The 68,722-nt window shown below is 44.8% G+C and overlaps 5 protein-coding genes and 1 pseudogene across 5 annotated transcripts; 3 read left to right on the top strand and 3 right to left on the bottom strand.

Moving 5' to 3' along the window:
- Nucleotides 1–14,787: 14,787 nt before the first annotated feature.
- LOC133921759 (polyribonucleotide nucleotidyltransferase 2, mitochondrial-like) lies at nucleotides 14,788–22,717 on the top strand. The gene is made up of 16 exons (XM_062366766.1): nucleotides 14,788–15,227; nucleotides 15,908–16,063; nucleotides 16,148–16,318; nucleotides 16,615–16,740; nucleotides 16,811–16,972; nucleotides 17,135–17,254; nucleotides 17,696–17,833; nucleotides 18,010–18,172; nucleotides 18,817–18,942; nucleotides 19,453–19,583; nucleotides 19,708–19,927; nucleotides 20,006–20,077; nucleotides 20,740–20,819; nucleotides 20,967–21,110; nucleotides 21,465–22,145; nucleotides 22,302–22,717. The coding sequence occupies exons 1-16, from the start codon at nucleotides 14,880–14,882 to the stop codon at nucleotides 22,398–22,400; spliced, it is 2,937 nt and encodes a 978-aa protein (XP_062222750.1). The 5' UTR covers nucleotides 14,788–14,879; the 3' UTR covers nucleotides 22,401–22,717.
- A 2,124-nt stretch (nucleotides 22,718–24,841) lies between these two features.
- LOC133921760 (serine/threonine protein phosphatase 2A 55 kDa regulatory subunit B beta isoform-like) lies at nucleotides 24,842–28,214 on the top strand. The gene is made up of 14 exons (XM_062366767.1): nucleotides 24,842–25,081; nucleotides 25,167–25,270; nucleotides 25,347–25,442; nucleotides 25,523–25,642; nucleotides 25,768–25,908; nucleotides 26,146–26,237; nucleotides 26,334–26,452; nucleotides 26,565–26,685; nucleotides 26,784–26,910; nucleotides 26,990–27,058; nucleotides 27,215–27,306; nucleotides 27,387–27,464; nucleotides 27,690–27,760; nucleotides 27,868–28,214. The coding sequence occupies exons 1-14, from the start codon at nucleotides 24,898–24,900 to the stop codon at nucleotides 28,005–28,007; spliced, it is 1,554 nt and encodes a 517-aa protein (XP_062222751.1). The 5' UTR covers nucleotides 24,842–24,897; the 3' UTR covers nucleotides 28,008–28,214.
- On the bottom strand, nucleotides 28,163–37,082 carry LOC133922973 (ATP-dependent DNA helicase MER3 homolog; annotated as a pseudogene).
- A 7,648-nt stretch (nucleotides 37,083–44,730) lies between these two features.
- LOC133921761 (GDSL esterase/lipase LTL1-like) lies at nucleotides 44,731–46,908 on the bottom strand. The gene is made up of 5 exons (XM_062366768.1): nucleotides 46,533–46,908; nucleotides 46,307–46,434; nucleotides 45,977–46,219; nucleotides 45,302–45,554; nucleotides 44,731–45,202 (listed from the first exon to the last, which is right to left on the bottom strand). The coding sequence occupies exons 1-5, from the start codon at nucleotides 46,759–46,761 to the stop codon at nucleotides 44,967–44,969; spliced, it is 1,089 nt and encodes a 362-aa protein (XP_062222752.1). The 5' UTR covers nucleotides 46,762–46,908; the 3' UTR covers nucleotides 44,731–44,966.
- A 10,821-nt stretch (nucleotides 46,909–57,729) lies between these two features.
- On the top strand, nucleotides 57,730–58,972 carry LOC133922974 (glutathione S-transferase T3-like). The gene is made up of 2 exons (XM_062368470.1): nucleotides 57,730–58,158; nucleotides 58,352–58,972. The coding sequence occupies exons 1-2, from the start codon at nucleotides 57,730–57,732 to the stop codon at nucleotides 58,970–58,972; spliced, it is 1,050 nt and encodes a 349-aa protein (XP_062224454.1).
- Nucleotides 58,973–59,468: 496 nt separating this feature from the next.
- LOC133922975 (uncharacterized) lies at nucleotides 59,469–60,368 on the bottom strand. Its single transcript, XM_062368471.1, has one exon. The coding sequence runs from the start codon at nucleotides 60,366–60,368 to the stop codon at nucleotides 59,469–59,471; it is 900 nt and encodes a 299-aa protein (XP_062224455.1).
- Nucleotides 60,369–68,722: the final 8,354 nt, after the last annotated feature.

Below are 68,722 nucleotides of genomic sequence, written 5' to 3' on the forward strand. Positions count from 1 at the left end.
AGTCGGGTGAATCCGGGTTGGTTTTTGGTTGGTTCTGGTGGATCATAGTGGTTGGAATTGTATTCGAGTTTGGTCTTGTTTAGAGGTGGTTGGAACCTCGGTTGTGGAGCAAGGTAGTTGGAACCTTGTCTTAAGTCTTAAAGAATCTTTCACTTAGTAATTAGGTTGTCTTTATAAAATTTTGACTAAAAATGATATTTATGCAAATAAACCCCTGAGTTAAATCTTTCTTGACTTTTAGCCCTTATGTCATATTTTTCACACTTGTTGAGTATTCTATATACTCACGCTTGCTCTTTCTCCTATCATTTTATTGCTTCTTAGAAGGAGAAGACTATGAGGATCCCTCAGAAGACGGAGTCATATTCTAGGAGGGCGACACTTCGGTCGATTGCTTGTGGAGCTGGGTATCGCGCTGAGTTTATTTCCATTGCTTTGTAATTTTCCTTTTAGACCATTTGGGTCATTGATGTATTAAATTAACATTGTAATAATGGATATTGTGTCTGCTACTCACCGATGATATCACTATATATATATATATAACTTGATCCTGATATACATGTAGTTTACATTCGGTTTGATATTAAAACCAGGTGCAACAAATGCTCCATAGATTTTCGCACGCATCTCTTCCTATAATTCTGATTGATGCCTCAGGCTTTCCTTGTAAATCAACATTAGCCAGAGGCCAATAGCGGAAGGCCAAACAGATAGATGCCTCAGGCTTTCCTTGTAAATCCACTCGCGGCTAGGGGCGAAAACGGCTTGAATAGTTTCCAACCGATCCAAGTCATAATCGGAAACAAATAGATTTTTTCAGAATTGGTTCTGATATTTTTTCTGAATTGGTATAGCAGTTTTCAATGGAATCAACATTCACATCGGATATCTGGAGTACCTGAGTTCGGATATTATCCGAAACCTAGTTCCAATGCTCTCAAAATTTAAAACATTATTGAAATCATAAAATATTCTGAAAAATATATGATGTAGAGGATCCTATAATCTAGCCCTAAAAATAATCAATTTCAAATATAATTTGTACAATGAAAATAGATAGATGCCGTAAAAATGATCAATTTCAAATATTTCTCATTGTGTGTGTGTGTGTATATATATATATATATCATATTTTTGTCTAATTTTTTTTTGAGCTAGGTCATAGTATCATCTACATCATCAAAATTTCTCAGAATTTTTCATGATAATTTTGATAGTGTTTTGAATTTTGAGAGCAAGAGAATGAAGTATTTTTATTTTTAATGGTGTCACCTGTTTGGTAGAGATGTGGTCGTTTGCCGATTCCCACTCGACCCGATGGTGGTGCAGAGGGCACTGTCCATTTTGGCTGCCACATGCAGTGCGGGGCTGGGCGTCCTCACCATCTTCTTCCCCTACGACGATAGGCCCATCCCGAGGAAGGCATTCATTTCTATTTGTGTATATGTTATCTTTAGTATTTTACTAGCTTTGTAAGTTTGTGATGAATTAAGTTTAAATATATGTAATAAATCTAAATACTGTGTGAACTTGTACCATACATAACATATGAGCTTGTGAAGTTACGACGAACTAAGTTATATTGTTTATTATCTAAGTGACAAAGTGTATGGAGTATATTATCTTAGCTATTGCGTAGCAACTTTTTAATATGAATATGTTCTTTGCTTTTCTTATGATCTTATACACAATTTGAGTAATCTTTCATGTTCCGAAAATATTCGTCGACCGTATTCGTTTTCGATCCATATTTGTTTTTTATTTGTTTATGACATTATCTGTGATCATATTCGTATCCGAGCTATCCGTATTCGAATCCATTTTCGGTAAAAAAAATATGGTTTCAAATATAACGGAGGCTTGTTCGGAGCGATTTTGAACCGTTTTCATCCATACTTGCGACCATTCTTCTATAAAATCTGGCACGCAAAGCTTTTGCTTGATTGAAAAAAAGATAGATGCCTCACCAAGCTTTTCTGGACATCGGTTGAAAATACATGTGCTAGTAGTACTAGCAAGCAGTATATACTCTTGCAACTTGCAAGAAAAGTCAGAATCATTACGCTTTTAGCACTAGTGCACTTGGTGTATGAAGGATCAGGAACACCTCGGTAGTTCAGACTTCATAAACCACCATTTTTCACAACATGATCAGGTGTTAGTAGGATTCAGGGCATATTTATGACACAACCATACAGAAAGAGAGTGGACACTTATCCCTTTTTTTCAAGTGGAGTTGACCTCAGTGCAAAATACTCCAAATATATGATGACCATTTCCAGTAAAAGGAGATCAAACAAGAATGCAGAGCTGCAGATTGGACAACACACGGCATCTTTACTAAGGTAAACATGAGCAGTTCACAGTAGGATATTCCAAAGACCACATGGAAGCAAACATTGTCTCCAGAAAACAAGACTTCTACTGAAACCTTCTGCTTCCACCTGATACAACTCTAATGCCATTGGAAGGAAGGGAAACTGGTTTAAGGAAAAACAAACGGAAAAAAAAAACAAATGAAGGGAAACGAGGAACAACAGGACGAGGGACAACATGAACTGGTAACTAAGGAGTAGGCTCCTGTAGGAGCTCACCATTGCCGATTTTTGACTTGCCGGTCTGTCCACGCCTCACCAAGCCATCTGGAACAGGAACCCAGGGAGGAACGCCATGGGAGGCATGGACAAACTGATGATTTATGAGGAGGAGCAGCTCAGCTCCATCCTTGTACAGCTGTACTGCATATGCAGCTCCTAAGAACCATGCAGATGCTCCTGCCATGCGTCCTCCATGATCTGCGGGGGCAGAGAATTGCAGGAGGGGAGGAGAGGAATCTTTTTACCTGGTTGAAGTCGCTGATGCGTGCAGGTGCTGATGCAGCAAAAGCTATTGTGAGAACCAATAACTTGCACGGTGGCATTTTAAAGAGGCTAGTGTGGTGTGCTTTAGTGGAAAAAAGAATAACGAAAAGTCAAAGAAAGCTTACTGTATGCAGTGCGTGACAATGTCTGGCATTCCCTATTCATGCTATTCTTGTCTCACCAAACACCAATTCTACTGCTATTCCTTCTGCAGACAATTCTCCATTCATATCATTGTTCTGGGGCTATCAAATAATTTATTGAATGTAAATGAACATCCAAGGCATTCATGCTGGTAAAAGTTAAGACCAACTCTATACAAATATCTCATTTGCCTTTTTACTTTCGATATCAGCTTTTGATCCAATTGTCATGCTTGCTGCCAAAAGTTTGGAAGCTAAAGTGCTAAACATCCTTCTTACTTGCTACCCAATTGCTTAGCAAATAAGTGTCTAACAACCAACCTGAGGCTTAACCCCAATTGACTGATCTTTACCTACAAACTGAGGTTAACCAACATTTACCGGGAAACCAAATCTGCAGATCCAAATTACAAAAACAAAGAAGCCTTTACCAAAAAGTTGAGGAGGCAATATCCTCTTTTGAGATGCACTTTTTAGAACATTGAGATTGAGGAATGTGGCCTTCCTGTTTAGCCACTACTCCTTGCTTGTCAAGCTTTTCATTTCCTAATTTCTCAGTGCAAATATAAAAATCATTTCTATGCATCTAACTGAATCAGATCCGCCTTACTTGTCACAAGGCCACAAATGCAACAAGGTGAGAAAATACCATGTAATATACTTTTCTTCAATCTGACAACAAGCTATGGCCATGAGGGAAGGAATATACCATGCATACTTAGTGGCAACCACTCCACGATAAAGGAGAGGAAATCAAGACCACCAAATGACATTTCCACAAAAGTGGGATTTAATGGTTGAGGTCCAGCAGTGGACCACCCCAATGAAATTTCTGAACCCCCTTTCCCTCCTTTGAACAGATGGAATGGTGGATGAGCCATGCAGATGGAGGTAGTGAGCATGCCTGTTGCAAGGGCACCTAATCATCGCCATCATGGGCACTCCCCTGAGAAGCATCAATAATATGTCCTTTTTCGACCTTACGTGTCCCATGACCAAGCATCAACACACACATACATCAAGAGTCTTGAATTGATAGCCTCCACTTCTGAATGCATGTGCTGAATGATTTTTATCCTTGCAAGCCAAATAAGAACTAAATAACCAAAAACCTCCTAGTAGCTTACTTTTCTCTTGATTCATGCTTGCCCTCATTTTTTGCAAGCTTATCAGTTTTTTTTTTTTTTAGGCAAAGCTTATCAGTTTATAAAACTGCTAAAGAATCCTTGCTTCGAAAATAAGAACAAATTGTGAGCTTCCGTCCCCTTCCAAAAATTTATGTTGCTGCCAACTTCAGACTAGTCTAAAGTAAACAACGCTCAAGGGAACATGATTACCCCACCAGAAATAAATGATTTGTTCTTCCCTAGCATGTGCAGTGTGCAGATACGAGTAGTACAGATTTCATTCACTTCACATATTAATAGCCATTTAATCACGAAACCAAACACTAGCTTTCATCGGTTTTGTGAGGGACTTGACCACAATACAACTATTGATCAGAATAAAGGTTACATAGTTGGTATAGAGAACATGATCAATCTAAGGAAATATGAAAAAGGGCTTGGCGGGGGCACAACACACACAAATTTGGGCAACTCTTGTACACACTTGGCCAAATCACATATATTTTACTCAGACTAACTTTGACAGAAGATTATCGCTAGTTTGAGGCAACCAACTGTTCTTGCACAACAAGTGTTCCTATCATACTTGGGTGCAATATGTTATAAGTAAAACTTCACTTAATCATTACTAGAGCTAGCCCTAAGATCAAACACCCAAATAGCGGAAGCGTGAACACGTACCGGAGCCTGGAGAACCCATTCGGTTCTTGATTAGTTGCTGCAGTGGCGACGATCTTCGAGTCGATTCAGCGCCACTTTAGGATCGGGAAGAGTTTGTTAGGGCGTTTGGGACCTCACGGGATTTGCTTACCCATCGGGAGGCGCCGGGATCCTTTATTTATATGGCGCTGCTCGACTCGGGACCGTAACCAAGAGTTGGTTGCGCCTCCGATCATGGCGCGTACGGGAATCCTAGCATTTCGGTCTCGATAGTTAGGATACGTCAGTCGAGATCAATTCCAACATTCTCTCCCTTGATCGTAAGGCTACCATCATAAGCCCACTCTCAATGAAATAGCACACTAAGGCAAAACATTATAGCGGCTCATTAAATGCCACTGAAACCCAAAAAACCTATAGCACATTACTTCATCTCGAAATAGAAATTCGTTATTTCTAATGGGAGTTAGTTTGCATTATGGTCCTCTTATCCAGAATCATAAGCTTTCCAATAACCCCATGTCGGCAACATGATCACGAAAAATATAAGGTGGTAAGCCTTTAGTGAGCGGATCCGCAAGCATTGACTTAGTACTTATATGCTTGACATTTATTGTTTGATCCTGGATTCTATCTTTCACAACATGATACTTAATGTCGATGTGTTTGGCAGCACCACTCGACTTGTTGTTACTCGTATAGAAAACTGCGGGTTGATTATCGCAGTATAATGTAAGTGGTTTTGCAATGCTGTCGACCACTCTTAATCCCGAGATAAAGTTCTTTAGCCATACAGCCTGCCCGGTAGCCTCATAGCATGCCACAAACTCAACTTGCATCGTTGAAGATGCTGTGAGTGTCTGTTTGGAGCTTTTTCACAAGATAGCTCCTCCAGCAAGGGTGAAGATATAACCTAACGTGAATTTCTTAGTGTCTACACACCCCGCAAAGTCTGCATCCGAATAACCAACGACTTCAAGGTTATCGGATTCTCTAAATATGAGCATGTGGTTTTTAGTGCCTTGTAAATAGCGAAGGACTTTCTTAACGGCTTTCCAGTGGTCCGATCCTGAATTTGATTGATATCTGCCAAGCATCCCGGTCACGAAAGCTAAGTCAGGGCGTGTACATACTTGAGCATACATAATGCTTCCGATAGCTGAAGCATAAGGAACCGTCTTCATTTGATCAATTTCATATTGGTTCCTTGGACATTGATATGTCCCAAACTTATCACCCTTAACAATAGGAGCAGACGTGGCAGAGCATTTATGCATATTGTATTTCTTTAGTACTCTATCTATGTATGCCTTTTGAGACAAACCTAATACTCCTTTGGACCGATCTCGGTGAATTTCAATGCTAAGAACATAAGAGGCTTCATCGAGATCCTTCATATCGAAATTAGAGGAAAGAAATCTCTTGATCTCAAACAGCATATCCTTATCACTGCTGGCCAATAAGATATCATCCACATAAAGAACTAAGATGGTGAATTTCCCCCTTTTAAACTTTATATAAATGCAGTTATCAACTTCATTTTCTTTAAAGCCAAAACTTCTAATGACTTTGTCAAACTTGAGATACCACTGCCTAGATGCTTGTTTCAGACCATAAATTGACTTCTTAAGGCGACATCCCAAATGCTCCTTGCCTTTCATGACAAAACCTTCCGGCTGAGCCATGTAAACGTTTTCTTCCAAGTCACCATTAAGGAATGCCGTTTTTACATCCATCTGACGCAGCTCTAAATCATAATGCGCTGTGAGTGCCATAATTATTCTGAAAGAATCTTTACTTGATACAGGAGAGAAAGTTTCATTATAATCGACTCCTTCTCTTTACGAGAAGCCTTTAGCTACGAGCCTTGCTTTGAACCTTTCGATGTTCCCATTAGAGTCATGTTTAGTTTTGTAGACCCATTTACAGCCTACTGTTTTGGCTCCGTTAGGGATTTCTACTAGGTCCCACACATCATTATCGCTCATAGACTTTAATTCGTCATTCATGGCATTAAGCCACTAAGACGAATGCCCACTCATCATGGCCTCTTTATATGAGTTGGGATCTTCTGTCTTCCCTATGTCATTAACATCCTCATTCATATAAACAACATAATCGTTCGAGATGGCAGGTCTCCTGTCACGCTGTGATCTCCTGATCGGTTCATTATGCACTGCAGAGGACTGCTGAGACTCATCGTTAGGTATATCGTTAGGAATTTCAGAGACCTCAACAGGGGGTGTACTGATGTTAGTTTCTATTGAAGGTGCAACCATCTGGGGCACAGGGATGTATGACTCTTGGATCAGCGGAGAAGGAACATAAACCCGTTTTTCTTCAAGATCAACTTCCCTCAGCTCCATATCCCCGTTCTCAAGAAACACAGCGTGTCTTTTTTCTACGAACTTAGTGATCCTATTTAGACAGTAAAAGCGATACCCCTTTGATCTTTCGGGATACCCGATAAAGTGACAACTAACTGTCTTAGGATCTAATTTCCCAATATGTGGATTAAAGACTTTAGCTTCAGCTGCATAGCCCCACACGCGTAAATACTTTAAAGAGGGTTTTCTTCCAGTCCATAATTCATAAGGTGTTTTTAGAACTGATTTACTGGGAACCCGATTAAGAATGTGTGTGGCTGTGTTAAGTGCCTCCATCCACAGTCCAACTGGTAAACTAGAATAGCTGAGCATACTTCGCACTATGTCCATAAGCGTGCGGTTGTGTCCCTCAGCTACCCCGTTTTGCTGAGGTTCATCAGGTGTAGAATATTAGGCTACTATGCCATTTTTCTGAAGGAATCTGGCAAAAGGACCAGGGATTTGCCCATATGTGGCATGCCTCCCATAATATTCTCTCCCGCGATCCGATCTCACTACTTTAATCTTCAGGTTGTGCTGATTTTCTACTTCAGCCTTAAATATCTTAAATTTGTCGAGAGAGTCAGATCGATCTTTAATGGGGTAGATATAGCCGTAACAGGAGAAATCATCAGTGAAGGTAATGAAAGAATCAAAACCGTCAACTGATGTCACATGAAAAGGACCACATATGTCCGTGTGAATTAATTCTAATAATCCTGTGCTCCGAGTGGCCCCTTTCTTTATTTGCTTAACGTATTTTCCTTTAATGCAGTCTATGCAGTGGTCAGAGTCGGAGAAGTCTAAGGGTTGGAGAATCTCTTCCTTAATGAGACGCTCCATTCTCTCCCTCGAAATGTGGCCTAGACGACAATGCCACAGTTTCGAAGAAGTCTCATTAAATGTACTTCTCTTTCTCTTATAGCTTACATCATAGACATTTATCGTCACAGAGGATTCATTAAGAGGAAGCATATAAAGTTTGTCTTGTCGAATGGCAAGACCAATAACATCTGAATTAAATTTAAGAATGCATTTATTGTCTCCGAAATTACAATGAAAACCATCATCATCTAACATCGAAACAGAAATGAGATTCCTCCTCATGGAAGGAACATAAACTACATTATTCAGTCTAAGAGTGAAGCCATTATTAAGAATTAATGGAAGGGATCCGACAGCTTCAACTTCAGCTTCCTTCCCATTGGCCACTCTAAGACTTCGCTCCCCCTTTCCTAATGTTCTCGCGGTAAGGAATCCCTGTAAGGAGTTGGTAACGTGCACAGTGACACCTGAGTCAATCCACCATGAATTAAGGAAAAAATCAGCATAAAGAGACTCATCAATGAATGTTATGAAATAATTACCCTTCTTTGCGAGCCACTTCAGGAAACCAACATAGTCCTTTTGGTAGTGGTCCTTCTTGTGGCAGAAGTGGCATCCGTCATCCTTAGATTCTTGAGAGGCAGAAGCAGAAGGAGCAGGTGCCTTGGGCGCCCTCTGTGCTACCTTGTCGTGTTTAGCGATGAAATGCAACTTCTTCTTAGACTTGAAATCTCCTTGGAATTTTCTTTTATTCTTGGGGCTGCTTACTTGATTCACAAAGTCTTTATTTTCAGCCCTCACCCTCTCTTCCTCTTGAACGCACATTGCGATCAAGTCACTCATGCTCCACTTCTCTTTTTGAGTGTTGTAATTTATCTTAAAAGGAGTAAACTCAGGAGGGAGATAGGTCATAATGAAGTGGACAAGGAAACCCTCAGAGATTTCCATATCCATACCCTTGAGTTTGGCAACCATGTCTGTCATCATCATGATGTGTTCTCTTATACCACCGAACCCATAATTATACTTAGTGTTGAGGAGCTTCTGAATCAGTGTACTGGCATAAACCTTGGAGGTGCCTTTAAATTGCTCCTCCACAGATGCCAAGTACGTCTTAGCTTTTTCTGAGTTTGGAATTGCTCCCCTTATAGCATCTGATATTGAGTTCCTCATTATCATAAGAGACATGCGGTTGGACCGCTCCCACTTCTCAGAAAGTGCATCATAAGTTTTCTTTAATTCATTATAATTTTCCACGCCAATGGCGGGAGCAGTGGGAGCGTCAACCCTGAGTGTATAGTCCAGGTCCAAAACACCAAGGACAACAGTCACCTTAGCTTTCCAAGCAGGAAAATTATTGCCTGTAAGTTGCTCTATGCCGTCAATAGTGGCGGCAATAGAGGAAGCGTTAAGAGCTGGAGAGAAGAATTGGGCCAGATTAGTACATTTATCGTAAGGAAATAAAATTTGCACGAAAATAACCCTACGTTGGTCTGATTAAAATCATGCAAAAAATAAAACTTTAGTCCGCATCACCGTTGGGCAGAAAACGAAAAAGAATTTAAACTATTACATAAGATGGCGCATACTCACAATCAACTTTGGTCAGAAAGTAATTATGAACATACATAAAATGATCGTAAAATTCTCCAGAAAAATCTTCCCGTTGGATCCAATTCAACCAGAGAATTAACAATAATATTTTATACATTAATCATCAATAATTTTGGGCTATTTGCATTAGATATTCCAGTGCATAAATGGAAAAAACGTTAGAAATCACTGAAAATTCCAAATAAATGGTAAAGCCCAAAGCTTTAAAGAAAACAGCCCAAAACAGCCTTTCGGCCTAGCTCGGCCCAGACCTGTGCGCGCAACCATTCAGCCCAAAATTGGACTTGTGGCCCATGTAGCGCACGGCCCACGTAGTGCGCGGCCCAGTCCTCAAAGCTTAGCCCTCTTTCCGCGCATGGCTCGAAGCAACACAACCGTCCATGGAGATCCGACGGCTGACCGATAATTTCGCCCGGTATAAAACGTCGCCGGTTGAAAAAACCCTAACCCTAAAAGCATTTCTCCTCTTCCCTTCCGAAAAACACGGCCGCAGCGAGAGAGAGAGAGAGAGAGAGAGGCGGGCGCCTGAGGGTTCCGACGCCGAAAAAAAAAACCGCCGGCGAGAGAGAGAGAGAGAGAGAGCACCACCGTGGGTCTACCCGCCGGAGCGCACGCGTGAGGAAGAAGCGCGTGTGTCACGCCCGGTTTTTCAAAAGAACAACCAGGTGTATTACACATGTATGCCAGGATCAGTTTCATCATACATGCGGTGACATATCAGTGATATACAGTTCTATATCGAACAAAAACAACTTTATTGAAACAATTTACCAGAGTTTTGAATAGCAGCGGAAGAACTCGAGAAAACTCCAACGAAAGCTTTAGGGCACACCACAGGCAATCGACTGGGGGCAACGCGACCTAGGACGCTCCATCGTCATTGTAGTCTTCAGCTTCATTGATCTCTGTGTAGTCTTCTCCAACTGAGCAGCATTTATTTTTGAAAATAGCAAGTGTGAGTACATATCGTACTCCGCAAGTGTAGGAAAATATGACATGAGGGCTTAAGTCAAGAAAAGGTTAGACACTAGTTTACTGCACTAAGCAACATTAACCTACAACTCCCAGAATCAGGCATCCTATTTACTAGGTATGAAGACACAACTTAAACAAGAACAGCTTATCGGATTCCATCCGACTACCAGGCTCACCAGATATTCCATATCCGGCTACCATAACTCACCAGACAATTCCATTACCTGGTTACCCGACCATCCATACCGGAACCCTGATCCCAACTAATCAAGAAGAAGTCCAAGCCGCTCTTGACCGTGAGCACGGCTGATCGATCAGTTTCACACTCTGCAGAGTTTGCACACTTTACCCACGAGTCGTGATTCCCGTTTTGCTTCACACTTCCGGGGTGTAGAGCCGGGGTCTCACTACAAGGCCTTTACAAAGCGCCTCCAAATCCATATGCACCCACTAAGGTTTCACCACTAACATGGATTCCATCCACTGCAGAGGCCCCCTCTTGTGCCACTTAACCGTCCATTGGTGCGTACAGAATATGAAGGGCACTAATTACTTGGCCAGGCCGTACCCATATAGCCCTCATGGTTGTGTTGTTATGCCGGGTTACAGGCTTCAAGAACCGGTCCTTAGGACCCCACACAGGAACAGACACATTCCCAACGTGCGGCACAACAAATGCGCCTTCATGCACCATCCACATAACAACCATCCTGTTAGGATCCCTATTTCATGTTGCTACGAAAGATTACCATACTCGATTCATGTTGCATAATCGTTAATCAAGTTTAACTTCTAACCCAACTAGGACAGCGACTAGCATATCTACCATTTTCTTCCCATGACCCATCAATGGCAACAAGGATATTCAGACAAAAGCTAGTAAACCCTATTCATAGGTTTCCAATTTAGACAAGCATGCAATGAAGGGTAAACAACTAACATAAATTCCTAAAAATAGGTGCAAGATGTTCAAGGACACTTGCCTCCTTCCGAAGTGCTGCTCAGTGTTGTCAAAATCTTGATCTTGAAGTTACTCGAACTGTTCCAGAATGTCATCGACTAATCGCAGGAACTTCCGACAAATAACACAAAAGAAACACTAAGAACAGTGCACCAAACAAAAGCAAGGCGCTATAAAAAGCCTACTAACGGAAAGTACTCGCTGCTACGATCGCGGGAGCGCGAGAATCGCCTAAAACGGAGCTTGTATGAAAAAGTTATGAGGGTTTTAAGCTACAAGGGCTTTTCTGAAAAAGAACAAGGGCTAATTTGTAAAACAGAAAATTCTAGGGGCTGATTTGTAAAAGTCCAGGGACCTATTCGCAATTAACTAAAAGTTCAGGGGGCTAAAAGTAAAATAACAGGGCTATCAGGGGTTGTTTTGTGAAATCATAAAAGTCTAGGGACCCAATTGCAAAAGTACATATTTAAAAGAATTAACAGATTTGTTTTTAATTAGAAAACCCTATTTATGACGTCAGCATGACATCATCACGCTGACGTGGACGCTGACCGGCTCGGCTCGGCTGACGCGACTGACACGTGGCGCTGACGTGGCTCTCATAAGCTGACTAGGTTAAAGAGGACACGTGGCGCGATCTGAATGGCTAGCGAAGGGGTATTTTGCAATCTAATCGTGGCCGTTGCTGCAAGATCGGACGGCTCACCTTGAGTCTTCCTCCTCTGGTCGGCGGCGCGGGGCTCAGTGCGGCGGTGCTTGGCCGGAGAGTCGCCGGAGTTGAGCTCCGGTGGCCAGACTTCGACGGCGAGCGGCGGAACACGGAAAGGAGACGACGGCGAACCCGTTTGAGGGGCAAGTTCGCGTCGGGGCGGTCTCCAACGGCTCGGCGACGGCGGCAACCTTCGGGGAAGGTTCGGCGACGGAGTGAAGGCGCTCTGGGGGAGGAAACTCGATGAGATTTGGGGCTTTGGGTGCGGTGTGGTGAGAGGAGGCCCGTCCGGAGGTTTGATTTGGATTATATAGGCGGGAGGAGCGGTTGCGGAGAGGGGCGCGGGGTGGAGATTGTGCGGCGGCTTTTTCGGCGGCAGTTGCGGCACGGCATGGGCAGAGAGAGGAGATGGAGGAGAAAAACGGGCGAAGGTAGTTGCGGAGACGGGCGTCACAGCGTGCCTCCGTCGGTTAAAACTTCGGTGGTGCGGACCATGAGGTCGTGCGCGCGGCGACCTAAGAGGAGCACGCCGGAGAGACGACGCGCAAGCACGTGTGGTGGAGACGAGAAGACGTCGCCAACCGGAAGATCCGCGCGCAACCGAAAGGAAAAAAAAAGGAGGGGATCCCGCCGGAGAAGAAGAAGCCGACGGGCAACGGCGACCAAAAACGCGTAAGTCTCAACCTTATCCCCTCTAATTTAGTGATTGACCGGAGAATGAGGGGGGGGGAGGGGATTAGGGGATTTAGGGTTCGGATTTGGGGATTTTGAGTTCGAATTTGGGATTTAGGGTTCGGATTTTGGGGGGAATGGGGATGTTTATTAGGATTTGTGTTAGAGTTTCCCCAATCCCCTCCTTCTTAATGCTACCTGAACTCAAAACCTATCTATTTGCCCCCAAACAGGCTCCAAAACACAAAGCATACTCATACATGCACATAAACATGATCAAACCGAAAGAATTTAACTTTAAAACATGAATGAGTGTATAATCCGAGACTAATTAGGACTAATTCATATAATTTAAGCTTTAAACGGAAGCAATCAAGGCCTAAACTTGCTTAATTGACAATAACAGTGCTAAAACTTGATCAAAATTGGCCCTAATTAACATTAGCCGAACCTAATTGACATCAATTATACTTAGACATGATCATTCAGGACTAATTGTTCATCAATAAACATAATTAAGTCTAATAGGAGTCTGATTAGGACTAACACAGGCTCTGATACCAATGTTATAAGTAAAACTTTATTTAATCATTACTAGAGCTAGCCCTAAGATCAAACACCCAAATAGCGGAAGCGTAAACACGTACCGGAGCCTGGAGAACCCATTCGGTTCTTGATTAGTTACTGCAGTGGCGACGATCTTCAAGTCGATTCAGCGCCCCTTTAGGATCGGGAAGAGTTTGTTAGGACGTTTGTGACCTCACGGGATTTGCTTATCCACCGGGAGGCGCCGGGACCCTTTATTTATATGGCGCTGCTCGACTCGGGATCGTAACCAAGAGTTGGTTGCACCTCCGATCATAGTGTGTACGGAAATCCTAACATTTCGGTCTCGTTAGTTAGGATACATTAGCAAAGATCAATTCAAACACAATATTATCATTTGATGGAGTGATGGGGTAATAAGATATTTAATCCCCTTGAATTTGCTCTGGACTCAATTGATCACTAACAGCAGCAATATCCAACAGGCAAATAATGTGAACAAAAAAATCGGTTGGTGTCTCAGATTTTCAAATTTACTTTACATAATCGTTAGAACCAATTTTGCATCTAAAACTTCTTCTGCGATTAAGATTTTTAGCATGGGGGAACAAAAGAACTAGCCCGAACCTACTCTGTTCCAGAATATGAAACGGAGACTGATTGAGGCTACACAGTTCAGCTCCACGCCTACAATTCAAACACAAGCATACTGCGAGGGAGATCTGCGAATTTCTAACAAGAAGGTAAATTAGCACACCGCATAAGCATTACCAAACTTTAACAGAATCAAGCATTCTGTTTTTTTTTTCCACGCAAAAAAAAAAAACGACCTTACCTGGCATTGCAGCGTCAGAACTCAAACATTTTTGTGGCTCCATCGTCATCCACCGCGATGGAATCCAATTCAAGAATCCATCTGGACAAGGATCCCGCCACAATATCTCGAGAAAGAAAAGAGAAATATAGCGAACAGCAACCATCTCCCAGCCGTGTTCTTGTCCTGCACAGTGGAGCGCAACAATGGGAGTCTGGACCGAGCAGAGCAGCTCCATATGCTGAGGGGCATCATCCTCCTCGCCTTCGGCGTCGACCCCTCGACGGAGACGATGTCCACGCGGCGTGCTCCGGCGCCGGTGGGAAGAACCGGAGGCTGCGTGGTGCTTTCGTTCGACACGCCTTGAGCGTCGCGAGCCGCCGATCGCGGCGTATACGGTCTAGATCGAGGGATGGACAGAGAACTGGAGAGGGTGCGGTGGTTTCGTCAACTGACAAGTGGGGCCACGGTCCGCAGTGAGACAGACAAGTAGACAACTCCGCCGCACCCGAGGCAAAGACGGCGAGACCCAACCATTTCTTTCGCTTAAACCCTAACCAAAACCCTCTCTTCTGCTCCTACCCCTGCTCGCCGCCCGCCACCATGTCGATGGTGGCCTCCCTCCGCTTCCTGGCGCGCCGCCGCCACCGCCTCCGCCTGCCCGTGGTGTCCCTCGCAGTCCCCAGCAGTCGCGCGGCATTCCTCTCCGGCGCGGCCGAGGAAGAGGCCCCGCTGGCCGCTGCTGACGCGCCGCCGCCGCCGGGGACGAAGGTTCTGGAGAGCTTCCGCGAGGAGTTCGAGATCGGCGGCTGCGCGATCGCCTTCGAGACCGGCAAGGTGGCGCGCTTCGCGAATGGCTCCGTGGTGATCTCCATGGACGACACCCACGTCCTCGCCACCGTCGCCGCCGCCAAGTCCTCTGAGCCCGTCCGGGACTTCCTCCCACTAACTGTACGAAACCTTATCTTACCTGTTTGATGTGATGTGAGTTTAGAGAGCGCTGAATTCTGCTGGGATTTATCCGTGCCCATTTATGCATCTTGCAATTTGATATGGCTATGTGAACATATGCAAACTTTAAGTTGATGTAGCATGTTTGATTTGGATCAGTAACGAAGTTCCAGGTTTTATACTGCCATAATTGTCCCCCTTTTAGTATTCGCTTTTGAGGTTTTATTGATTTGGTTCACATTTTACAAGCATGTTTTTGGATTGCAAAAGCAGTTATAATTATTCTGCTTCTTACTGGTGCTAATGGGGACCCAATTGGCTAAGAAATTGTTGAAACTGAAAATTGATGTCACTCGCCAATTATAATGCTTGGTGTTGGTTGGGAGGATTTTGAGTTGGTCCGGATGATTGCAAAAGCTTCATCTGATAACACTCTAGATGTTTTTTGTAGCTTCTGATATGTTGTTTTATTAGTCCAAATTACTAAAAAAAAATCTGAATGTTGAGAAAAACAGGGTCCAAAAAAGTTTGCTTTTTTGGTGCTGAATTCAAAATGAAAAATTCTATTTCTGCATGTCTTCATCTTTAATGCAACATTTCGTCTTTTATATTTATCCTTTGAGTACTTTTTTGGTGTTTCTTCGCCTTAATGAATACCGTGTTTTCTTTTGTGGCTGTAGGTTGATTATCAAGAGAAACAATATGCTCAAGGTGTTATTCCCACAACATATATGCGCAGGGAAGGTGCCCCTAAGGAAAGAGAACTTCTGTGTGGGCGTATAATTGATCGACCAATAAGACCATTGTTTCCTCCTGGCTTTTACCATGAAGTTCAGGTAATCTTTCTCATGATTCGTCAAATTCTTGAAGTTCATACAATCACTGCAACTCGTTAATAAAGTTATGTCCTGCTTTTCTAGATCATAGTAAATGCTCTTTCCTCAGATGGAAAGCAAGATCCAGATGTCATGGCTGCAAATGCCTCTTCAGCTGCACTTATGCTATCTGATATACCTTGGAATGGTCCGATTGGAGTGATCCGTGTTGGGAGAATTGATGGGACTTTTTTTTTGAATCCAACAGTGGATGAGGTAAATGTCGATTGATTACTACCAGAGAGAATTATTTTGATCTATCCTGAATCATGCATGCATTGTTTCCATGATATTGTACATTCATAGTGCATATGGATCTGATATATCCCAGGAGAGTTTCAAAGCATCATGATGGTCTTCACCCCACCCCTCTTTTCAGGGATAATTGTAGATATCCTTTTTTTGTAGCAAAACTTACTTTATCAGCATATGCGTGGTCATATATGTCCTATATTTCTTGAAATTTTGTTCGGTTGACTCATTTTTGTGTAAAATTTACTGTGCTTTTGCAGTTAGGTTTGAGTGATCTCAATCTTGTTTATGCATGTTCACGGGATAAAACTTTAATGATAGATGTACAAGCTCGTGAAATAACTGAAAGGGATCTTCAGGCAGGGATGAAGCTTGCACATTCTGAGGTATTCTTCTTCATCTTTTACTTCTTGATCCATTGTAAGTATATTCTCAGGTGTTCATTATTATACCCAGGCAGTTAAATGTATCGACCCTCAAATCAGATTGGCTAAGCGAGCTGGCAAAGAGAAGAAAGAATACAAGATATCGCTGATTTCAGATAAATCCTATGAGAAAATTAGAACCTTATCAGAAGCACCCATTGAGGAAGTCTTCACTGATTCAACATATGGCAAGGTGATTATATGTTATCTTATGCTTGGTGGAGGGGGAAGCCAAAACATTCAATCTTGACCAATTTTTTAAGAATCCTTTTGTTTTAGCAGATGCCTGTAAGAAGTTTGAAGCATTTCTTTTTCTTCACGACATGAATTTATTTGCTATTTTCATTTCATGCAGTTTGAGCGGGGAGAAGCCTTAGAAAAGATTACACAATCTGTGAAAGCAAAGCTTGAAGAAGAAAATGATGAGGACAGCCTGAAGTTTCTTTCCAAGGCAGTTGACACAGTGAGAAAACAGGTATACCACATTAATTTCTTCGGCAAACTCTGGCAAAGAAAAATAGAGGAAACAAACTCTTGAGCGTAGAATAAATGCATGCTCTCACATATGTATAGCTTGTAGATATCATGAGTTTGGAATATCAAATGGCTGTGGAATGTTAGGCCTTATGCTGAGGATGCAACCACATAGTTATGCTTATACACCTCCTGCACAAATGATTCTGCCATGATTTCTGAAGATATTGCTAATTTGCTATCCATAAGTATATGGAAATTCTGAATATTGTGCAAATTTTATTTAAGGATGATTTTAATGTGCTGAGATCTCCAAGATCTACAGCTCCCAGCTATACTTGACAGTTGACACCACTTGATGCCCCACTTCGTTCAGTGTTATTTTCTTATTGGATCACTTTTGTTATTCTAATTGACAAGGAAGTCGTGTCCTATTGTGCAGGTTATACGTAACAGAATAATTGAGAAGGGACTTAGAGTAGATGGTAGACAACTTGATGAGGTGAGGCCATTGTACTGCGAAACCAGCACATATCCGATATTGCATGGCTCGGCCCTGTTTTCACGTGGAGATACGCAGGTTCTCTCTCTCTCTCTCTCTCTCTCTCTCTCTCTCTGTGTGTGTTTGTGAGTACAAAATGATACAACAACACATGCGCAAAATATTATTTGTTCATTTCTGTAGGAAACTTCGCAATATTTTTCAATCAAGTTATTGTATATATACTCATGCAAATAACAGTGTTATGTTTGTAGGTTTTATGTACAGTTACCCTTGGTGCTCCTGGTGATGCTCAGCGATTGGATTCAATTGTTGGTCCTCCAACAAAGCGTTTCATGCTTCACTATAGCTTTCCACCATTTTCAATAAATGAAGTTGCCAAACGTGGAGGCTTGAATCGGCGGGAAGTTGGACATGGTGCATACCTTTTCTCCCATGTGATGAATTTGTTTGTCCTGAAGTCTAAGTTAGATATGTCTGATATCCTAGCCTAGTTTGGCTCAGATAGAGGCTTGCCATTGTGATGAAATTATTCTTATGCCACTCCCAATGCGGCATCACGAGCTAATGTCTAAAGGTTGCCGCATCATATAGACACAAAGCAGACATGAACTACAACAATGCATTGTATCTAAAATAGGGTCCACATAATTAATACACATTCTCTTCCCTCGCCTCGCATCATATAAGACATAAGCTACCCCAATGCATGTCTATGCTATGTCCATCTCTTGGATTTTGAGCCAAGCTAATGTCTTATGGAAGACACTAGTTCATTCTCTTTCTTCATTTAATTCCTTGCCACATCATCTTTTGTTCTATGTGGCTACCTAATTAATGCCTAAGACATTGTACACCATGGAGCATTGGGAGTGGCCTTACTTCATTAGTTGTAATAGTGTTAGACTAGCATATAAAGCCTAGGAAACCTTTGCAAAGTGTGGATGAAATGCTTTTCTCCTTCCGTTCTCCTTGTTTAATTTCATCTACCTTGCATTTAACTTCCAATGAAGCAAAACGAATATCAGAAATGTGGCTATTTATTTTGTACCATTGTGCAGGCACTCTTGCCGAGAAAGCATTGCTCGCTGTGCTTCCTCCAGAAAGTGATTTTCCGTATACTGTTCGGCTAAATTCAGAAGTCATGGCCTCTGATGGTTCAACATCAATGGCATCAGTATGTGGAGGTACACCTCTTTTACCTCTTATGATGCTTCTTTTATACTTCAAATGAAACTCTTATGTTCTTTCAGCTGTGGCTTGGAGAAGACATGTTGTGAGAGTTACGCCATCTATTGACATTTCTTAAGGTTCTACAGTTTTTGGCTAGTGGAACTTATCTCTAGGTTGGCAAAACAGAGCCATTCTCTCGTTTGCAGAACCTTAGTTTGCAAGACCATATACTTCACTGCCATAAGAAATATATTGGCGGTCTATTTTTCTCGTTGTAGCAATTAGGAAAGCAAAGCTAGCCATTCGCACTTGCTTAAGTGATTTCTGCCAGAAATTAGTATTGCAAATGATAAACATCTGTTCTATAAATAATGTATTTAGCTTATATTAGTTTCATTAGGTTCGTGTTTGAATCTTGATGTAATTTACCTTTTCAGTGTCATTGTGATATCCTTGAACTGCTAGAAAATTATTTTGTTTCTCAATGTTCTGTTTTTCATGCATTTCTAAATGGTAACTCACAGGAAGCATGGCCTTAATGGATGCTGGGATACCTGTAAGGGAACATGTTGCTGGTGTTTCAGTAGGTCTTGTCAGTAAATTCGACCCAACAACTGGAGATATCTCTAATTATCGTATATTAACGGATATTTTGGTAAGTGTTTTGATGCACTTCATTCTAAAGAATATTCCTGACAAGTCATCCAATTGTATATGTTGCTTCCACAAAATGACAAAACATTGATACTGACGAGAACATGATAATTGATGTTTTTCAGGGTCTTGAAGATCACTTGGGTGACATGGACTTCAAAATTGCAGGAACAAGGAAAGGTATTACCGCTATTCAGCTGGATATAAAACCTGCTGGAATACCATTGGACATAATTTGTGAAAGTTTAGAGCCTGCACGCAAGGCTCGAAATCAAATCCTTGACCGCATGGACCAGGAAATAAGTACTGCACGTGCTATTAATGATGGAAGTGCCCCTCGATTAGGTTTGTTAATGCACTTGCTTTGTTGTTTTTGTGGCTACCCTGATATGATTAAGGTCAGAACTAACCCACTGTTTGCAGCTACACTGAGCTTCAGCAGTGATTCTCTTAGGAAATTGCTTTTCCACAGGAAAAAGATTGAGCAAGAAACAGGTATCAAGCTATCTGTATACCTGCCTTTATGCTCTTGTTTAAGAATGATTGATGCCATCTGACAAGATATTTGTGGATATTCTGATCGTTGTCTGTTGTACACAAAATCATGCTGATGAGTGATGATTTGGAGGTGATTCAGTTTAAGACACGGACAGTGTTTTTGGTGAACCTAGCTGGAAATTATTTTTATTTCCTTTTTTATTGAATTAATAATTGCTTGAGGTGACATTGAGAAATATAATTTTGATAGAGTAGACTAGATGGGGGAGGGGACCATGTATATTTGTAAAGAGCAAGGACAACAAGATTAATTCATCTTCTACCATTAGGTGATTACCGGGTTATGTCCTTTAAGATGCACATTGTGGACTAACTGGGAAAAATCTTGGTAGAGACTGATTCATTTGATATAATGTCGATATATTAGTACTTCATTATGTTTAGGGGCTATCCAATTTTGCCAGTAAGCTATGACCCTTTTATTTTTCGCATTGGCTGTCTCGCTGATGTGGGTTATGGGTTTGCATCTCAGTGTGATGAACCAGTGGCAAAAACAAAATTTCCCAGAAGGTTAACATGGTTAACATGTTCCTAACTACTATGTTCGATTATATTTTCTGCAGCTACTTGTAGTTAATTTCTCTCTTCCATTTTCATAGGTGCACGGGTATCAGTCAATGATGGTACATTCACTATTGTTGCTAAAACCCAACCAATTATGGATAAAGCTATTGAGAAGGTACAAGTGCTATGACACCTGCTTATGAAAGCCTCCAGAATACTTTACACACTGATCTCAGTTCGTGCTAGTCAAAATGTCAAAAATGCAAGTGCTTGGGAGGAACAAGTTTCATATAACGAAGTCTAACCTTGCTCTTTTTTGTAGGTTGAATTTCTTGTGGGCCGTGAAATTGAAGTTGGCAGGACATACAAAGGAATTGTTTCCTCAATTAAAGAGTATGGTGCTTTTGTGGAGTTCAATGGTGGACAACAAGGTCTACTTCACATTTCTGAGTTGTCACATGAACCGGTATTTTTCTTTGATTTCATAATAGATGGTTAAGGCTGATTATGTTCCGTATTTTATTTACTAAGATTGTTTTGATTGGTTCTCGAAAATTGATTGTCTTGGACTGTTCAGTTTTATTCAAATCTCTCAGTACATCACTATAGTTCTAGACTTCTTGCTGAAAGCAGTTGAATATTTGGCTCTCAAACAGGATGAAGTTTCCTTTGTTGAGCTACAGGAAGAGTTTTTGTTGCATCTTACATTATATTGATAACTTCTCAATTGTAACTTGCTGGATTGAATACTGGCAAACAAGCTTTTCATTGGTTATAACTACTATTTGTGTATGTTGATTTGTTGCTTTTCTTCCTGCAGGTGTCGAAAGTCTCAGATGTTGTATCTGTTGGCCAAGTGCTCTCTTTGAGATGTATTGGACAGGATGTTAGGGGTAACATTAAACTTTCACTTAAAGCAACTTTACCCCATCAGCGTAATAAGAAGGATTTGGAAAGTAAAGATACTGATCCTTTGCCAAGTCAAGAAGTTATTGGTTGGGCTGCTGTAGAGAACATGCCCAGCGTGGATGCTGATGCTGAGCCATCCAGTAGCAAACATGAAGATGGCACAACTGAGGAGGCACCTGCATTTTCTACTCCTGTAGTTATAATTCGAAGTGCTGCTGACTGTGATGCGCAAGATGTTAGTCCTAAGAAGCGGGCAAAGGTTGCAAAGTCATCTCCTAGACCATATAAACCAGCCAGCGGACGTCAGGAGGTTAGGACAGCTACAGGTAAGAAAGCCTCAGGTGCAACTCCAACGAGAACTAAGAAAGTAAATGCTGAGGAATCTGGGAGTGATGGGCTGGAAACCAGTGCTTCAGAGGTTCCAGAACAGGATGCTAGCAACACTCTGGACCTGAAGTATTCGAGTCCCAAGAAGTTCCGATCTGGGTCTATGAAGCTGGGTGACGTAGTCACAGCAAAGGTCTACCAGATCCGAGCGTATGGACTAGTACTTGAGTTGAGCGATGGAATGCGCGGAATGCATAAATTTGAGGTAACTTCATACCAACTCTTGTGAAAGCAAGCTGATCTTCTCTTTGTTCATACTGCCAGTATGCAACCACTATATCGTAGATTGTTAACCCTTGCATCTTTTTTCCCCCCTTTTCTATGTACCTTCGTTACTGAAAGTCTGGACAATCTATTGCAGGCAAATGGTGAAAAGGACTTCAAGGTTGGACAGGAACTGCTTGTGAAATGTGCAAGTTTCAACGCGAAGGGAATTCCGGTCTTCTCGGTGCTGGACTAGTACGTAGCTAGCCATTTTGAAGTGGATAAGCTTTCCACTGGAGTACTACAGAGAGTCAGAGAGAGACACGCCTGTAAATGTTGGCTGCCTCGACCTCTGTCAGAAAGCTTGCAAAGTTTTGTTCTTTTACGGCCGTCATGATCGTTGTCCTGATCTGTCTCCCATCAAACATGCAGCCATGCATAGAGCGGAGGTAAATTTTGGTCCAGCGATTCACATGAAAAGTGTATAGCGTACGAGTGGTACTAGGTGTCCAAAACCCGCTGCAGCATTTGTATATTATTGACAATGTTGCTTATTTATACTGATTAAAATAATCTAAACCATGAATCCCTGGAAGGTAAAAGAAAAGAGAAAGCCGATTTGAATTTTGAATTTCTGGATTTTCCGGAGGCGATTTTCCGGGTGACAAGGCAGCCGGCCGCACCAATCCTGATCCACTGGCCGGCGAGTGGTGTCAACTTTTGGATCCCCGCTGCTTCCCAATTGTGATGATCTTGTCGATCTAGGAGGCGGGGTGGTCCGTCTGGGTGATTCCAGGGGTGGGAGTCAAATTCTAATGTCGCTGGTCTGGCCTCGGCATGATGAATCGTCACTCACCTTAGCGGTCACCCATGGCCCTTGCGCGCCTATCCCATCACTGGCACCAGGCTCATTTGAGGCTACTGAGGCCTTAGATGACCCGGACACCAATTCGTCATCGACAGATGAATTGGTCCAGGCAATGTCGAGAGCCACTTACTCAATGGAGGATTTGTTGTAGACGGAGGAATAGTTACATCTCTTGGCGTCTGGATCTGAATCCAGGAGCAAGGGCAAGTTGGCAAGATCCGGGACACTGGCGTTTAAAATCATAGACGATATGGTGAAGCAAAGGAAGCCTTGGCATGGACCTCTGCTGAAGCCGCTGATATCGCCGTCGACTACGCTCGGCGACATTGTCACCAAGGACCTGCGTGAGAAGATGTCTGGACCTCAAAGCAAGGGCTCGAGCATGTGGTTTTATTGCCGACATTGCTCCAGGAGCTCGCCCAAGAAGGCCACTCTTGCGACGATTCTGACGGGCGAATGCCCCCAGGACCGCCATTCAGTTGCCTCCAACTTTGACCCATTGTTGGGTGAGAAACAAGAAGGTAATCATCATGTGATGACATTCCATGTGCATCCCCTCTCTGATGCTAATCAAGCAAGTGACGAGGGGATTGTGGAGAGGGATCTGAAAGTTTAAAGAAATACTCCAAACTCGGTCATTCTGCATTTGGAAACAAGAATCAAGCCGAGGGAGAAGGATTGGGTTGACATCAGTGGGCGATTTTGGAATTGCTCTCAATTCGGTCTGCTATCTTCTTCTCCGATCAGGCAAACATCCTCCAATTTTCTAGCCAGCGAAAGACATATGCCCAAGCTCTCATAGCTGGATGTTTCTGCCCCAAAGAATTTGGTTCTTCGTCGGGCTCCGGGGCGAGACCAGGAGGATCTACCATTGCCGGGAATAGTGGTCCTCTTCCAGGGGGCTAGGGTGAGTTGAATCGGGATGCCAAAGGCATTTTTCAGTAAACAAACCTTTGGACCCTCGTGTGGTCTCAGCAAGCAGGGGTCTCACAATCAAGATGATGCATCAAGGCCGCCCAGGTTTTCTTCATTCAGTGAAGTCGCCTCCAGTGGTGGTTTCGGCGGTCAATCAGGCCCAGGAGCGCTACACAGCGGCTCATTCTCTTTCGGGGTTTTAGAGTCAAGGAGGCTGCCGGTGGGAATGAGCAAAGCAATTGCGCGCTCTGGTGGGCATGGTCGGGGCATCAATACAGGTATGGCTCGGCCAACGTCATCATTGAACCAGATGCCCCTGCTCGCAAAGGAATTTGTTGATAACAACCAAGGAAATAAACCTCATACTATTTTCGATGCAAAACAAAGGGACACATTCAAGATGAATGCAAGGAGGTTATTTACTGTGTCATCTACGACAAGGACCACAAGACATCAAAGTGCTCTATACTCAAGATCACCAAACCTAATACATCGCTATTTAGTTTTGGTGCGAGTAAACTAGGGTTCTTGCAGCTGCCAGTGGTCACCGGCAAAGGTATTGTAGCAGATCCTTCACCAAAGGTTCTGATCAAAGTTTCGGAGGGAAGTCTCTCGACTGCGGTTGTACATAATGAGGATTAGACTGGAAATAGGAGGCAATTGCACAGGGTGATGGAAACTTTTTTGTGGTCTTTCCATCTGAGGAAGAGCTTCATAAGATGGTGGGCATCGTTCCGTCACGTAGCAGATCCGTATTGTCAAGTATGCGAGATAGACGTAGCATGGACCGTTGCCACGGCAAGATGCACGGCTGTGATGCACCTAACCGGGAAGAAGGCGCAACAAAGAACAATATGACGATAATAACAGGTGAGTGGCTATGGATGCTCTAAAACCAGACAACCTGTGCAACACCACAAATCCCAATACATAATCGTTACAGAGGATCACTAGCGTATAGGTTGCAACGATGAGCAACACCGGCAGGAGGCGGACCACGAGCCCCATAGCTCCTTCCCCGATCTCCTCCTGGTCCTCTTCCGGCTCCCAAGAACCGCGGTCCTCCCAGCTCCCCCACTGGAAGTTCTCCCAGGTCCTCGGCGAACTGCCGCCGGCGGCAGGAGGCCAGCACAACGGTGCTCTCCGAGATGACGGTGCGGCGACACCTATCATTATCAATGCCAAACGTCAGGGCCACATATTTGTTGAACTAATCGGTGCTTGCGCGCGTGTTTGCAGCGGATGCAATCTCGGCTATCGAGTTCGACGGCCGGGGCGAGTACCTGGCAGCCGGTGACCACGCCGGACGCGTCATCCTCTTCCGAAGGACCGACGAAGACGACGTAAGAGTCCTACATCTCAGGCACTAACCTCTGGTTCTTGCATACACGGGCTGACCCGGAATTTTCCGACGTGCAGACGCGGTCACTGGCGGAGATGGAGCGCACAGACTACGCCGGAGCACCGCCGCCGAGGTACAGCTACGTGACGGAGTTCCAGAGCCACGAGCAGGAGGTGAGCCACCGATCGAGCTGTTTATATGAGTTGGGATAGGTGTGAATTGTCGTGCATCTTGTTGATCCCTGCTGGTACAGTTTGACGTTCTGCACAGCCTGGAGATCGGCGAGAAGATCAAGAGGGTGAGGTGGTGCGCGCGGCCGAACAGCTCCCTGTTCATGCTCGCAACGAATGATCGCACCGTCAAGCTCTGGAAGGTACGTACGTATATTGATCACGGGTTCACGGCGTTGATGCTCCGCGATATTCTGATACACGACCAATCCATGCGAGTTTAGTCTTTCGAAGTACTGGAGTATAATGTTCTGTAGCTTCAGGGCAGGTCTCCGAGCACAAGGCGAAGAAAGGGAACGATCAGCCGCGACGGGGCACTCCGGCGTTAGCTCTGCAAGAACCATACTCTGAGTGGGCAGCCAAAAAAACGAGGAGTTTGTCTCCAGACCCTGCGGAGCATTCTGAACAGGTATACCCTCTGCAGCATTGCTATGTTGCAATTTTTCGATAAAGAAAGCTTTATTGGCTCTCAATATCGTATTAAGATCGACACATATTAAGAGTACACTTTTGATCTTTACATAGCTAAGATACATACGGTGCAACAAAACAAAAAACTAAAAGGAAAAAAAACAAAATATTGGTTTATTATGGAGGAGCATGCTCATTTCATATATATCCTGTGTTGTCATGGTTGATCAATCAGGTGGGTGATGTCGGCGCTGGGTACTCTACGAGGTGTCGGAGAGTCTTCGCTCGTGCTCACGAGTACAACATCAACTCTATTTCGAACAACTGGTTGATCGATCCGGTTCTCAGCTTGTTCATTTCTGCCTGAAGGCTACGCATGGCATGATGGCCAGGTGATGATGTTTGACGCTTGTCCACGTGCAGTGACGGGGAGACGTTCGTGTCCGCGGACGACCTGAGGATCAACCTGTGGCACCTGGATGTCACGGGCCAGTGCTTCAACATCGTCGACATGAAGCCCGCGGACATGGAGGATCTCGTAGGTGATTTGGTTGATTTTTCTTATCATCCGAAGCACTAAAATGTCACCGTGTCACGTGAACAGCGAAAGGAATCAGGCGCTGACGTTACTTTGATGGCTCCATGAATCTGCAGAGGTTATCACCTCGGCCGAGTTCCACCCGTCTTCCTGCGGCCTGCTGGCGTACGGCAGCTCGAGGGGCCTCGTCCGGCTGGTCGACCTGCGGCTGTCGGCGCTGTGCGATCACGTGAGAATGTGAGTCCTTTCGCAACCCCTCGATCTCAACTGTCCAGGCCAGAGCAGGTTTACCGAAGCATAGCTTACTTCTTCTGAAGCTGTTTCTCGTTGAACAGATTCCAAGATCGCGAGAACCGCATTCAGCCTAAGACATTTTTCACCGAGATAATCTCTTGCATCACCGACTTGAAATTTACTAGCGATGGAAGTTATCTTCTAGCTCGCGACTACATGAATCTCAAGGTGCTATGAGTTACAAGTACCAGATGTACACCTAGCTACCCATTCCCATTGCAGCGCCCTGAAACCTCACCGTTTGCAGCTCTGGGACTTGCGCGTGGAGAGCGCCCCTGTCGCCACTTACAAGGTGCACGAATTCCTTCGTCCAAAGGTACGTACAAAATCGACCCATCGTAGAAATATTTCACTATCAAACATCGCATCTCCAATTAGAACTGTCCAAATCCTAAGACCCTTTTTTGTTTCAAAATAGAAGTAAAAACAAAGTACTTCAAAAAATTGGTCTGTCTGTGTTTTGGTGCTGCAGCTGTCGGAGCTGTACAACGACGATTACATTTTCGACAGATTCAACTGCTGCGCAAGCAAGGACGGGAACTACTTCGCTACCGGATCTTACAGGTTTCTACAGCTGAAACACATAAACATCGAATGTATGTTCTTGGCCATTTCCTCATCAATCTTCTGGTTCTTGTGGTAAGCAATACGTTCAAAGTTTTCTCCCGTAGTGCTGCAAATACGAGCGGGACTGCGTTGGAAGCTAGCACCAACCCTTACAGGTATGCACAATGCTGTGCACCGCTCTGTTCTCATCTCCTCACTTTGAGAGAACAATCAAGTGTCATGATGTTTATGTTGGAAAGTCATATTGCGTTGGTATTCACAAACGCTAATAAACTCTGCGGGGCTAGTTCTTGCTGTCAAATGGCCTCAAACTCCAAAAAATCGCATGACTAATATGGTGGAAGATTTGGCTCCTACTTAACCCTACACTTTGTCCACAGGATACAATCATACACTCCTACAAAGCTTCCAGCGCTGCTCAGCAATCTTGCTCTCGGAGTTCACAGAAAAGGTTGGGAAAGAGTTCGCCATGTTTTCCATGTGTGCTTTCAGCTCAGTCTCGGCTAGAGACTATTACTGAAGCTCATAATGTGCGGTGGAAAATCTCTTGTCCCGCAGGTCAGGATGGTCCAAGATCAGACGGCAGGGAGGAAACTCCATGCAACATGGCATCAAAGGTGACACGCCTGGCGTGGCACCCGACGGAAAACTTCATCGTTTGTGCAGCCAATAACAGCTTGTACATGTACCATACATAGGCACACACTCGTATAGTCGTATCATATAGAGAGAGTACAAATTACACAGATGCATTTGTAACTATTGATGCAAAAAAAAAAAAAAATGCTTCGCCAGGTTACAGTGCGTGTTTCGAGCACAGTACTGAACTGCCCTGTACAAGATCTACAGCAGATCAGAGAAAGGAAAAGACACTCTTGAAACCAAAAAAAGACTCCCCGCTCTCACTGCCCTTTGCGTTCCCCAATATATCCTAGCAATAGTCCTAAATATCAAAGGGTTGATCTGTGGCTCGGACTTGCTTAGTGCATTGCGTCGCCTGGAAACATGGAAGGGGACTTGCTGAAGCAGAATATGCTCTTCTCAGATGGGCTGTCACTTTTAGCTGCAACTTGGAGAGAGCTTTCATCTGGAGTTCTGATCGGGATCTTTCACCTACAAACCGAAGAGAGCTTTCGCCTGGTGTTGTGCTCAGCATCTTGCTCTCTTTAGATGGGCTGTCCTTTTTGCCTGCAAACAGAACGCGGTTCTTTTCTGAAGTTCTAGTTAGGATCCTGCGACACTTCTCAGCAGTATTGGTTGGAGAGAGCCTAGGCTCAATAGGTTCAGAATCCATTGGCGTGACCTCGTCTGCATGCAGACTGCTCTGCTCTACTCCAGACTGGTCCCTTGATGTCTTCATCTTCTTCAGTACGAGAGGTTCATAAGAGCTATCCATGGATTTCGATAGCATCAGAGTGGGAAAGTCTTTAGATTTCTTACGTATGTGATAAAAATCGTGTTATTTGTGGCATTTTGCATCCTGCCTCTGCTGGTTCAGAAATCGACGTGGCTTGTATATCTAAGCATGATAATGCACACTGCAGATTAAGCACTTACAGTGAAGCCAGGTTGTTAAATTTTCTGGTGCCCAGCGCATTATCAGCTTTCTCTGGAGCACTGACAGCAGCAGCATCTTCTATGACGTATACCTCTTTGGAGAGTGGGCTCTGTCTAGTGTGGGATTGAGATTGGTTTGGTCGAGTTGTCAGCTAACCAAACAAATATCTGCAGGGAGACTGTACACGGGTTCAGTCTTATTTATCCCATGCTCTTTGGTCACTTGCAGATTAGCTTCCCTGCTGACTACATGCTTCTTGTGGACATCAAGACCAACTTCACCATAGAATGGCAAACATGAACTATGTGAGCATATACATGATAGGTGCATTGATATTTGATGGAAAGTATTCTCCATTGGTGTTATTACCGTATTCTTCAAATATCAGATCAACCTTCAGAGTAACCCGTGCATTCTGGGGGCAGGGCACAAAAACTTTCACAGAACATGGGCTGCATTTTAACAATTGGCTAGCAATTAACTCTGAACAACTTAGATTAAACATCGGTATCTGAGAGTGCAGATAGATACTTCTATAATGGTCATTGTCGCATGTGTTATAGTTTGAGTGTCAAGGGTAGAAATGATGACTTGTGTTGTCAAGTCGGGTGGGTTAAATATTAATCTGAATAATGTTCTATGCAACATGAACCGGTTTGAGTAATTTTTGTAGCAACTTTGATCATAGGGATCTAGACAGGTTGATTTGATTAGTATGGCTGCTGTGTGCGCATTGGGTGATGTGCAAATACCTACTGTAGATCCTAAGGACCGGTTTGTGAAGCTTGTAATCCGACATAACAGTGCAACCACGATGTTTATATGAGTACAGCTTGACTAATTAATTAGATGTCCTTCTTATTCTGTACGCACCAGTGGACGGTTGAGTGGCACAAGAAAGGACATCTGCAGTGGATGGAATCCTTGTTAGCGATGAAACCTTAGTGTGTGCATATAGATTTGGAAGTGCTTTGTAAACGGCTTGTAATGAGACCCCAGTTCTACACCCCGGAAGTGTAAAGAAAAATGGGAATCACAAGTAGTGGGTAAAGTGTGCAAACTCTGCAGAGTATAAAACTAATCGATCAGCCGTGCTCACGATCAAGAGCAGGCTTGCACTTCTTCATAATTAATGGGGACCTTGGATGGTTAGTTTTTGGTAGTTAGGTGATGGAACCCCGATGAGTGGGTAGCCGAATATGGGATATCTGGTGAGTCTGATAGTCAGATAGAATCCGATGAGCTGTCCCTTTAATATTGGTGTCATCACACATAGTAAATAGATTTGCTATGTCTTTTGAGTCCTAGATTTAAATGGTATAGATGCAGTCAACCTGAATCAAGCCTTCTTTGTCTTAATCCTTCATGTCATATTTCCCCACACTTGCTGAGTACTCTATGTACTCACGCTTGCTTTCTCCCAACCTCTTGATGCTGCTCAAAAGGTGAGTAGGACATCCCGACCGATGGAGCTGAGTTTTAGGAGAAAGAGACCTGAAGACCATGTCGTAGGCTGACGCTCCCTCGGACAACGCATGTGGATGTATGGAAGGCCCGCTATCGCTGGAGGTTATCATAGTGTTTTCTTTAAGAGCTTCGATCTCTTTGTAATGAACTTTATCATTATGTAATGACACTGTTATGTTATCACTTATGAAATCACTGCATGTATGAAAATTTAATCCTGGTATACATGTGGAATGCATCTGGTTTGTTCTCTTGAAAATCGGGTATGACAGAGGTGATATCAGAGCCGTGTTGACCGTAGGGCGCAAGCCTAGTAAGAAATGGTCGTTATTAAGGACATATCTCTGTTAAAAACTAGTTCCTAAAATCTTTTACTCGACCAGTGTCGTTTCTGTTCCACTTTCAATTGCTATTGTTTATAAAATCTTTTTAAAATGATTACCGACTCATCCCTCTCTTTCAAAATGTTAGATGGTCCGCATGAAGCAGACGCCCCGCAAGCAGGTTGGAGGCTTCGTTCCTGCTAGAGCTCACACATATGCTACTTGGGCGTTCCAACCACCCGCGGAGTTCCACACTTCTAGACTGCAGACAGGGGAGTTCCCTCGCAAGCTTTGGACGATTCTCAAGGGTCTGGGCTATCAGGAGGCCCTGATCTACAAGGGAATCAGGACCCCGCTCAGTAGCCATGGGTACGTTTGGATGGTGGAGGTAATCGTCTTTGAGAAGCAACCGGACGACGATGGCCATAGGGTGAGCAAGATCCATTCAGCCCTCACATCGAGAGAGACTTTTGCAGCTGGGATATGTGATGTAGCTCGACAAGCACTTTCACTCATCTATGCAGAGTACCATGGCACCCTTCAGACTACGCAGTACAGCTTCTACCCACAACGTAGAAGTGGCAGCATGGAGGTCATCTTTGCTGGCACCAACAGGGAGGGTGACACTAGACTGGTGGAGCAGGTTCACCTCACAAACATCTTGACTCAGGAGCTGGACAGAGCCCTTGACGAGTTACACAACGCGCACCTGAGGCTCGCCGAGGTAGAGGAGAGAATTCGCACCCTTCAGGCGATGATGACTAACGACTCAGAGGAGGAACTAGAGGAGAGGCTCGAGCCAGAGTTGCCCCGCTCTCCCTCCCGCAAGAACCTCCGCCTTGAAGCCGCTCTGCGTGTTGCACCACAGGACCTTTCAGAGGGTGGCGATAGTTTCTGAACTAGCAGTTTTTCCCAATAGCAGCTTAGCGTCGTTTAGAGTCGTTTGTTTCATGATATAATGGTCCTGCTTGTTTTCGATGTTGTGAACTTGGGTGTTAGGTTTGCTTTGTGTGTGTGTCGATGCGATGTGAAAGTTTGTCTTTCGCAGTTGTATCCGTCTTCTATCTATATATATTAGCTTATGAGTTCTTCGTTATGCGTCATCTATCCTTGCCCTGTTCTCATATCCTAATCTCATGTTCTTGCAACCATCAGATGGTAAACACGAGGAATGTGAACAATGCTAGCACCGACAGGAACAACACTCAGGGCGGTAACCCCAATGCTCACCCCCAGGACGACAACCCGGACACGTTTCCCTCTTGGAACAGACGAACCAACCGGAACCCTGTGAACCCAATGCAGATGATAGCCGTGCAGACTCAGATTCTACAGGGACTAGCGCAGGCCGTGGCAAGACTTCAACAGGCACCGCCACCGTCATCGCAAATGCAGCCGCAGAACAAGCTAAAGGACTTCCTAAGCACCAAGCCACCTACTTTTGCACAGGCAGTCGAGCCAATGGATGCTAGAGATTGGCTCAAAACAATTGAAGGCAAGCTGCAGATTTCTCAATGCATCGACAGGGAAAGAATCCTCTTCGCTTCTCACCAGCTTGTAGGACCAACTTCAGATTAGTGAGTAGCTTACACTGCAGCCCACGATGACCTCCAAGAAATTACCTAGAGGGAATTAAAGGATAGCTTCTGCAAGAACCACGTGCCAGCAGGGGAAGTGAAACTGAAACGGAGAGAGTTTCTTGGATTAAAGCAAGGCCCATGTTAGTGCGTGAATACCTTACCAAATTCACACAGCTATCCCGTTATGCCCTCGGAGATATCGACGCGGATGAAAAGAAACAAGACTGTTTCTTGGAAGGTTTGAACCCTGGACTTCAGGAGAAACTGCAGAACTGGAACACAAAGCTGGGCTCATTAGGTATCAATTGCTTTGGAGATGACTGGTGACAACGAATTCTACAACAGTAAAGACATACACGACGCTGAGTCGTCATGGTATAAGAGACGGTGGATTAGCTTTCTTCAGTGACATTGCTCTGGTCCTTATTGATGAAGTTAATCTTCTCAATGATCCGCGTGGAGCTGCCTTGGAAGCAGTTGTCAGTAGAATAAAAATGCTTTCCCGAGCTATCAACATGAAATATGCTCCTTTGGCAAATGTTCGATTCATAGCTATTTCTGTCAATATCCCTAATATTGAGGACATAGGTTTGTAACTCTGTGCAGCACGTTCTCAGCATACCATTTACATCGCCATATCATGCTCTGGTAAAGGAACTTATGTTTCCCATTAACATTTTAAAATCTCAGCGGAGTGGCTCCTAGCAACCCCTGAAGAAATCAAAAGGTGGCTAACTGCAGCATGTTCCTTTTGCAGATTTGGAGAAGAAATGAGACCAGTGAAGTTGACAACCAAGGTCTTCGGTATGATTTTTCTTTTTTGATGGGAGGTCTTTGGTATGATTGAGATTTCTTATATATTAGAATCTGGATAAGCACATGCCAAGTGCTCAAGTCTGTAGAAAAAAAAACTAACGCAATACTTTACCCATCCTTAGGATTGATTATCATGAAGCTGCTCAAACCTAGTTATGCTGCATGCAAACGGTTCTGCTAATCTGGCAGTAAATGCTTTCCTTACATGTGTTGCCTTGAAGGATTAACCCCAAGTGATTGAAGGCTAGGTTCTTCCAGGTTTTATCAATAATAGTTTCAGTGTTTTCCTACGCCACGTGTTTCAAGTTACATTTGATTTACTTATGCCAAAGCACCTCTTGTACAGCATAGCCACAACTTTCTCGCAGTCATGCAATGGTTTTAGAATAAACCTGTAGTTTTTTATGCCACTAGGTAAAATTATGAACATATAAACTTGTTATATTAACTGCGTAGCATCTTCCCAATGATCTTTTAGCTTCCACTTCGTCAACAATTGGTATGTTGCCAATTCTTTCCTTTCTTTTTACTGTGCTATTGAGGTTATGCTCCAGCTAAAAATGACTTCCTGTTTGAGAGGATATGCATCTTTACTATTCAAGATATCCTATCTTCGCAATTGTTCTGCATCTCCCTGAGTTGTATCATACTGTGCCAAACACTTTTCAGAAAAAAAAATTGGAGTTTGTATGGAATCAAATCTGACTAAATTCTCTTTGTTTCTTTCAACTTGCAGAGGCTGCAAAATTTCATTTTCGGTAAGTAACATCTTCCCATCCCTCAATTGCATTGCATGCATGCAAGTTACAGTATCGTAATTTTAGTACTAAAAATATAAATCAAATATAGATTACAGATATACTGATGCAACATTCAAGAGGGAAGTCTGCTCTTGTTTTCTGTTCTACCAGAAAAGGTGCACAAGAAGCAGCACAGTGTCTTTCACAAACTGGAGCATCGCTTGGCTATTCCAATCCATTTATGAAATCAATGCAGCAGTACGAACATCTAAAGGAGGCTTCTGTCACCCGGTTTTCAAGAGAACAAACTAGATACGTTCCACATATATATTAGGATCAATTTTCCATACATGCGATGACTTAATATTTTATGAACCTTATCGTTATGCAATGACATTGTTATTTTATCACTTATGAAGTCACCGCATATATGGTAAATTGATCCTAGCATATATATGGAATGCATCTAATTTGTTCTCTTGAAAACCGGGTGACAGAAGCCTCCTTTAGATGTTCGTACTGCTGCATTGATTTCATAAATGGATTGGAATAGCCAAGCGATGCTCCAGTTTGTGAAAGACACTGTGCTGCTTCTTGTGCACCTTTTCTGGTAGAACAGAAAACAAGAGCAAACTTCCCTCTTGAATGTTGCATTAGTATATCTGTAATCTATATTTGATTTCTATTTTTAGTACTAAAATTACGATACTGTAACTTGCATGCAATGCAATTGAGGGATGGGAAGATGTTACTTACCGAAAATGAAACTTTGCAACCTCTGCAAGTTGAAAGAAACAAAGAGAATTTAATCAAATTTGATTCCATACAAACTCCAACTTTTTTTCTGAAAAGTGTTTGGCACAGTATGATACAACTCAGGGAGATGCAGAACAATTGCGAAGATAGGATATCTTGAATAGTAAAGATGCATATCCTCTCAAACAGGAAGTCATTTTTAGCTGGAGCATAACCTCAATAGCACAGTAAAAAGAAAGGAAAGAATTGACAACATACCAATTGCTGACGAAGTGGAAGCTAAAAGATCATTGGGAAGATGCTACGCAGTTAATACAACAAGTTTATATGTTCATAATTTTACCTAGTGGCATAAAAAACTACAGGTTTATTCTAAAACCATTGCATGACTGCGAGAAAGTTGTGGCCATGCTGTACAAGAGGTGCTTTGGCATAAGTAAATCAAATGTAACTTGAAACACGTGGCGTAGGAAAACACTGAAACTATTATTGATAAAACCTGGAAGAACCTAGCCTTCAATCACTTAGGGTTAATCCTTCAAGGCAACACATGTAAGGAAAGCATTTACTGCCAGATTAGCAGAACCATTTGCATGCAGCATAACTAGGTTTGAGCAGCTTCATGATAACCAATCCTAAGGGTGGGTAAAGTATTGCATTAGTTTTTTTTCTACAGACTTGAGTACTTGGCATGTGCTTATCCAGATTCTAATATATAAGAAATCTTAATCATACCAAAGACCTCCCATCAAAAAAGAAAAATCATACCGAAGACCTTGGTTGTCAACTTCACTGGTCTCATTTCTTCTCCAAATCTGCAAAAGGAACATGCTGCAGTTAGTCACCTTTTGATTTCTTCAGGGGGCTGCTAGGAGCCACTCCGCTGAGATTTTAAAATGTTAATGGGAAACATAAGTTCCTTTACCAGAGCATGATATGGCGATGTAAATGGTATGCTGAGAACGTGCTGCACAGAGTTACAAACCTATGTCCTCAATATTAGGGATACTGGCAGAAATAGCTATGAATCGAACATTTGCCAAAGAAACATATTTCATGTTGATAGCTCGGGAAAGCATTTTTATTCTACTGACAACTGCTTCCAAGGCAGCTCCACGCGGATCATTGGGAAGATGAACTTCATCAATAAGGACCAGAGCAATGTCACTGAAGAAAGCTAATCCACCGTCTCTTATACCATGACGACTCATAGAATCAAACTTCTGCATGTATTACAGTGTCGGTAAGAAAACAGGGAATTGGTTAGCAAATGTGGTGGCCATCATTTTAACTCAGCACAGAGCAAAACAAGTAGCGACATAGACCTCAGGAGAGGTGAGGATCAAATCAGCGTTGTGTATGTCTTTACTGTTGTAGAATTCGTTGTCACCAGTCATCTCCAAGCAATTGATACCCAATGAGCCCAGCTTTGTGTTCCAGTCCCGCAGCTTCTCCTGCACCAACGCCTTGGAGGGAGCAATGTAGATCTGCCATGTTGCCCCAGTGAAGCACACAATGAAAACATACACTCCGAATCCTGAAATTCCAATTACATTCTAAGTCCCAATGCTTTTGGAGGAAAGGCAGTTGGAATTCGGCACATACTGTTTTCAGAGTTCCTTTAATCAAATTGAACCTCCAGTCTGGTGAGAGGAGCCTCAGAATGCAGAGCTCAAACAGCACGGTCTTCCCACTCCCAGTAGGTGCGGAGATAACTATGTTCACATCCGAGGAGAAGCAAACATGGAAGCACTCGCTTTGCCAGGAATTGAAGTATCTGCAGAGAAGCCAAAAATGTTACTGTAAATCTCATCCGCACACCATGGACAATCATTAATGCCTAATTTAGTGATTTTGCCTTCCCCATAATTTCAAGTCGTTGACCTACCACAATCGTATCGTGCACTAAGCGAGGCTACTCAAAGTTTCAAGCCATCTACTCAATTCGAATCATTTACATGCGGGTTCTGCGATCACGCAACCAAACACAACATGTGCAGAAATACAAACACCCAAAAAATGCGCGGAGTTCGAATGATCGGCGCATGCGTTCGCACCTGAACCCGAACACGGGGCGGAACGGCGGGGGCAGGTCGGAGACACACTGCAGCGCGTACGGGTCCGCTAGAGATCCCATCGCCGTAGGAGTTCCTAGAAAACAGGAGCGCACGAATTCGCCTCCTGCAGAATCCGAGCGATCGGGGGTGAGAAATCCGTGCAGAGGAGTATCGTCGAACACATGGCGCGCGGTGCCGCACCGGCTGGGATTTCGCCGCCGAATCGGGTGCCGCGAGCGAGGTAGGAGACGAGTGGAGGAGGGGGAGCTTACTCGCCGGTGGAAATCGGATCGGAGGAGACGGCGACGAAAGGCAGGAGAGGCTGCTGAGGAGATGGCGGAGAGAAGAGAGAGGGTCAGAGGAGCGCCTGCTTGCTTCGCGAGGGGGCTGAGCGCTTGAGCGGGAGGAGACGAAGGACGCGCGCGGATGCTTATGCTGTCTCGAGGAGGAGGTGAGCCGTTGTGCGGAGGAAGCAATTCGAATTTTGCCGTGGATTTTGTAGGCGGGTGGCGTCGTTTGGCACGGCTCCGGCTGCTCCCGTGCCAAAAAGGTCAGGTCCTTGAGAAATTCTACCGTATAACCTTACACAAATTTGTATAACCAACCAATAAAAACTTAATGTTAGAAGTAATGAAAAATTTGACAAAAATATAATAGCATAGAACATGCTATCATCTATTCATCCACCATCTCATAAACTTTTAGCTCAAGCAACAACTTGTATGAAGAGAGAGAAAAAAAGAGAAATTTCATCTGTGAATAGTAGCTCGGTATGAATCACTTAATTTTCTTTTTTTTTCTCCCTATACAGGTTGTTATTTAACATCAAATTTTACGAGATGATAGCATTCTCTATACTATTATATTTTTGTTGAAATTTTTTACAACTCATAACATGAGTTTCGATCGGTTGGTTACAAAAATTGATTTGTGTAACGGTTACACAAAAGAAATTTTTCAGGTCCAGCGATTGTTGAAAAAATAGTATTTTTAGATTTAATTTAATTCAATTCCTAAATATAATATGAAAAAAATAGATGTAAACAACAAGCCCCGACTAACTCCGACGAGCTCCAACTAAACCCGACTAGCCTTCCGAGAAGAATTCTGACTAGATCCGACAAATCCCGATAAGGTATCGACAATCCCGACAAGCTAAGACAAGATATCTAATATAATAGATCGCGGTGTATGTACCTAACGATAGCGTGAAATGCAGAGACCCCCGTGATGGCGATGCAATAGACGATGATAAAGATGAAGTAGATGAAGCGATGTTGCAGAGGAAGCAGATCCGGAGCAGTCGCGTCGAACGCTTCTCAAAAATCTTATTTGTCCTCTTCCGATACAGATCCCAAGAGTTACGGATTTTGGAGATCTGCTCTCCCATTCATCGGTGCACACCGGCGCTACGAGATGGAGTAGACTATGTATGCTGACGCAACATAGAGAGAGGCAAAAACCCTAACGTGTTGTATCCTTTGAGGGGAATAGGAAGATGTTCTCTCATGAATAATTACATGTTTTTTATAGAATAAGTTAAAAAATCACTAGAAAAATACTCTCCACTACGATTCAACCAGAATCTTTCGATTTTTTTTTTCAATTGATTTTCAACTTATGTCTTATAGGTTTTAAAGTAGTCTTAAGCCACATCTTTAGATTTCAACGAAAACACATAACAAAATCTAGATGCATTATCAATTAAAGTCGTTAAATATTTTTTTCCACCCTTCATCAACACACCATTCATTCCGTAGAAATCTAAATGTATGAGTTCTAATTGTGCTAAATTTCTCTCATTGGCTGTCTTGTGAGGCTTACGAGGTTGTTTAGATTGCATATAACTTTAGCACTTAGAACCTTTGACAATGGAAAAATTCAAAATTAAATTAAAGCTAGAAAATCGAGATATACAACTAAAATTTATGTGATATGACCGTGAGTGTCAAACACTAATCTCATCTCCATTAACATTGCCACATATATGGTTCGCAGATTTATTACAGAATTCAGAAAGGAAAAAGCGAAACAAGCCTCCGCGCTTATAGTCCTTACTAATAAAAGTCTATGTTTCGACACAACTACTTTACTGAACTTAAATACCACATTAACCTGTCTTTACAGAGAAGTTAAACGCTAACTAAATTCTTGTTTATTGAAGGGACATGATGTACATCCCTCGGCTGCACGATCTTTCCCGAAGTAAACTTCATATCTACTGTTCCAACACTATTAACAGAAGCATAAGACACATTTCCCATTAAGACGAAAGATTCCTGAGCAACCTGATAAGAAGATAAAATTGAAATGTCAGCACGCACGTGTACATTAGTCCAAGTATCAATTCACCAACTGATAAGCTGATTTACTAAAAGAATAATATGTAAATTAACATACCCACTATCTCCATCTCCAGTGTTACCAATGGTTAACTTGACAGACTTTGTGTTCTTTCCTTTATTAACGTTTCTCCCCTTTGTGGTGTTGGCAATCTTTAGCCCAATAGCCAACATCACTGCACATAAAATAAGGTTTATCATCTTTATTCATCATCTTCTTCTTGAAGTTGTTGATTTGTTTGGCCTTATTATTTTCTCTTTGGACTTGCGGTTATAGGACTATTACACCATATTTGCGCTAGACTCTCTATCGTCTCCTTTGTTATACACATCTTTCGCCTAAGCTTTCTCCTCAACATTGAGAGACGCGATCAGACTCTCAATAGATATTTCTTATCTCTTATGTTTTAGAGCAGTGGTAAAATTCCTCCACAATGGAGGTAATTTGGCAATGATGCTCCTAGCCACAAACTTTTCGAGTAATACACACTTTAGTGATGCCCCTAGCCACAAACTTATCGGGTAATACACACTTTAGAAGTTCAAGTTTCTTTACAATGCACTAAATCTCATGAGCCTACTCGACTACCGACCGATTATCGCTCATCTTGTAGTCGTGATACTGCTCCCTGACATACAATTCACTGTCTGCATCTGACGCACCAAATTTTGCATGTGTCCCACAACTACTTTGCATCCTTTATGTGCATGTATACCTCACAAAGACGATCGATAAGAGCGCTAAGAAAGCATCCTACAAAGAGCTTGTTGGCTTTCTTGAACTTCTTTTCCTCATCAGAGAAAAGAGTTCCTTTAGGCTTGCTAGATGCAACTCAGTAGCAGTTCATAGCCATAAGCCACATACCGATTTTGACCTTCCATATCTTAAAGTGCACACCGGTAAACTTGTCTGGTCTCGGTGCATCGGCAAAACCATTCATCGTTAAATCAAAGTGCCTACAATAAGGTTTTTAGATTGTTGAAAAATAGCATTTTTAGATTTAATTTAATTCAATTCCTAAATATAACATGAACAGAAATAGATGTAGACAACAAGCTCCGACGAGCCCCAACTAGCTTTCTAAGAAGGATTCCGACTAGATCCGATAATCCTGACAAGCTTTTGACAAGCTCTGATAAGATATCTAATATAATAGATCGCAATGTATGTACCCGACGACAATGTGAGATGCAAAGGCGCCCGTGATGGTGATACAGTAGACGATGACGAAGATGAAGTAGACGAAGCAGATTGCGATGATGTAGAGGAAGCAAATCGTGAGCAGTTGCATCGAGTGCTTCCTAAAAACCTTATTCGCCATCTTCCAGTACGGGATCCCAAGAGCGATGGGTTCCAGAGACATGCTCTCTCATTCGTCAGTACATGCTGGCGCTGTGGGATGAAGTAGACTACATATGGCGACGCAGCAGAGAGAGTCAAAAACCCTAACATGTTGTATCCTTTGTGGTAGCGGCTGATGAATCTAGAGAGAGAATTGTGCGGTTGAGACGCATCATGATCAGATTCTTAACCGATACAATTTCCAAATACATATATGTTTGCCTATGAAGCAAAAGGAATAAAACTACAAGTGTTATAGGCATGCGCCCTCCACCCCCACCCCTATGAGGCTGGCGAGCGAGCATGTGTTCTCATAGTTCTCTCATCCATACATGCTAAGTGGTTCCCTCATCCATACATGCTAAGTGGGTGGAGAAGAGAATCATTTTTAAGTTGATCCCCATCCACCTCCACTAGCAAGGTGGGGCTAAAAGATACACCTCCATCTCTATTTGCTAGGTCTTTGAGGTTTATTTGGAATTTTCTTAAATATATTTGGCTAAGCCAATATATCTATCAGGGATCATGCAGGAGGGAGCTATGAGCACACCACGACCAGTACTGGAAATCACCGATTTCCCTACAGTTTTTTCATTTTCACTAGGAAAGTTTTTCCTATCCTAGGGAATGAGGGAAAGAAGCTTTCCCTGGAATGTGAACCTAACACCATAGGAAAAATAGATTGCTCCTATGCTAATGTGGACAGCTATCACTAGGCATAAATGGATTTGTAGGGAAAGGAACACCAATCAAAAATTCCCTGTAGTGCCAAAAAAATTCCATCCGATGCCAACACTAAAATCCCTGCTACCATACCAAATTCCTACTGCGCCTAAGTCCTTCACCCGCTGCTCTCTCAGCACGCCCAAGTCCTTTAGCCACCACTGCCCAAATCCACTCGCTACCCCCAATCCTCAGCACCTCGCGTCGACGTCCCGTGCCTCGCGCCGAAGTCATTCAGTCCAGGAGGGAGGCGCCCCGCGCCGATGTCCAAGAGGGAGGAGCCATCCTATTTTGCATAGCTGCCACCCCCACATCCTCTCCCAGGGTGTCTGGGAGGGAGGCGCTCTGCGTCACCATCCGGGAGGGAGGCGGCCACCGTTGTCCAAGAAGAGCCACCCTATTTTGCACAGCAGCCTTCAAAGCATGCCGCCTGTCTTCCGTCATCCTGTCGGCCTCGCTAGCACCTAGGCCCCAGCGTGGCCTGGTGGTGGTACGGGTGGAGGCAACCCTGTGACTAGCGGCAGGATAAACCAGGCCATCCGGAAAGAGGATGACAAGGTGATTGACATCGTCGTCACCGGTGAGCTCACCAAGCCACTCATCTCCTGCTACCTGTACGGCCTCTTACACGCTTAAAATTTGTCCATGTGTGTATGGTTTATTTATTTTGTGACAGCAAATTCGTACTATTTCAATTTATGCAATGATAATGGATTCAATTGTATTCCTCTTTAGTATTGTGTGTTATTTTGTTGTGTCTTTAATTTTAATTTAAGTCTACTCACTGCTGTCAATCAAATTGAAATAGTACGGCATATGTTCATATGATAGAAAGACACGAAACACCCCCCCCCCCCTAGAATGGACTTGCTGATTCATCTGGAGTTGATGAGGAAACATGAGAGGTTTACCTGTGTGGTAGTGCATGACTTCCACCTAGAATCCCCAATGAGAGAGATCTTCCATTGCTCACACTCGAAGGGAAAACATGAGTTTGTAAAGTTGACATGTCTATTTTCATGCTCATTCAGTCATTAGGTTAATTAAATAGTTATTTTCAATTTCAAGGCAATGCCTTGAAGTCCCTACTCTAGGAAGGGGAAGGACACCTTCAAGTGTATTGACATGTCTATCGAAGATCAATCATCCTAGGTTGGTTGAGTTTAAAGGCAAGACTATGCCGGCATCGACATGGAACCATTACCTTGCATCAAATGACACAACTAGGAAATCCAAAGATGATGTTGTGGAAGAATTATGGGTAATAATTCTCTCCTTTGTGCCATTCTTTGTAAAAAATCACTTCTGTTATGATAGCTGTAGATTTACTTTAATTTCAGTTCTGTAGTGATAATTCTCTCCTTTGATAATCATCCTTTGTGACATTCTTATGTTATGATAATTCTGACTTCAGAATAAGATATGTTCTAATTTTCTTTCAGAAGATAAACCTCACAAAGGAGGATCCAACTCTATTGCAACAATATACCAAAAGGTAGTGAGTGTTTATTTACTACAAATCTGTTACACATTTCAAATTTATGCATGGATTTAATTTGAGTTTCTTTTGAATGAAGTCTAAGAAAGAAGGGAGAGAGGTATCTCAGGTCGAGGCATGGGTCTGTACACACAGGGGATAAAATCCTGAAGATCCTAATTCTCTAAACACAGAAGAAGCCACTGCATGTTTGGTGTGTTTTTTGTAACTCATGTCACATATTTTGTGTGTGTAATATTGTTGCATAAACCGGAACTCTTCACACATTTCTTGCTTGCTGGACGCATGAGAGGAACAAAGCTCAGGCCATGGAGTTACATGGCCATATTTTGATTGGATGCACTCTTTGGTGGATGTTAGAGCTCTTTATGGATGTTCTTGTGGTCAACCACATGGCAAATGGGCCTTACTAAATGGGATAATTGATGATGGAGGGGCCCTTGCTGGTTGAAGAGTGATTGTACATCTTTGTCGGCTGCCAAGCACAAATGTCAAGAGGAAGAGGAACGTGCAAGGGAAAAGGAAGCTAGTGATAGTCGTTTGGCAAAGGAATATGCCAATAGCATGTTAGAGTGGGATAGAGCCACAAAATGTTTGAAAGTTTTTGAAGGTGGGATCAACATAATGCTTCTTTTTTTATTTTTCCTAGTGTTAGTTCAGTTATTTGCTACATCATAATCTTCAATTTGCATGATGTGGCTGCACATATTGGAATGACTCCATCTTTAGTTCCACTTCCCCTGCCTCCCCCACCTCCACCTTTGGCATATGTTGTTTCAACATCACCAGATCCATCTCTAGGAGATGTAACCCCCCCCCCCCCCCCCACCTCTCTAGGAGTTGTTGACTTGAGTTCTAGAAATTGGTTGCAAAATTAGACTGATAGTGGCACTTAAAAAAATAGATTTGTTATACCATGCTTGTGGAAAATGAGCCACAACTGTTGTGAAAACAAAATTTTTAATATGCCTTGTCCCATGACCATCTGGGGCTACAAAGTTAACAAAATGATGTGGATATATGTTCTAAATTTAGTGGAGCAATATTTATGCAGAGGGGTCGATCTCCTTTCTCTAGTCCCCAAATATTAAAACTTAAAAGGCACCTAATATTACCAGCTGGTGATTTTGTTAGATACAAGTTGTAGCAGTAGCAAGTACCAGTTTCTGCACACATACAGAGCTTTAGTTATTTTGCTGAGTGGAGATCACCATGAGAAAGTTGAGTATATGTTTAAGCGTCCTACTAAGGCCCATGCCCAGGTTTGCTAATTCTGTAGTGTTGATTAGCAGTAAAAAAAAATGTTTGACCAAGACGTGGTATGCTATTGCAAAAATCTTATGACTGACACTATACTTTCAAGAGAGGGAGAGGATATCACTAATTTAGTTTGCCTTTTGGTAATATGCAATGAGAGCGTGCTACTTCGATTGAGTGTACTTTGAATTATGAGATTTGGTACTTATCTAACCTATAACATATTGTACATGCTTCGTGTAGAGAGTTCGGAGGAGACACTCAACAGGATTGCTCATTGAGTATATGGTGGCCCTATGAATGCAACCGCTACTGGCAATGGCAATTACTCCCCTCCTGTAGGTGATGACTTTTCGATGTTTTGAATTCACTCATGTTCTTTCGATGCTAATGTCGGTTGCCTACCTGCTCTTTTGGACCCACCGTGATTGTAATGTTTTTGTGACAACGTATTTTATCGACCTATTATATGAGTGGTGAATTTGTTGACCACTGTGATAGTATCATGTATGCTATGTTTGGTGACCTTTTGTTTGTGAATGCTTTGTGCAATTAGTATTATTTTGGTTTGGATCTAATTTTGAATATAAATGTGCAAAAATAGAGCAAAAACATCCCTACTGTTTTATGCAGATTCGTGGGGAAAAGTTTTTGTCATGAGGGTGAAAAAAAACATATTTAAATATTCTCTAGGGTGGAAACCATAGGAAAAGTAAGGCTCAGTTTCTCTAGAAAAGCTAAATCATAGGGAAACATGTTTTCCATATAAGCAGCTTTGCCATGTCACATAGTGTCTCTACGGTTTTTGTTTCGTAGGAAAAGAATCTTTCCCTTCAAATTCTAAAAAAAAATCGTAGGGAATTAAATCTTTCCCATCGAATATTTCTCTATAGATTGTTTCCTATAAAAATCCGAAGACACAACATTTCCCTATTGTTTCTAGGCCTTTCCTTAGTGGACCCTAAATCATAATTTCACTTAATCCATCAAACTAATTAATGCCGTTTAATTTAAATATAATGCTGTTGAACACACAACAGAACGCAACACAACCACAAGACATCATCCTCGGAGCATGACACCAAACTTGACAAATTGAGCTGCCGTACAGACAGAGTGTACTGGGCACGTGACGTGTACACGTATAACTCCTGGTCGGGTGATCAGCCCTAGAGCCCCTCGGCTTACAAAAAAAGCCCTAGAGCCCCTCCTGGTCCATGGCGAGGATAGTGCTGAGGTTCATTGGGTGCATGTAGTCGGTGTCGCCGTGCATGAACTGGCCGACGATGATGCGGTTGGCCCTCTCCGTGGGGTGGAACGCGTCCCAGAACGCGAACACGTCCCGGTTGTCGCACACGTTCGACGCCGCCGTGCACAGCCCCAGCCCGTTGTACGGCCCCTGCCCGCAGCACGCCACCTGCACGTTCGTGAACCCTGCGAAGAGGGGGAAAAGCGCGGATCAAGTTCAGTTATGCTTCTGCGCGACTGAAACGGGTCGCCGCGCAGCCATGCGTGCAAAATCTTGGGATTTACCGTAGTTCTGCGGGTTGGAGAGGTAGTCGAAGTTCATGCGGTAGGTGTTGGCGGTGACGAAGACGTCGGCGCCGATGGCGCGGTTGAGGCCGCGCACCATGTCCACCAGCTGCGGGTTGAAGAGGTTCACGGCGCGCGTCAGCTCGGCCGCGCACTCGCCGTTCTGGCTGTGGAGCGCCAGCTCGGCGGGGACGCACCCGAGCGGCCCCGTCCCCGTCACGATCACGCGCCGCGCGCCCAGCTCGTACAGCCTCTGCAATGCGTGCGGCGTTGGACCAACACAAGCCAAGATGTGGTGAATCAGGTGGCTGGTCGGTGCGTAGGTACCAGTTGCAGCGAGCCAGGAGTGAATTCTACAACTAGCACGCGTATACAGCTGTGAATAAGGGCGGCGACTAGGTTTAATTATGTACATTGCATGTCTTTGTGAATTGTGATGACCAGCCGGTTTGTAAAATTGAAGGGATCATAGGAACAAAATGCAAAACCACTTGCATACAAGTGCAGTAGTCTTAGCCTTCCAAACTAACTTTTTCTGAAAAAGTTTTAGCCTTCCAAAATCCTAAATGCTAGTTTGGTAAGCATTCGAGTGAATCACCGATAGAATGGAATGTGTAGCAGTAGGTCGTGAATTGCTAGCTGGTCTACATTTTGGGTAGGAGTAATTTTGCTTACCGCGAGGACTTTCCTGTACTCCGAGACGATGAACCGGACGTAGTCCGGGAGCGCGTACTGGCGCGATCGCACGGACATGGGCACCAGGTAGTAGTTGTTCACGAAGTCGTTGCCCCCCAGCGTGATGAGAACGAGGGCCTGGTTCACGAGCCGCGTCGTCTGCTCCTCGCCGATGAGAGCACGCAGCGTCCGCTGGTACTCTTGGAAGTACTGCAGCTGGTCGCCGATCCGGATGATGTTCACCTGCTCGATCACGAACGATGACAGGGCATCAGAATTTGGAACTAGAGTACGACAGGGCAGTGAAAACCATCGAGTAGCCTCCCTTACGAATTGTATTCCTGTGTCGTTGAGGATTCCGACGCCGGCCGACGCGAAGTTCGCGCCGACGAGCAGCTTCTCCCCTCGTAGCTCGGGGCTCAGGTAGGGCAACACGGGTTCAGCCCCGATGTGCTCGCCTGGAGCAAATGACAGTGCAATATCATCAGCGGTTCAGTTCTGTGCACGCGACACCATTTTTGTGAGGGGCTCCTCGGAAGTTGATCAGAGGCGTTACTGATGATGTCGGGGATGTTGAACCCGTTGGAGAACCGGCCCGTCGCGCGGTGCGTCGGGAAGTCGATGCCGTAGGGCGGGGCGTCGGCGCGTGCCGTGGTCAGCAGGTAGTTGTTGTTGCCATTGTCGACGAGGGAGTCGCCGAAGACGAAGAAGGCCCGCGCCGCGGACGCCGCCGGGGCAGCCGCGAGGCAGAGGAGCGAGACGAGAGGCGCGAGAGCAGCATCCATCGTGTATTCGTGTAAGTCTGTCAGATGCCAAGCTAGAGAGAGATGCCAATTGGCTGTGCGTGCGCAGGAAGGCTAGAGGTGGTTTATAGAGGCCGGCCTTGATCGCCATCTTGCATTGCACCGAGCTGAAGGCCATTGGCCACCCTCGAAAATGCACACATGGCGAGGTGGTTGTACGATAGCTGCTACCTTTACCCCCCACCACCCGGCTTGCCTTGGATCATGTGCCCAGCTGCACCACAGGTCAGAGGCCTTTTCGTTCATGACCAATAGAATGGATTGCACGGCCACAGTGGGTTTAAGAATTCAGATACTTTTAATGTTTCAGTATCGGTATTAACATTTGCACGACAGGAAATCTATTTTTGTTCTCAGCTGCCTTATTTGGCGTTTGGGGAGACAGGGTTCAATTATCGTGAGCGGATGTCCGAGTACTAAGTAAGGAGGCGTATTGCCTATCGGGATTTCAAGGGATACGGTGAAAGACAGGGATATTTCTAAACCTTGATCTATCGCGTGACTAGATCAAGACTCCCTCGACTAGCATAAGGCTTGTGTAACCAATCTCCTTACGATATATTATGATCCCGCGATCAGTTCTTACTGATCACGGGATGTTCATATCTAACATGTCTAATCGTATTTATTGATTTTTACTTAAGTGTTTTTCTTCCCGAGACATCTCCTTCAACAAATAAATTCATTGCCGGTGTAGATAGGTAGTGCCCCGTCACGTAGCATTAAATGCTACGAAGTGGGATTTTGCAAGCCGACTTGACGTTATGCGACAGATGGGACAGGGTCTGTAGAACAACCAGGCAAGTGGATGAGTTCATAGGTGGGCTCACGGAAGGCTGAGACGGAACAGCTTGGCAGATAAGCTTACGGCTCATGGCGAGGAGATAGGTAGGGCTACCGAGATAAAGTAAAAGTGAAGGCATCCAAGAGGATGGGATGGGCCCCGCGGTACCACTGGCACAAGGTGCAGCACGCATGCTCTGTGTGGTGATGGCCTGGGAAAAGAATATCCTAGGTATAGGTCTACTGAAAGGGGCCTACTTATAAGTTCTTCTTCTCTTGTATATAAAAGGGGAGGAACGTGTCTAGATTTGGAGGAGGAACTCATCTGTAACTAGTTCACAAACACTCATAACAAAATACATAAGACGTAGGGTTGTTATCCTTCGCGAGGCCTGAACCTAGATAAGCCCTGGTGTTCTTGAGTTCATCACACCGTAAATGTCGTTCACACGTCTATTGACCGGTACACCCCAGAATCATTATTTGAGATTCACCCACAGCAGTTGGTGTGCCAAGTAGGGGACGTGTTTATGTGTTTCAGTAAGTGTTGGAGATTAGATTGGACTACTCATGACTGGATCCACGGCAACCGTTGAGTCCCGTTTCGAGGAACCCGGTCATCGTGAGGTATTCGTCATGAGATACGACCCAGATGAGCCCAGTGTGCTTCAGGTATCGGACACCGGAGGGGAACCAGACTGGCACCAGGCAAGATCCCCAAAATAGGTAAGAGGGCACCCTGAAACTAATCGAGTGTGTTGCCTTTTGGGCAAGGTTATCTCGAGGACGGGAAAAAGGGTCTTCCGCTCTTAAGTTTCTAATAGATAGAACGATCACTTCCGGTAAATACCAGGAACGGGGGTAGCCTTCCAGGATCTCAATAGGTGACCCTTTTCTCCTCTTGTCCTGATCACTCCTTGACTAGACGAGGAGTCGTTGCCCTATTTTATAGCTACCCCCATAGGTCACGGGAGCGGTACTGGTCGTCGAGCGGTGAGGGTTTCTATGATCAGAGATGAGCAGGCACAAGACCACACATGTTGATAGGTCGTTCACGTTGAATGGACTGGGGACGGAAGCGATCTCAACCCCACAAGCTAGTGATACCTTCAGGTGCACATTTTCATTAAATTTTCAAATCACCAAACAATGTTACAGAGTATGAGGACCTCTTATCTGTTATACGAGCAACATCCGCACGAGGGGAAAATGCCTACTACCGATGAGGGACTCGCTACTGGCCGTAAAACCAGTGTGAAGTGTTTCCTATGCTCAGACCAGACGATAACAATATACCTCTCCGAATCGAGAAAGATAGAGCGACGCCTCATCGGTTTTGAAATCAAGCACGACTCTCGCAAGGATAACTTCCTAGCTGATGAGCTGGCCCGTCTAGCCTCTTCTTGCGCACATGTCTCGATTGGAGTCTTTGAAAAAAGATTCACACGATCACCCACCGCGGTCTCAGGCCAACGTGGAAGGGATGCTCCACTTGAAAATGGAGCACCAGAGGCAACACCTTTGGAGGCAATGCCTCCTTCGGTGTTGTTGACCTCAGGTGGCCATCATGTGGTCTCCCTGCTCGATTCAGATACGGTCTGGATGGATCAGATCTTGGACTATCTTCATAATCAAGCAGCCCCTGACGATGATGTATTAGCAGAAAGGGTCACGTGGCAGGACCACAAATACTCCTGGGTACAAGGACGCCTGTACCGTCAAATAAGTAATGATATTTTACTGAAATACATCATTCAAGAAGGGGGGGAGAACAATGTTCCCTGATATCCTCAGGGGCATATGTGGTAGCGGCACTTCGTACTGCACTCTGCTCGAGAAAATGCTCCGGTAAGGATTCTATTGGCCCACGGCCCTCCAGGATGCTTATGAGCTGGTGAGACAATACAGGTCATATTAGAACCATGGCCGACATACCAAACAACCGACCCAAACACAGCAAACCATACCACTCTCTTGTCCTTTTACTATCTGGGGGCTCGGCATCGTGGGACCATGCCCTAAAAGCCACAAGCGGTTTTGAATTCCTGTTCGTGGCAATCGGCAAATTCACTAGGAGGATCAAGGCCAAGTCTGTCAGGAAATTCGCCGCCACAGCAGCGATTAAGTTCACATGAGTGGTGGTAGTGCGATTTGACCATCCAAACCGTATAATTACAAACAAACGAGACTCAATTCACCAATCGGAGAACACATGTCGGTCGCCTCAAATGACCAACTACTCGCATGACGACCAGGAACCACGGCGAGAGGACAATACAAACCCGAGCGAAGAGTCCCACAAACGTGCTCAAAATATGGGCAGCCCGATACCAACATGACCTCAGATGCTACCGTGACCACAGGGTGCGGGAGCGGATACTGGTGGTAGACGACCTCGACCTTAGATGAGTCCAGGAATAGGGCAAGTCATAACAGGCTCTTCTTGACCTGACATGGTTGACTTAGCCATAGAGGCCCACCACCAATTACATAAAATCACGGAACACGAGTTTTATGTGTAAGGCTGCTCGAAGATGAGCCTGTTTTTTCTATTTTGCAGAGTCTTCCAGACGAGCGTGGAACATAGATTGCAAGTTTTTTCAAATTCAAAAACTAGACTCTGTTTTGTAGGATAACCCGGGTATGAACGGTCTCACCAAATTTTAAGTTTTTCCGATTCATAGGCTTGACCGCTTGGTCGACAGTTTTTCGACCAACCAAACGATCAGGGGCTAGAGCTTTTAGGATTTGTACTTTATTTTTATGCAGCGTACATATTTTATTCTACCCGATCGATCATATTGATTGAGTGAGAGTCAAAATTAATGTTCGTGCAGTGCCAAAGGTATGGACGTCCGAGGGATGACGACCACGAGATCACAAGTCCTAGATTGGGTCGAGCGTTGGTTGCCTCTGAAGGGCTTGTCATGCTAAGGGCCATCATAAGCATTTTTAACCTTGCTAGTAAGCACTCTGAACCTACTCGCCACTCAAATATAGGAGAAATTTACATAAAGAATGGTCCTTTAATTACAAAGCGACCACCCGGGTAGCTCCTAGGGGCTATTTATAAATAGTCTATTCAGTATACACTGGACCAAAAACATAGGGCAGTGGTTCGAACCGAACAGACAAAAGAAGGGAGCAGACTGCAGATAGATACAAATCGGCAAGGTTGTGGAGATCCTCTGTGGTCTTCATAGATCAGCCAAAACCCTCAAAGACTGTCAGGATAAGGTCAATATCCAGAAAGTGCTCGTGGACGCAGGCTAGGGCAAGACAGACATCGATGGTTCTAACATCCAGCAAGTGGTCACCCACCGTCATGCGTAGCCTGTCCTCAAGGCCACTTGCCTCCTCAGAGGCCGCCAAAAACCAGTTGATGTGACCGGTCACGGTGTCTCTAGGAGTGGGGCGAACCTGAACGTCAGTGGTTCGTAGCAGCGAGTCAAAGGGTGCAAAAGCACGGCTGGGGCGATCATAGAAATATACCTGCCGTTGGTTGCTGTCTCAGGTTATCCACTCTAGGTCTCTCCGTGCCGTGAACAACTCCTCCCAACAAGCTAGTTAAGGAAATAAGCCGCAAGCCATGCTGGAGTTAGCTGATTGAGCCTCACTTGGCCAACCGAGGACTGCACATGACAAAAGAGTGGTAGGACCGGCGCACCTCTAAGATCACTCTACAAGATGTCTTGCTCAACTGCAAACCCAAGCTCACACTCGACCACAACTTCAAGACTATGCTGGTCAACAATGTCATTGGTTGACGTGGTCGGGGGCTCCATGCGGGCAGGTGAGCCAGTCGGTCCTGGCTGCACTCCATCTACAGGTGTGGTCGGGGGCCCAGAGCGAGGAGGAGGCTTGGTCAACTCAGGGATTCTACGACCACAACACAAGTGTAGTCTTATCAGAGAAGTTAAAAGTGTCATTCAGATATATTACAAAACCTAAGTTACAGTCCAGTCTTTACTCCTTGGTGGCCTCCACCCGAAAGACAAACTCCACGTAATCCACCACCCCTCGGAACTCCTCCTGTAGCCTCTCCTCCTCTTCTGATCCGGTGACCGCGACCCCCTCCCGAATGAGGTCGAGGTTGAAGTTAGGATCGCAGTTACGGTAGCACCGGAGAACGTACACTGCCGTGCCCCTCACCACCTACGCCACATCCTTTGCGCCCCTCATCACTGGAATACCCGAGAGCTCGAAAAATTTCTCCAAGAGAACCTTGATAGTGTAGGCCCAAGCCTAGGTTGTGCGCTGATTCTTTGGCTTAGTGGCACCCAACCCAAGGCTCTCCATGGGATCCTTCAGTGTCTTAAAGGCCTCTTGGAGAATATCGTGGTTGGTGCGCTCGTCCTACTTAAACTGGGACTACTCGACGGCAAGCGCGCCTTTTTCCCGCTAGAGCTCACCATACTTTCATTAAAGCAGGAGCCCTGCCTCCTTTTCTTTGGTCAGCTGCCTCTCTAGTTTGGCACATTGGTTGGCCGCCTCTTCCTTGTCCTTGATCAGCTTGCGGACAGAGGATGGGAAGTGGGCAACCATGGAGAGCAGGTTAGATGCTAGAAAGGGCTCCACGACCGGCTCCACAGGCACGGGAGCCATGACCAGTGCTCTCGGTGTCGATGCTGTTGCGGGTGGGAGATCTAAATCACCATGCTGAGGCACCGATGGGGGAGTTACGATCGGGTTCATAGGTGTGGTTGAGGAACTGCATCAACAACAGAATTACAGAATCAGGAAGGAAAAGGAAACTTGAAGTGCCTATGCCTAACCAGAGAACTTACAGTGGTGGTGGAGACCTGAGCATGAATATGTTCCTCGTAAAGCCACTGGACTAGCTTGTCGGGGAGGATAGTCCTGCCAACGAGCCGCTGATGCTCGGTGTCCCAAGAGCATGTTTGGACGTCTCTGTGTTTGACGAGTCCTCCATCGGTCTCTCCCCTATGGACGCTTGGACAGCGGCAGCCTGACCACTCTGAGTATGATCGGGGCGCACCTAGTCGAAGCATGCCTAGTTGGGGTTGTTCTAGTCGGGGTGCACCTGATCGAAAGGAGTATAGTCAGGGCGCACCTAGTCGAAAGGAGTCTAGCCGGGATGATGTTGACCGACCCTCGACTGAGTGGTGCTGCTTGTGGTTGCTACCTTGCTCTGTGTAGTCTGGTCACGTCCGTGGCCAGCTGGGCTGACATCACGAATATAGTGGTGGCTGGCCAAGACGACGCTGGGCGACGGAGATGGCATGCGAGCAACAAGATCAATCTCCCGAGCAACTTCTATAACCTCATCGATTACTGGATGCAATACATCAACCTCGGGAAGATTCTGTGGTGACACAAACCGTGAAACCCTATCCCACAAGAAGATTTGAAGATAGAAATCCTAAGAAAATACCAAGAATACCAGTCTGATTTGAACCCTCTCCGACGGAAGGAGATCGCACAACAGAAGAGCGTCGTGCAGAGGTCCACCTTTCCCTGCGGCCATCACCATTAGTAATTTGACCCGCAAGTCAATGATGTCATTAGGGAGATTTGGATGAGGGGAGTATTAAAATATCGCATGACCAGCAACGAGTGCCACAAGGACGACTGCGACGTTACCTATGGGGCTCTCCCGGGTGGCGTTATCACTCCTGGTGTACTGATAGGCCGAATGTTCCCTCCTTCGCAAGGGGCACAACCGACGCTTAATGAAGTCGTGGACGATCTCTGATCCTGACAGCCCGGCGTTCGCAAGCCGTTTGACTCAAGCGACGAGGGTCAGTAGTTTCGGAGTCAACATAAGGGAGCTCCCCAGTTCTCGTTGAGGTGCGCCGGCACGTTCGGCATGCAGAGGTTGTCAAAGGAATCTTTAGTCAAGAGGTAGAACCATTCCTTCCTCCAGCCCAACCACAATGACTTGAAGCCCATCTCAACATAGGAGCCCGTAACACCATCGTGGAGACAAAAGCCGCAACTTTCGGTAGCCGGCCCGGTCTATAACCTGGTCATGTAGAAGTACCTGAAAAGGTCGAGGCATGGCTCGACCCTAATGAAATTCTCACACAAATGAGCAAAGACGCTCATCATGATGATGGAATTGGGGTTGAGATGAAGGTGACAGATGTCATAGAACGAGATGATAGTGGTGAAGAATTCGGAGAAGGAAGGAACAAGGCCAGCAAGAAAGAATGAGGAGAACATTACGATCTTTCCCTGATGGGTAGCAGGGACGTCCCCCAGGGAGGTACCCAAAAGATAGGCGGTGCGGGAGTAGTCAACTCTCGTACATCTGCTTCAGCTTCACAGCGGTGCACCTAGACTTAGGGAAGTCAGGCTCTTTTCCAATGCACGACGCCATAGGAGTTGTGGTAGGAGCACAGGTGGAGATGAAGACGATGGGCTCTGAGCGTAAGGGTTTGGAGGATGTGGGGGATGACAAAATGGATTTGTGGGCAAGCTTCGGCTTTTCAATTTATAGGGCTGATGCGATATCCCAACCGTCGAGCAGAGCCTAGTCGTCTCATGATTCGAAAGGCTGTGCTTGGGGAACTAAAATTCCCTCAGGTCCGGTGGAAATCAATGTCTCTCTCCCACGATGTTTCTCTCCCTCTCTGGAAATTTAAAACCTCCCCTCATGATGTGGTATTATGGACTCACCACGAAAGTGGACTACGTCGATAGCCACTCCTAGGGTGAACTCGTGTTCACTTGGGGCTCAGGTGGTACGACTAGGTCCACCCACGACCACACGGCAAACCGCTTAGATCACCACATATGCGAGGGAGATTGTGGCTACTGTCAAAGTATTAAGGGGGTGTCCTGGCTAACGGGTCTCACGGGGGCTATGGCGACCGATGAGGGATATTTCTTGAACCCCGGTCCATCGCGTGACCAGGTCAAGGCTCGCTGGACTAGCGCGAGGCTTGCGCGACCAGCCTCCTTGCGATATATTGTGTTCCCACAACCAACCCTTGCTGGTTGCGTGACATCCATATCTAACCTATCTAATCGTATTTATTGATTTCTACTCAAGTGTTTTCCTTCTCAAGGCATCTTCTTCAGTGAACAAAGTCATGACTGATGCAGATGGGGTGCCCTGTCCTGTAGCATTAAATGTTGTGGAGTGGGGTCTTGCGGACCGACTTGGTGCCGCATGACTTATGGGACAGGGTTTGTAGAACAATCAGGTAAGTGGATGAGTTCACAGGCGGGCTCACGGAAGGCTGAGATGGAACGGTTTGACAGATAAGCTTGCGGCTCACAGCGAGAGGACAGGCAAGGCTACCGAGGTAAAGTAAAAGTGGAGGCGTCCAAGAGGATGGGATGAGCCTCACAGTATCACCGGCGCAAGGTGCAGCGCGCACGCTCCGCGTGGTGATGACTTGAAAAAAGAATATCTAGTTAGGTATGGGTTTACTAAAAGGGGTCTACTTGTAAATTCTCATTCTCTTGTATATAAAAGAGTAGAACATGTCTAAATTTGGAGGAGAAACTCATCTATAACTAGTTCATAAATACTCATAACAAAATACATAGTACATAGAGTTGCTATCCTTTGAGATACCTGAATCTGGATAATCTCTTATGTTCTTAAGTTCATCATATCGTAAGCATCGTCCACACGCCCATCAACTGGTAAGCATGGTTCACATACCCATCAACTACTGCATCTCGAAATAATTATCTGAGATTAACCTACGATAGTGGGGTTTAACTCTTAAAACAAAAGCAGCTGCGAAGGGTTCAATTAGTAGTTCGAAGATATGATTTCCATGGATGTTAAAGGCGAGTAGGACATGCACTAGTAAGGACTGATGCAGTTAACTCCAAATTGACGTTTAGGCGTGTAAGACCAACTCCAGCGGCGCCCTTATCCGAGCCGCAAACCACTGTAGCGACAGAAAATTCCCCCGAGGGCGGCCGCATCCGTCTCCAGCGGGTACCGCATCCGGGTGAACAGGGAAGCGGGGCGGCTCTTCGCGTCGGCAAAACTGCGGGGAGATGTGGGCGCCGCATCACTGTGCGCGAGGGGAATCCCGCAGCGGCCGTTGCTCCCGCGGAGAGGAGGAAGTTGAGCTGGCGAGTGGTTGTGGCGACGAGGCGGGGACGGTCGGGGGCCATCGCAAGCGTGCTGCTTCCGGCGACCCGGGCGACGACGCGGCATCGGCAGCTTCCCCACCTTCTGTCTGCTCGGCCGCCGGCGCCCTAGCGACACCGTGGTCGACCCCCAAGCTCTGGTAAGCCTCAAGCACCGAGATCCATGGGTATTCGTCGCGGTTGGGCTGGTGCTGCGGTGGGTTGCCGTGGGCAATGTCGGGGATAGGCGGATGTAGCCGGTGTAGGGATTCTTCGTCCCGAAGTTCCTGCGATTTGCAATGGTTCGTCGGTGGATTTGTCAAATTGTTTGGTTAGGTGAACAGATCTGGGGGGGTGGCACTCGAAAAAATCTGATGTAGCAAGCAATTTCGTTTTGTGCATTGAAACCGAACTGAAGATTTGCCGCAAAATGGTAGGGTGGTAGGATATTGTACCAACTCGGGTTGCAGCATTACGTTGACATGAAATGTGGTCAAATTGATCAGGGTTTGAGATTGAATCGAGTTCATTTGCTGTTTGTAGCGTTTATGGGGTGCTCTGATATGGTTTGGGCATGCCAAATCCCATTTGTTCATGGTGTGTATGTGCCTAGGATTTGTGTACCTGCACTTGTTGGTTCATAGTGGTGTGGTGCTGTATGTTTGAGGTCTGTTGCTCTGAGCCGTGAGGAAATCAAAAAGCAGGTTCACCTAAAATTTGGTGCTGGAATGTAGGACCCTTGAGTGCAAATGAAGTAGAAGCATGTCAGGTAGTGAGGTGACAAATTGATAGCTGCAGGTTGGTGGGTTTCATACATTTGATTGGGTCTATAGGCAGTGCTGGGAGGTGTAAATTTGAAGTAGCTGACCTCTGTTTAAATGGAATGGTGCCAAATTGATAACCTAAACTGCACCTGTTACATGCAAATTCAGTGGAAGTGCATCTCACTTAAATAATTGGAATGTTTTTGTTTTGAGGTACTGGTAGCAAAACCTGGAGCTTACTCATGACTTAAGTAAAGGTTGAGTTCATGTATGCATAATGTGAAATAAGGGGTCATTTGACAGGGGAGGCATGAAACCTTGTGCAAGTCTTTGTTATGAATGGACAATCATGCTGACAATGCTGTGTTCATACATGTTTTTGTGTCCAATGTTGATGCACCTGATGCTTGATACTTGTAGGATCAGTGAAAGTGCAATTCACTGAGACATTGGCATTGAGTGTGATGCAAATGAAATATTAGGTTCTGCTGACTTAAGTGCAATTAATGTGTGGAACTCTTGATGGTAGTGAGAGCTTTACCTAAGGGGGGACAGTACTGAGAGTGGACCATAGACTAGAGGTCTGTTCTGTTTATGTATCCTACCTTCATGACATTTGTAGTTTGTCGCTTTAGTCTTCCCTCTCCTTGGTTGTAGATGGACACCGCCGAGCTAGCCGATCTTGTGACGAAGATGCAAGGCCGTGTGCAGGTGGCGGCTGATGCTTTGCAGAAGGTGGTTAGCGATAACCTGAGCCCGGACAGCACCCCTGGTGCCGTGGACCTGAACATGGCACTTCTGCAGGTCGACACCATTGCGGCGGACCTTCAACAACTTGGGTTCGAAGTAGAAGATGCACTGAACCGTGTTGGGCACGCCGACAATGGGACCGACGACGAGGTGCAAGAAGGTTCTGCATCATTGGACGTTGACGTGGTTCCCGTTGACTGGAGCCCGGATGAGTTACTTTGTTCGGATGATAGCATGCCCTATGAATCCGATCGTTCTGGTAGCATTTAGTCGGGGAGGGTGCAACTTTAGATGTTGGCAATGTATGTGTTCCAATAGTAATGTGTTATGCATGTGTGATTGCCCTAGGCTTAACAATTTGTGTGTGAACTCATGAGCTACGTTATGTGTCCATGTACCAATTTGTGTGTGAACTCATGAGCTACGTTATGTGTCCATGTACCAATTTGTGTGTGAACTCCTTACGGCAGGTTGAACTTTGTTGCTTCCTGTGCTACGTTATGTGTCAATGTACCTTTGGAAATCTGTTGGACCATACTGATTTCATTACAATGCATCTCCATTTGCTATTGTTGTTGTGTTCAGGGAAGCGATGGAGTATGTCGGGTTCCTTCGTGGCGACAGCGAAGACATGTATTGGGCCGATGTTACGCCGCTAACCCAAGACAGCATATTCGGAAGCCAGATCCCAGCGGCGGATGTCCAGAGTGGGGAGCCTACTGGAGATGTCGCTCCTGGGGGTGGCCGTGGAGCCAGTTACAGGATTGAGGAGGACCTTCTACTGGTGGGGGCATGGCTGCAAGTGAGCATGGATCCCGTGGTAGGGAGCAATCAGACGTTCGGTGCTTTCTGGCAGCGGGTGGAGACTTTCTACCACGAGAACAAAAAATTCTCGTCCACCCGCAATCGGAAGTCACTTCAGGGGAGATGGACTTTCATCAATGGTATGGTGCAGAAGTTCTGCGGCCATTATGCTAGGGCGCAGCGCAACAGGAGGAGCGGAACAACCGAGGCGGAGATGGTACGTCGTTATTAGTTCTGTATTTGTTTTCATTCAGCAATGTCTTGCAAATACAGTGTCGATTGTAGCACCATGCAATGCTTCGGTTTGAAACATACTTCGTTGCCTAGGCTTGCACCATTTTTCACATGGCTACTATGCAATACATTTGCATCTCGTAATCTGATGGCTGCTGTTTTTTTGCACATTGTAGGTCGTGGAGGCGTGCACGATGTTTCAAGCCGCTGAGCACAAGGAGTTCACCTTGCTGCCATGTTGGAGGGAGTTGAGGGATCATCCCAAGTGGCAGGTAGAAAGCTCGCGCAAAAGGCAGAAGGTCTCCGCCGCGGGAAGCCCCTCATCGACACCCAATGTAGGCTCATCTGCCGGCTTCAATGGAGCGGAGGATGTGGATGCAACTCCATCCAATGCCGGTGAACGTGGCAAACGGCCACCAGGTCGGACTCGGTCGAAGGAAGCCCGCGGTAATTCATCGTCGAGTTCAGCCTCTGGGCCCATGACGGACTTATTCGATCGGCAGTTGGCAATGAAAGACAAGATTGAAAAGGAAAGAGCTGAGAGGTTTGCAGAGTTGATGGATGTTGAGCGGCAAAGGCTAAGGCTCGAGGAAGAACGAATGAAAATGGAACTTGAAAAGGAGCAGCAGAGGCTAAGGCTCGAGGCGGAGCGTATGCAAATGGAGAAGGAAAAGGAGGAGAGGCACATAATGAGCATGGACCTTTCTCAAATGGACGAGGACCAGCAGGCCTACTACAAGAGCCTCAGGCAGAGCATCATTGCCGCTAGGCGCGTCACCGGAGGCCCATCTTTGTGAACTCCTTATGGCCGAATTTCAGTGTATGGTTACATTATTGTCCTGTTTGAGGTGTCTCATCTGAACCATGGTTACATTGTTCTTCATTGTTCCTTCCGGTTCGGTGTGGAGTTTATGTAGAGGACCTGTCCACTTCGATTTATGTTTGGACTTGTTCCTGGTGTTGCCATAAGGTACAAATGTTGCTTGATTTTCATATGGCTTGATGCCTGTGCTTGTGTAGAGTATGGTGGTGTACACCTGTATGAATTAGCTAGTGTAATGGCAATGCTGTGTTTGATATGATCCTTGCAGTTCCAGCCACTCTTCACTACGAGGAGATACATTGGTGCCAAGTGCCAAAGGGCATGGCAATTGTTATTGCACATAATACGCAGTACCCTCACACTAGCTGCCAAAGGACGGGTGACAAATTACAAAAACATACTACGGAATACCAAAGTACACAGGACCAATTATTTAACGTAATACTGACTACCAAAGGACACGTGACGAATTACTCGACTCCGTGGAACTGCCACAGATGCTCGACAAGATCCTCACGGAGCTGGTGATGCCCCTGCCTGCTAGTTATCATCCCATACCTTTGGGCAAATGCTTCTAGTGTCGCGGATGGGGTGTGTGATGGCTCCACAGGAACACCAGCACCCTCGTACACGTGCTCGACGTCCCCATCAGGTCTCTCATCTTCGATTATCATGTTATGCATGACAATGCAGGCGGTCATGATGTTGTGAAGTGTTTCCTCGTCCCATAGCCTCGTTGCCCCCCTGACTATGGGAAACCGAGATTGTAGGACCCCGAAGGCCCTTTCGACATCCTTCCGTAACGCCGCCTGCTGAACGACGAAGTGCTGCCGCTTCCTCCCAACTGGACAAGGAATTGGCTTCACGAAGGTGGCCCATTCCGGATAGATACCATCTGCCAGGAAGTACCCCATGGTGTAACCGTGACCGTTAACGGAGTAATGTACCTGGGGGCCCACGCCAGCGGCAAGATTGTCGAGGAGATGCGAGCGGTGCAGAACATTGATGTCGTTTAGCGAACCAGGCATGCCGAAGAAAGCATGCCAAATCCACAGGTCCTGTGACACCACTGCCTCTAGGATGATCGTCGGAGAGTTCACATGTCCCGTGTAGGAACCGGCCCACGCTGTGGGACAGTTCTTCCACCTCCAGTGCATACAATCGATGCTTCCGAGCATCCCGGGGAACCCTCTTCGCTCGTTTGTAGCAATCAAGCGCGCGGTGTCCTCCTCGTTCGGAGCGCGGAGGTACTGGTCGCCAAACACCCCGACGACGGCTCGCACAAACCGCCTCATACTCTCAATGATAGTGGCCTCCCCTAGCCGGAGGCACTCATCGAGAGAATCGGCGGGAGCATCGTACGCGAGCATGCGAAACGCCGCTATTACTTTTTGCAACGGCGACAGGCCGAGCTCTCCTGTAGCATTCCTCCGCTGCTGGAACCACGGATCGTGGTCCGTAACTGCCTGAACAATCTTGAGGTACAGGTCACGTTTCATCCTAAACCTGCAGGAGTGCCGAGCATAAGACGTCTCATCATAATACTGCGACAACACACTTCCTTTTAATAACATTACCTGCGACGGAAGATGTAATCTGGGTACACCGGGTGATCGGCGAAGTAGTCATTAAACAACCTATGATGACCCTCCAGGCGATTCCGCTCGATACGCCGACGGCCTGGCACTGAACCACCCCAAGGTCCCCGCTGTGATGCCTCCGACTCATGCAAGGCGCTCACAGTGGCAAGGAACAAATTATCTTCCTCATCGGAAGAGTCATTTCCGAAACACAACTCCCTCACGGTCTCCTTCCAAGCTTCGCGACGATCCATTTGTTGGTGGCTTGCCAATTGTGAGGACCTCACCCGTGTATATATAGGGACCTCATGAGCCTTCTGACGGAAGACACCGCCCCTCCTTCCCCGACAAGCCACTTCTCATGAGCCTTCTAGGGGAAGACTCGCCACAAGCTTCCAGGATACATTTCATCAGGTCATGTTCGAATGCTTACGTGCAGGTGCAGCGATACTGATTTATCCCTCAAAATTTAATGCAAATATATTGTCCCCGAATTTATTTTCTAACAAAATATAATTCGACACACTAATTTGTAACGTGCGTTTCAATGGCTGCTGCAACGGGATCATGCGACAAAATATTGCCCCTCAGACGGTTATGGCGGTTGGGAAATAATCGTTTTAATAGAGGGGAGAGAAGATAGTGGATGAGATATAGAGTATCTGCTGGAGATGGATATATTGAGGGATGCTGTAATAGTGATAGGGGAGGCTGTAATAGTATTTTTGGGGATGAAAATTTGAGGTAGCTGCTGGAGATGGTCTAATGCTGTGAGAAATCTTTCGCTAGTTACGAGTTTCAGTAATCGCTGAATTGGTGAAGGTTCAGCATGGTTTCTCCTCGTTCTTTAAAAAAAGCATGGTTTCTTCTCTGTACTTTTTGTACATTGATTCAACAATTATGTATGGAAGGTGGGAAAAGAAAAGGGAAATGGATTCATAGACAGGCAAAATTAAAGTTCCCAGAGTGCATCTGTCAGAAGTGTTCCCACTTCGTACCATCTGGCTGCAGCCACTGAAATAAACGTTCGTACATGTATTGAGCCTGGTCGCCTATTCAACTTTTTTCCTTTTTTAAAGAAAATCACCTGTTCAACTTTGGTAGAACAAAGGCGATTCAACTAACACCTAACATCAAAAAACTTACCAGAAAGATACACCTTCCAGTCCATTTACAGTATTTACCCCACTTTTCATTTATTATGCAGTTAGAGGCACTCCATGAGCAAATAAAAGTAACACACCATGTGAAATTCATAAATCAGTGGGGCAGAATGTTAAAGATGAATTGATCCCCACCAGTCCACCATCCAGGATGCTACGAAAATTCATTGCAAGGGATGATTTTGCGGTGCTAAAGTAATTACTGGAACTCCATACTCCATAGCATTATCCAACCATGAAACTGTCCAGTCCACCAGCTGTGACCTCACCGTTCTAACATTCTCTGAGGCCTGAACCATTCAACGCATGTAGAGTGAGGAGAAAATAATCAAAGAAAAGCTGACAAAAACTTGTTTCTACTGCTCCAGTTTCTCGAAGAAAAGATCGTCGGCTATACCATAGCCTTGGTGAAATGAGGAAACGGAAGTGGAGTAGCAAGTAGAAGCACGCATGATTGTTCTTCCACGCACGAATAGCGATTGCATTCATTGATACGGTCCTGGTTGTCCTCATGTCTTGAACTCCTGTATCTGCAATAAAAACTGCCAAGACTAGGCGAGCACTGGCTTATGACAGATCGTACCACCACTGCCTTGTGTCCCTCCTGCTGGAATTCTGAGCTTCTGACCTGGTTTCGTACTAACGTAGAAGAGAGATGCGCATAGCTTCTGCCGTGGGCGACTCATTTTTTTCCGAAAGAACGAATCGAGCTCCGCCAATTTTATTAAAGAAAAAATGATTTAATTTATTAGAGAAAATTAGATCCGAAAATTTTACAACTACACGGTTTATTAAATTAAAAACCGATAACAAACTCAAACAACTAGACGATCTTAGATCAAAGTTAACCCAACAATAACTCGTATGGCACTGAACACAACCTTATCAACCGACGACGTTCGATGTAGGTCATCGCTCTAGGGATGTTAACGGCCCTGATCCCCGTTCTCCGATAGAGAATTTTCCTATTAGAGGATAGGGATATGGCCAATTTTCCTCCGCGGGGGGTTTAATGGGAGAAAAGTTTCCCTCGTCAGGTATGGCGGGGGAGGGGACAGTTCCTTATTCTTCATCCCTATTTCCCCACAGGGCCAATTCCTCAAAATTCTTAAACTCCTCATAGCCCATATATGCAAGAAACGGTCCAACTAAAACCTAACCCACCAAAGCCCGTCAGCCAGCGGGCCCTTCATCGTGCTAACGTAGCAAGTTCCCGGGTATACATTCCCCGCGCGGGGACGGGGATGTGAGAATTTTCTCCCCCGCGGGCGAGGACGGGAAAAATTTCCTCCAATTGAGGCGGGGATGGTTACCCATCCCCGCGAAAAATTTCCCCGTTGACATCCCTATCCTACTCACATCACGGCACGGTAGCTCCAACTTCCACCCAAATGAATTATAACTATTGCCTTGTTATCTTTATGTCCACATCTATGGTCCTCGTTGACCCCGCGAGAGAACATAACCTTGTGTCATCGTTAACGAGCTCCATATCATCTTTTGACGTAGCAGCTCCGACTCCACATGATCACACTTATTCTAACGCATATCAGTCGAACTCCTGAATGCAGCCTAAACAAAAAGCAGCAAACCTTGCTAAGGCTTATGGACCTCCTCCGAGGCCAAATGCAGCCAGTGCTATTGCTGAACCCAACTAAACTGCTACTAAGTCGACAGCCACCGTGGCAGAAAAAAGGACTTCAAAGCTATACCTCTAAGGAGGATGCGACGTTGAGTCGCCGTCATCGTCCATCTGATTGTCCGAACAAGATTTTCATCTAAGGCTTTAGGGGTTGGGAGTGGAGATGCGTCGTGACAACACCTTCAGGAAGTAGAACGACGTCCCGCCAAAGGCCAGACAAAGCTTCCGTCAGTGACCCCCACATTCCGTCACTCGTGCATGACCAGCCCAGCCAAGACCAAAACAGTAGCATCCTCGCCTCCTAGTAGCCACACCGTTCCACGGTCATCTCAATGTCACAAAACTCTCCCACAGACAACAGGCAGAAAAAGAGAAGACCAAACAAAGGGAAGAGCAACGTAAACACTGAGAACCGAGACCGGCACAAATGGTATCGAGGGAACGCAGAGAGCAAATTAAAGGGAGGAGTAACGCAAACGCTAAGAACCCTGAACGCACGAGCAACAGAAGTGGCAGACCGAGCCCGTCTTGCCCGTGACCCTGGCCAGGTCGATCTGCCCTGGCATAACGCCATGCTGAGCGGGCGCACGGCGACGTCGGCACCGCCTGCAGCTGTCTACATTAGCGTCAGATCTCACCCAGATCAATGTCTACGTTACAGTGTAGGTATGTGCTGTGACGGTTTTACCTGTGTGCCTGTTCGCACATAGTGATACTGCATTACTTTCTCGCATCAGATCGCTCGTTTAGTCTTTCTAGTCGTAACTGATCATGACCCCTTCTTTGCTGATCCAGCCTTGCGTACAGCCTTTCTGCTCATTGTGCTGATCTACAGTCTACGAGCCTTTCTTGGCTCCTCGAATCGAGAGCCATGCAGTGGATCAGAAGGTCTAGCTAGCACTGCAGTGCAGGACGATTTTATTGAAGTGGACGCGAGAAAGAACCAGCAACCGCAGCCTGAGTTTCTCCCCAGGCCTGAAGTTGTTGCCGTACCAGTATCTGTATCGCTGTCCTTACGCGGTCCTCAACCACCTTCCCAAAACATGAGAAGTGAAGAGTCGAAGACCGAGGTAAAGCTTTACTAATCAAAGCAATGCGTTGTGCTAGAGAGTAATTGGCAGTGCCCGGCAATTCATTGCCCCTGACATCTTCGACTGACGACCAGTACACTGGAGGAGGGGCAAGCGAAGAGGTGTTCGGTTCAGATCTGTACCTGGCGCGCCATGTTTAGACCAAACACCTTCTGCACTGCATGAGAATGCTTTGCCGCTACCGAGTAGTACTACGAACTACCAAGTGCGTGTACTCTATGTCGGCAGGTTAGCGTGTAACTGAGCTTTCAGTTTGATGACACGTGTCTCTTTAGTTATCTCCAGTAGATATTTAAAAAATTATCTTTTATAATATTATTACGGTATCTATAATACTATTACAGTATCTCTTATTTTTTCATCTTTAATAACTACCTATTTTCTATCTTTCATTACTTTTTATATATCCTCAAGCCTACCATCATCCTCAACTACAATGATGCGGATTCCTTTTCCAATCGGCAAATTTGCCTCCGTCTGCTCTGCCTGTATCCCTATGCTGTTGGAGCACGTTGCTTTCTGCTCCAATCGGCAAAAGACTAGCAAATCCAATCGGTATAGTGTTATGATTGATTTTGCCGATTTCATTGGAGATGCCTTTATTTATTTTTAATATAGTTATTAGATTAAAAGATATATGACTAAATTAGATATTTCTTGATGTCTTTTATAGAAAAATAATATAAAATTTGCTTTGAGAGGCGCCAACCAACACCCCAGCGACGGCGGGTCCTCGTACAGCGACGCCATTCACGGACCGTAAACTAAACGAGAGACGGGAAAGGGTACCGGTGAAGGGAAGATAGGCGGGCGCTAGCTTCGAGAAGCTTCCTGCACTGGGGTTCTAGGCGGAGGCGGGATCACGGGCGGGCCGGACCGAGCTCCGTCTCGCTGGGAAACGCGAACGGGGGAGAGGGGGACGAGACGACGAGGCGAGACGGGAATTAAGCGCGGGCCTGCTGCCTTTCGCGGGTCCCAACGCTCCGTGCGGCGCAATCTCCGCTGAAACAAGAAGGATCAAGCGGCCGGGACACCCATCAAGGGGCTTAGCCTTTTGGTTGTCTGGCCGGGGGTTGGTCGTCGTTTCGTTCTCCGACCCGGGGATGCATAATGCGACTGCTGAACATCTGCCAAGAATTTTCGTTAAACTGAGACATATTTGCATTGTTTTTTATTTTTGAATTGCATTTAGTGTACTTTGTTGAAGGAAAGGACTACATCATTTGTCAATTTCACATAACAGACAAATTTAGCAACATTTAGCAGTAAGCATGCAAGGACTAACTTTTACTGTACTCCACTGAAGAGGGCAACGGGACGGCCGTCATCCACGGAGCCAGTGGGGTACAATGCAAACAAGATGAAGGGATCTGGGACTGTACATGTTGCGGTGGCAGTTGGCTGGCACGACCCTGGTGACTGCTCACTGTTCATTGGATTCCACGGTGAAGTGTTAAGGCCGTCAAATGTAGAAAATCCGACCTGTACGCCTCACCTTAATGCTAGAACTAGGAACTTCCTGACTGGTGGTGACTGCTGATTGTCCTTCGTCCAATTAATGCATGAGAATGTCTGCATTTCCAGATGAAATGGAGTAATTGTATATCTGGATTGGTTAGAGTCTTTTAGTGTAATTAGTGTAATCTGTTATTCAGTTTGAGTCTTAAATTTAACATAAAAATACTCATGTTTATAAAATAATTATATGTATTATTGACGTCTTGACGATCTATCAATATTACATTCTAACGGTGAAGGAATCGACACCCGCATGGTCCTGCTACTGTAGCAGTGGGCCTGAGTATATATATATACACATATATATACATATGTATACATGTATATCTATGTATACATGTATATATATATGTATATATATACATATATACGTATATATATATATATATATATGTAATTTTCTTTTCCAAAAATCTAGAAAAATATCGAAATGGATATTAGTTACATTAATAAATCAGCTAAAAATCTAAAATTCAAAGAAAAATATCTAAAATTAAAAAAATATGGTTTCATATTTTTTAGTTAGTATTACTTTCACCTACATGTTAAAATTATGTGTATGCATAAAAAGTACTATTATTTTCTTTATAATTAATTTAATGTGTTTAACATTAATAATTTTATAAATAAATATTAAAATGTACAAAATTTGTGAATTTAATTTTTTTAGTCTTCTTTTATCATACTCTACACAACAAAATAAAAATGGGCGTGGCCTACGCGCGCTAATCAGACTAGTTGATATAGAAAGCAAAGAAATTGCATTTCAGTATCCGACGACCCAAAGCTATCCATTTGGACTCAAATTAGGACAAGCCCAAAAATATGAAGAATGTTGACTCAAAGCTATCCGCGTGCGCTCTAATTAGAAGTTTCGTGTAATCTTGTGGCTTGGTGGCGATGAGATCCAAGACGAGGATGAAGACTAGAAATGAGCCCGTGCATGAAATACAAGGCTTTACGCAAATGGAAAAGCGGAATTACCATCTCACACCGTTGGGATTCCAATTTGTTCACCATATCCCTGGTGAATATAAGCCTGTGTGAACTGATCATATCCCACCCAGATCGAATTCTACGTTGCATCGTCGGAATGTGCTCTAACGGTTTTACCTGTGTGTCCTGTTCATCCAGTGACACTGTGATTTCTAATTTCTTGCATCAGATTGCCATTGCCCATGACTAATCATAACTGCTCCTGATTCCTTTTTGCTAATCTAGCTAGCGGCCTTGCTCTGCGTACTCTACAACTGCCCACATGCCTTTCTCGAGCCCTCGAAATTTGACAGCCATGCAGCGAGAAACAACCACAGGTCCAGCTTGAGTTTCTCTCCAGGCCCGAACTGACTGTTGTATCGCTATTTATCGTCCTTATTCGGTCCTAAACCTGCTTCTCAAAATATGAGAAACGGAAAACTGAAGACTACCGACGAAAGGTTTCCGATCTAAGCAATGAGTTGTGCTGCAGCACTTGGCAACGCCATGCCGTTCATTACTTGTGACATCTTCGACTGACGGATGGTGCAATGGAGGGGATACGTGAAGGGCTCGGTACAGAGCGGCAACTGACACGGCATCTGAGAATTCTTTGCCGCTAGCAAGTAGTACTACATCAAAAAGATGATTAGTTGCACACATAAATAAATTCCAACTATATAAATCCGTATAATCTCAAACGGAAATATTTTTGATTGTTTACATATACAGTTCTAGCTTGAACTGGTTAATGCAAATGTACCTCCACGGCTTGCTTAGGAACGAAGCTCGATTCGAGTTTCTATCTGCAACCTGGCTTGTTCGCTCACGTAGACGGGTTTATTTATCAGTATCACACGATCATCTTTATAACAATCAATCAGAATCTCAGCTCTTACATCCATTCATACGATCTCAGATTCAGTCAAATAAACAGAAACTCAACTTACTATATCCAGACAAATATAATCAAACAAACAATTTTCTTTTCAACAAACATAACTTCACTTAGCCTGTGTATACGATTCATATATGTAACAATATATACGGACAACCAATCACACTCTAAATTTACATGTGAGTGTACTGTGTATGTCGGTGAATTAACCAACCATGAACAGTTGCAACTTTCATCGTACTAACATTATGTAAAGTCTGTACCATACTGTGTATGCATGTACCATACAATGCATGCTTGATTTGCCAGGTCGCCAGGCGTACGACTGAGCCCGCTGCTCGAGCTTCTTTCGTCGTAGGTGCTCATCTCTGCCTGTGATTTATTTCTAGGTGTGTTCACCCCAGGATTATATGCAGGCAGGTTGTAGTACACACGCGTACTTATTTAATAGTATTATGTGTTTTCTGCGCAATGAGAGCCTAATGGTCTCATTTGCCTCTTATTGTACCCACTTAAAAATGAAATTGCACGTCCGTATCCGATGGCCCTAATCTACCCGTCATTGATCCTTTCGGGCTAAAATCAGTATAAAGCCCCAAAACATGAAAAGCCAACCTCTACTCTCTTGGCCCAGTAGCATGTGGCACGCCGCACGTTCAAGGTGATATCAGTTCTATGATGTATCTATTTTTTTTAGCCATTAAATTATAAGATAAATAATATAGATAAAATCTTATGAGTCTCTTTTTAATAATATTCTATAAAATTTGCTTCCGTCACTTGTACACCAGAGACGGTGACCAACTTGCGTTCTTTCGCGTAATCGCGTTTCTCTTGGGACATGACAGTATGGCACT

The sequence above is a fragment of the Phragmites australis genome, chromosome 6, assembly GCF_958298935.1.
Source record: "Phragmites australis chromosome 6, lpPhrAust1.1, whole genome shotgun sequence".
NCBI classification, from domain to species: domain Eukaryota; kingdom Viridiplantae; phylum Streptophyta; class Magnoliopsida; order Poales; family Poaceae; genus Phragmites; species Phragmites australis.

What these genes read in the sequence shown, in the direction of transcription:
- LOC133921759 (XM_062366766.1), top strand. Translation starts at nt 14,880, where the DNA reads ATGTCGATGGTGGCCTCCCTCCGCTTCCTGGCGCGCCGCCGCCACCGC. An exon ending in AATGGCATCAGTATGTGGAG is followed by an intron (nt 18,943 to 19,452) that starts GTACACCTCTTT and finishes GGTAACTCACAG; the next exon opens with GAAGCATGGCCTTAATGGAT. An exon ending in GTATATTAACGGATATTTTG is followed by an intron (nt 19,584 to 19,707) that starts GTAAGTGTTTTG and finishes GATGTTTTTCAG; the next exon opens with GGTCTTGAAGATCACTTGGG.
- LOC133921760 (XM_062366767.1), top strand. Translation starts at nt 24,898, where the DNA reads ATGAGCAACACCGGCAGGAGGCGGACCACGAGCCCCATAGCTCCTTCC. An exon ending in AACTCTATTTCGAACAACTG is followed by an intron (nt 26,238 to 26,333) that starts GTTGATCGATCC and finishes GTCCACGTGCAG; the next exon opens with TGACGGGGAGACGTTCGTGT. An exon ending in GCTAGCACCAACCCTTACAG is followed by an intron (nt 27,465 to 27,689) that starts GTATGCACAATG and finishes CTTTGTCCACAG; the next exon opens with GATACAATCATACACTCCTA.
- LOC133921761 (XM_062366768.1), bottom strand. Translation starts at nt 46,761, where the DNA reads ATGGATGCTGCTCTCGCGCCTCTCGTCTCGCTCCTCTGCCTCGCGGCT. An exon ending in AGTACAGGAAAGTCCTCGCG is followed by an intron (nt 45,555 to 45,976) that starts GTAAGCAAAATT and finishes CACGCATTGCAG; the next exon opens with AGGCTGTACGAGCTGGGCGC. An exon ending in CTCCAACCCGCAGAACTACG is followed by an intron (nt 45,203 to 45,301) that starts GTAAATCCCAAG and finishes CCCTCTTCGCAG; the next exon opens with GGTTCACGAACGTGCAGGTG.
- LOC133922974 (XM_062368470.1), top strand. Translation starts at nt 57,730, where the DNA reads ATGGAGTATGTCGGGTTCCTTCGTGGCGACAGCGAAGACATGTATTGG. An exon ending in GAACAACCGAGGCGGAGATG is followed by an intron (nt 58,159 to 58,351) that starts GTACGTCGTTAT and finishes TGCACATTGTAG; the next exon opens with GTCGTGGAGGCGTGCACGAT.
- LOC133922975 (XM_062368471.1), bottom strand. Translation starts at nt 60,368, where the DNA reads ATGCTCGCGTACGATGCTCCCGCCGATTCTCTCGATGAGTGCCTCCGG.